Source organism: Spermophilus citellus (assembly GCF_964194105.1).
Source record: "Spermophilus citellus genome assembly, chromosome: 17".
Classification (NCBI taxonomy): domain Eukaryota; kingdom Metazoa; phylum Chordata; class Mammalia; order Rodentia; family Sciuridae; genus Spermophilus; species Spermophilus citellus.
Window position 1 is genome coordinate 4,676,159 of NC_138199.1, and position 72,089 is coordinate 4,748,247.

The 72,089-nt window shown below is 42.4% G+C and overlaps 1 protein-coding gene across 5 annotated transcripts; it reads right to left on the reverse strand.

Moving 5' to 3' along the window:
- Positions 1-654: 654 nt before the first annotated feature.
- On the reverse strand, positions 655-39,824 carry PRPSAP2 (phosphoribosyl pyrophosphate synthetase associated protein 2). Of its 5 annotated transcripts, XM_081270103.1 has the most exons (13): positions 39,701-39,824; positions 37,875-37,915; positions 34,877-34,972; positions 34,477-34,625; positions 33,530-33,582; positions 30,777-30,843; positions 26,231-26,403; positions 24,504-24,619; positions 17,214-17,269; positions 9,610-9,758; positions 6,551-6,621; positions 4,142-4,288; positions 662-3,074 (listed from the first exon to the last, which is right to left on the reverse strand). In XM_081270103.1, the coding sequence occupies exons 4-13, from the start codon at positions 34,593-34,595 to the stop codon at positions 2,916-2,918; spliced, it is 1,110 nt and encodes a 369-aa protein (XP_081126229.1). In that variant the 5' UTR covers positions 34,596-34,625; positions 34,877-34,972; positions 37,875-37,915; positions 39,701-39,824; the 3' UTR covers positions 662-2,915. The 5 variants fall into 5 exon arrangements, with proteins under 5 accessions (XP_081126233.1, XP_081126232.1, XP_081126229.1 ...); XM_081270106.1 differs by lacking the exon at positions 34,877-34,972 and having other exon boundaries at positions 661-3,074; XM_081270104.1 differs by lacking the exon at positions 37,875-37,915 and having other exon boundaries at positions 39,701-39,812.
- Between the last annotated feature and the right edge of the window lie 32,265 nt (positions 39,825-72,089).

Below are 72,089 nucleotides of genomic sequence, written 5' to 3' on the forward strand. Positions count from 1 at the left end.
GGATTTCCAGTTTTCCCAGCACCATTTGTTGAAGAGGCTCCAATACATGTTTTTGGCACCTTTGTCTAGTATAACTGTATTTATGTGGGTTTGTCTCTGTGTCCTCTATTCTGTATCATTGTCTATAATAGTCTATTTTGGTGCCAATACCATGCTATTATTGTTACTATTGCTATGTAGTATACATAGTTTAAGGTCTGGTATTGTGAGGAACCTGTTTCACTCTTCTTGCTAAGGATTGCTTTGGCTATTCTGAGTCTCTTATTTTTCCAGATGAATTTCATAATTGCTTTTTCTATTTCTATGAGGAATGTCATTGGGAATTTTGAGAGAGAGAGAGAGAGAGAGAGAGAGAGAGAGAGAGGGGGGGGGAGAAATTTTTAATATTTATTTTTCAGTTTTTCGGTGGACACAACATCTTTATTTTTTTATGTGGTGCCGAGGATCGAATCCAGCGCCCCGCGCATGCCAGGCGAGCAGGTTACCACTTGAGCCACATCCCCAGCCTGTCATTGGGATTTTGATTGGAACCACATTAAATCTGTATAGTGCTTTTGGTAGTATGGTCATTTTGACAATATTAATTCAGCCTATCCAAGAACAAGGGAGATCTTTCTATCTTCTAAGGTCTTCTTTAATTTCTTTAGTGTTCTACAGTTTTCATTGTAGAGGTCTTTCACTTTTGTTGATTACATTTTGCTACATATGGATTTCCAGTTTTCCCAGCACCATTTGTAGAAGAGGCTAATTTTTTTTTGAGGCTATTATAATGGGGTAGTTTTCCTAGTCTTTCCTTCAGAGGATTCATTATTGATATATAGAATTGCATTTGATTTATGGGTATTGACTTTATATGCTGAAACTTGGCTGAATTCACTTATTAGTTCTAGAAGTTTTCTGGTGGAATTTTTTGGATTCTCTAAGTATAGAATCATGTCATCAGCAAATAGTGATAAAAAGTTTTGAGTTCTTCTTTCCCATCTTTACCCTTTAATTTTGTCTAATTGCTCTGGCTAGAGTTTCAAGGACTATGTTAAATAGAAGTGGTGAAAGAGGGCATCCCTGTCTTGTTCTAGGTTTTAGAGGGAATGCTTTCAATTTTCTCTGTTTAGAATGATGTTGGCCTTGAGCTTAGCATAGGTAGCTTTTTACAATATTGAGATATGTTCCCATTATCCCAATGTAGTATTCTTAAATCCCATTTATTTGTGAAGATCATGGCTTTCAATTTCTAGGGACATATTCATAAAGGCAAGGGCACTCCTTCAAAGCTAATGGCTCTATCATTAACTGAATTTGAAAACTTAGGGGGGGGTTGAAACACCATTTTCCAGGCTCTTTTTTTTGTTGGTACCAGGAATAGAACCCAGAGGTGCTTAACCACTGAGCCACATCCCCAGCTCTTTTTATTTTTGAGACAGTCTCACTAAATTGCTAAGACTGGCTTTGAACTCACAATCCTCCTGCCTCAACTTCCTGAGCTGCTGGGACTACGGCATGAGCCACTGCATTTTTTTTTTTTTTTTTTTTTACTAAAATGGTATGGTGGGCACCACTTGGTGTTGGAGGAGGTGAGTGGCCATCACATGCTCAGGGCAGCTTCTAAGTCTTCAGTGCTTCTGCACACATGGGATTCCAGGCTTGCTCTGGCAAACCTGAGTTACTGCTTTCTGATGGTCACTGAGAAACCTCACTATGGAAAACAGTGACTCATCTTAATTTTGTGCTAAATCAACTGCTATTTTAGTCCAGATTGTAAGACAGGAAGAAAAAAAGGTTTCTCTTTCTTGTAAGAAAGTCTATGCTTCCTCCCTGGATTGGCTGGGAGTGCCATTGAGTGAGCAGCCTAAAGGAAATCCTCATCCACTGGCCTACCTCTGGAGTCCCAGCATTCCTTAGAAACCTGTCTGCTATACTCTAAGGGAGAAGGTCGGAGTTCTAAACTTGAAACTTTAAAATTAGACAATCTGTAGACCCTTGACACAGACAAAGTTCCCATTATTCACCATTTGTTATGCTCCCCTATCTCAGAGCATGTCACCCCCCAGGACCTGCAGTGGCATATACTGATGCAAGAATGGTTATGTTCTAGTAAAGGAGGAAAGCCAGATACAGAGGGCTGCTCATGCCCCCTCCATCACATTTCGTCCTGAGATTCAAACTTCTCCTGCCTCAGTCAAGTGACTTCACATCATAACTTCAGGGTCTCCAATCAATCATCAGAATAGGGAGCACTGCCCTGCTAAGAGGCTACCTACCTCCAAGGAGGCTACTGTACTTTCTGCAAGTTTATGCAAAAAACTTAACAAGCTGATGAACATTTCAGCATCCATAGCGCATATATTCTGCTTACATTTTATTTTAGTTATAGAACAACTGCCCAAACACAATTTTAAAAAACACACACAAACACAAATTTTTATTCCTTCTTTTGTTGCAGAAAATAAATACAACCACATATTCCATATGCTTGTCTATAAAAGCATTTCTAAAAACATCATTTATTTGAGTCAACAGTATAATCTTTTTGGCTTTTCAATTACAGGTATCAGAGTAAATTATTTGAATATTTTTGGACACTTGGCTCAAGCAACTTTGGAAAAAGGCTGTTTGTAGGCTTAAAAATCTTATTCCAAAGTTTTTTTTTTTTTAATAGTTACACTAAAAACAACCACATTTTAACTTATTTAAGAGGAGAATAGTTTTCTTTTATAAAAATTGCTCCCAAAACTCAAATACCCAACCTGACATAAAAAGTTTTGTTTGTCTTCCCAGGAATCCATGGGGAGGGGTGGGGGGAGGAACAGCAGCACAGGATTCCATCAAGTACATCCAGCCCTAACCAGAAGGGTCCTCACAGCATTCATGCCTGTGCTTCCAGTTTGGCCCTTGGGAGTTTTAAAAAGGACAGCCTTTTAGTCATCTAAGCCTATGTTTCTGAAAAGGTAGGACATAGACTCTCCATTGTGAATGCGACGGATGGCTTCTGAGAGGATCATGCTGATATCCACAGTTTTGATCTTGGGACACTGAAGCTTCTGAATTTCATGTGGAATTGTATTGGTAACCACCACCTAAGAATCAAGCGGAAAAACCAAGAGCATCAGAAAGTCAAGTAGCTTCTGGGGCTGGGGGTGTAGCTCAGTGATAAGAGAGCGGGCTTGACGTGTATGAGCCTTGGGTTCCATGCCCAGCACTGCAGAAAAGGAAAAGAACACTAAACAATCGAAAACTAAAAGCTAAGCAGCTTCATGGCTTGATCTGAAAATGTGATGCATTTTCAAATATGTGAGGTCCTACTTAACAGGACGGGGGCGGGGTGGTCTCCCCTCCTTTCAATAAGCTTTCCAATCAACGTGAAGCTATCCGTGTCTCTTGGGTTAAGATTTGATAACTTCACACCTACTAGGATAGTTATGGCTAAAAACACAGATGATAACAAGTGCTGGGGAGGATGTGGAGAAACTGGAGCCCCCTCACTGCTGTTAGGACTCTGAGTTGCTTAAGCTGCTTTAGAAACCTGTCTAGTAGCACCTTAAAAGTTTACATATTAAGTTACCATATAAACTAGCAATCTCTCTCCGAGGAATACAAACCCAGGAGAGCTGAAAACACATCCACACAAAAACTTCTACATCAAGGTTCATAGCAGTATCATTCATAATAGTAAAAAAGTACAAACTGAACTCAAGTCTCCAGCAACTGATGGAGAAACAAAACGTAGCACATACCACAGAATATTATTCAGTCACAAAAAGGAACCAAGTATTGACCCATGCTACAACATGGATGAACCTTGAAAATATTATGCTAAGTAAAGTAGCTAATCTCAAGGGATGACATACTGTATGATCTCACTTCTGTGGTAATCATTACACAATTTTGGATTCTCTAAAAACCATCAGATTGTACACTTTGAGTGAATGAATTCTATGATATTAAAATTTTATGTCACAAAGCTGTGATTTTTTTTAAAAAAGTGGTATTCAAGCTGCTTATAGTCAATGAAATGCAACTTTAACCTATGTTTGAATCCATTTTTAGCACAAATGAGCATCCTCTTGTACCAACTCTCTGTGCCTCAGATTTTGGACATGCCAATGCCCGGGCAAGTGCACCCACATTAACCAGGGCCCATTACCTCATCAATGGCAGACTCTTCAATCAGCAGGGGGGCGTCAGAAGACAGCAAGCCATGAGTCGCCATCACAAAGATCTTATATGCACCTCTTTCCTTCAGGGTCTCTGCTGCAGCAAGAAAGCTGTCGACATCATCGATGATGTCATCCTGTCAAATCACAGGTGGAGCAAAGGGCATATGAACACTTGCAAGGGTGGGCTAGACAACCAATGGAAAGTGGCTGCCTAAGTGTACTGTGACAGATCTTCCGCGTTCAGTTTTAACACATGCAGGTGTCACGTCACCAGGCCCCCACAATGTCCCTCCAGGCCTCTACCACAAGCCGCCTCCTGAACAGCACTATTTCCAGGGCTGCAGTCTCTACACCCTAGGCTCGTTGGGAACAGGGCTGTTTCCATCCCTGTATGTGACTGGCCAGAGCCTTACCCTTTCTTCAATGCAGGTGCTTGAGGTGTGTCTTGGATGATTTTTTAAACTCAGAGGGAAATTGTTTGAAGATGCTTTTTACTCAGGCTGGTATCCAAGGTAATGGAACTGTGCCTCTATCCCTCAGTTTTTTTCTTGCTACTTTTCCTTATTTTCCAAATTTTCTTCACTGAGCATATGAGAAATATGCTTTTTGTATATGCTTTTACAATGGGAAAAACAAATGATGAATGCTGTTTTTAATAATAAGACATCCTGTTAAGTGCTTTCTAATGTATAGACCACAGGTTCCTGGAGTTCTTTTATGGTATCAAGCATTGTCTAGAGTTAAATGAATATTCACGTATTTATTTTACATGTAATACTCTTTTCAGATGTAGACTGATAATAATATGATCAAAAAATACAGATATAACTTAAAAGTTCTATTGGTAAAACAGTATCTTGTGAGACTAAACTGGCAACCATCATGCAAACCAGCAAAGCCGTAGGCATTAACCGAGAGAATTAAAACTGTGTTCACACAGAAGCCCATACAGGAACGTGCATAAGCAGTTTTATTTATAATGCCTGAAAACTAAAATCAGCTCAAATATCCTTCAACAAGCAGTTGAACAATGATACCTACATATCACGAAATACTGCCTAGCAATAAAAAGGAAAAAATTATTAACATACAATATGACTTGGAGCGATCCCAAAGGAATCATGTTAATAAAAGTAAAATCAATCTCAAAAGTTTATAAATTATACATTTCATGCAAAGGACATTATTGAAATAGGAATTATAGAGACTGGGACAGATCAGTGTTAGGTAGGAGTCAGGGATCAGATGGGAGAAGATGAAGGTGCAACCATGATGGGGTGGCATCAAGGAGCTTTGTGACGATGGAATAGCTCTGTACCTTGACTGCAGTGGTGGTTACACACACACACACGCGTGCGCGTGTGCACACAGGACATGTAAGTGGTGCTACCTAATGGTGTTGTGTTTGACCCACAGCACCACAGAAATAAATAAAATGAGCTGTGTGCCTCATGCTACTGTTAATTTCAGGTTGTGTTACTGTATCATAATTCGGCAAGACAGAGGAAGCTGGTTCAGGAGCACAAAGGACCTCCCTGTACCCTTTTCCCCCTACTTCCTATGACTCTATAATTACTTCAGAATAATTTATTATAGCTCTTGCCAATTAAATAATAAATTAACAGAGAGCTGTTACCCTGTACTCGAGATAGATTTTTAATTTGAAAAAGGAACAAACAAAATCACCAAGCACTGAGGAAGACACGGGGCACCCCTTGTGGAGCTGGGAAAATTGTTGCGACCACTTCGGAAATACTGGGCAGCACTAGTAAAGTTGCAAGTGTGCATGCAGCAGGCTCATCAACTCAACCCCAGGCTCCTAGAAATTGACACATGAAACGGGTACTCAGAAACAGGTACAAGAATGTTCAAATATTATTTGGAAATTGAAATTGTTATGCAGACTGTAAAGATAAGTAAGGACAAGGACTGATGATTCTCAGGCTAGTGACAACCTGAGAATGGGAGAAGAAAAAGGCTAGAGAAAGGCCAGGCAAGGATTCCAGGGCACCTCGCTCCACGGCTCTCTCAAGTGGAGCAGTGAGTACCCAGGTGTTCTTTCTAGTCTTTTAAAAACTATCCACACAGGCAGTAAGTATACCCTTTGTGTACATCGGTTTTATAATATGTAAAATGATATGTTTTTGTTTGGTGTATGTGTTTGTGTGTGATGCTGTGAGTGGAACTTGGGGCTTCCTGCATGCTAAATAGGTGTTCTATCATTGAGCTACATCCCCAGCTCCTAGTGTGTGTTTTAAAACAGTTATAATCAACTTTGTTTTGTACTTAACTTACCTGGCTGTATCATCACACATATATGTGCACAGTTAATAAGTCAACAGCATAACAATGGTATATACTACAATTAATAATAATAATAAAAAGGGTCTCCATACCACAATGATGGCAATCCTTCCTCCAACGTCACCAACGACTGTGATCGGGGGCTTTTCTTTAGGAATCAGCACTGGTCAGAATAAAACACATACAGCAAAGTTTCTATATTAAAAAGTAAGACTTCAAGAAGTTAATGTGTCATAATTAAAAAACTCCCCACACACTAGGAAGAAAAGGGAACTTCCCTGATCTCACAAAGAACAACTGGGAAAACCCTATAGCTCACAGGACACTCTAAGGTAGAAGACTCTTGACACTGAAGAGTAAGAACAAGAGAAGGAGCCCCCTCGCATCACTGCCCAACAGCACTGTACTGTCTGAGCTGGCCAGAGCAACTTGGCAAGAAGGAGAATAATAAGAGGAATCCAGATCAGAAGGAAGAAGTAAGCCTCTGGCCATTAGCAGATGATATAATCTTACATACAGAAAATTCCAAATAATCCACCAAAAAAACTACCAAAACCAACATGTGAATTCAGCAAAGGTGGAGAGAATCTGAATAACAAGCAAAAATCAGTGGGTCTCTTCCATTTATTAGCAATGAACAATCTGAATGGAAATTAGGAAGGAATCTCATTTACACCAGTTTTGAAAATAATAAAATACCTAGGAACAAATTCAACCAAGCAGGTGAAAAACTTCTGGAAACTACAAAATCTGGTTGAAAGGAATTTTTAAAGAAAACAATATTCAATACTGTCGAAAGATAAGCAAAAGTGCTGGGGATGTAGCTCAGTTGGCAGAGTGCCTGCCTGGCATGCGTAAGACCCTGGGTTAAATCCTCAGCACTGGCGGGGCAAGCAACAAATGAAACAAGAAATTGGACTTCATCAAAATTAAAACTTGTTGTGCATCAAGGAAGTGAGCCAGGCACAGTGATGCAGGCCTGTAATCCCAGCTACTTGGGAGGCAGGAGAATCACAAGTTCGAGGTCAGCTAAGCAATGTAGTGATACCCTGTCTTGAAAAAAAAAAAAAAGGAAAGGAATTGGGATGTCAGTGCTAGAGGTCCCCTAGGTTCAATCCCTATACTGTGGGTGGGAGAGAGGGTGTGGTGAAAAGATAAGATGACCCACAAAATGGGAGAAAATATTTGCAAACTATGCATCTGATAAGAGTCTTGAATCTGAAATATATGAAAAACTCTTATAACTCAGTAATAAAAGAGTAACAACTCAATTAAAAATTGGACAAAGGATACAAATACTTGGAAAACATGAAGATATGTAACATCATTAGTCATGAGGGAAAAGCAAACCAAAATCACAATAAGATGCTATTTCACACTGATTACAACAGTGATAATAATAATTTTAAAAAATCAGAAAATAAGCACTAAGCATTAGAGATATTGAAACCGTCGTGCATTGCTAACCCTAACCCCAACCATTTTAATGGTACCCTGGGAGTTCCCCCAAAAGTTCAACACAGAATTACCAATTACCAGTCCCATTCCTCAGCATAAACCAAGAGCAAGGGAAGCTTATGTGCCTACGGGAGCTTGTACATGAATGCACAAGGCAGCCTTTTCTCCCAAAGGTGGAAACAACTCAAGTGTCTATGAAATGATGAATGAACAGTGTGACACAGTGACACAATGGAACTCAAGCGCCTTGGGGCAGGATGATTTACAGGCTCTGCTGCCCACATCCTGGAGCAGTGCTGCTGGACTGCCCTAGCTGTAGTTCAGGATGCTCCTCTGGATGCCATGGGCAGTAAACCACGGGGGCATCTCTGTGCAATACATCTCCATGGCTGTAGAGGGTATGTGCCATGAGGCGTGGATGCCTCCACCTAGGTATCAAGGATGCCCCAGAGAGCCTTGGGGCCCAGACAGAAAAGAGGCACAGGGGTGGTGCTGCCATGGAGAGCCAATACTAGGGCAATGCCCAGTGGAGTCATGGGGGCAGGGCTGCCCGAGACCCCACACTGCTAGAGCCACCAGCATGCAGCTCGAGCCTGAGAAGTGGGCGACATGGGAGAAACACTCCATGGGGAGCCACCCAGCAAGGATGTGGGAGTGGGGCCTCCCAGAGCCTTGCAGGCCCAATCCAGCCCCAGTGTGTCAGGAAGGTGGCACTTGGAGTCAGAAACGATTGTTCTGGAGACTTAAGATTTAATGATGCTTACCCTGTTGGGTTTGGGCTTGGTCGGGACCTGTTCCTTCTCTTGTCTGTTTCTTCTTTTTGAAGGGAAATGTACAGCTTAAGTCTGTCCCACCACTAAGTTTGGAAACCTATGACCTGCTTAACTTTGCAGGTTCACATCTGGAGTGAAATTTGCTTCAGATGACTCCCATTCATATGTGAGTAAGACGATTTTGCGTTAGACTTGGGACTTAATGCCAAAACTAAGCTGATTTAACTGGAGTGGACACTGGGCACCATGGGATGGAATGCATGTATTTTACAATGAGGTGGCTGTAAATTCCAGGGGTGGGGTGGGGGTTGAAGGTGAAATGGTGTGCTCTCATGGCTGCATCCCTCCTGATTCATTTTGTTACAGCAGCCTGAGCTAAGACGGGTCGATATACAATCTTGTATGCTGCCTTATTCACTTACATTGCTCAGATTTCCTTGTTTCCAGGTGGAATTGATTATTTCAGGCTGCATAATTAGCCACACTGACACAACATAATTTATTAAGCCCTACTATCCTCTGCTAGATCAATTAAACATGTCCAAAATTTTGCATAAAATATAACACTGTGCTGAATAACTTTTATGAAAAAATAAGCTTTTCACTTTCATTAAAGTACACTCTAGGATATACTGCTGAATGAATGAATGAAATTTCCTAAAGTACCACATGGAGTCTAAAGAGTTTGAACATCTTCCTAGGCCTTGCAATGACAGGATGAACTGCTTTTAGAGGGCTCTACTACTCAGGCCTGCAAAAGTGCATCATTATAGTGCAGCCAGGAAAGGCATGAATCAGCTTTTATGCCAATCCAAAAAACAAAAAGAAAAGTTCACATTAAAAAACAACAAACAAACAAATAGCACAATTCAGTTAGCTATACAATCAGGGGAAAGTGACAGAGATGCTGCAGCACTTACTGGGGATCTCCAAGCTGGGGTGGATGGCAGCCACACTCCTGACCATGGGTGGGGAGTGCCGTCCATCAACCAAGTCTGACTCAGCATCCTGTGCTTCTCCATGAATCACAGCGATTCCCAGGCGCAGGCGCTCTGCAAAAGACTGTGCCCTGAGGAAAAGCATTAGATGCAAAATCAAAACTCATGTAGCACCTGTTCTTTGCCAATGTATTGGTGGGGGGGCATACTGAGGACACAAGTTAGATGCAGTTTTCAAAGGAATAATGAGAATAAAATAACCTCCAGAATATCTGAACCCAGGACTAAGTATGGAGAGACCATAACAGATGTGTCCCTCTGGCTATAGGCACAAATGGTGGGTGGCAGCCTGGTCTTTCCTGCAATCAATCATCTAAGACAGCCTGATTATGTTAGGTGATAGCCTCTCAGCCTCAGTTCCTCTTCTGTCACTACTCATGCCACTTACCTTCCTCTCAGAACCACATGAGACACAGCATATCAAATACTTGTCAAAGTATTATGCATTAATTTTTAAACAGATGTATGAAGTATGATAGAGAGATAAGAAACTGCATGTTTAAAGTGCACAATTTCATAAGTGTTGATGTATGTGTACGCCCATAGAAGCATTAGCATACTGAAGACAATGAACTCTACATCACTGTAGAGCATATTCTTGTGTTTCTTTGTAATAAATTTTTCCTCAGCCCCAGGCAACCAATGATCTGCTAGCACCATACTTTAACCTTTTCTAGAATTTAAGTGGAATTCTGCAGTATGTATTCTGTTGTCTGACTTCTTTCACTTAACATAATGCTTTGGAGATTCATGTTAAATTGTCTTTATCAAGAGTTCACTCCTTCTTTTCAATGCCGAGTAATACTTCACTGTATGAATATATTGCAGCTTAACCATTTACTTTGTGATAGATTTTGGGTTGCTTCCAGCTGTTTTAGCAAATGAAGGTGATAAGAACATTCATGGACAGACCTCTGTATAGACATATACTTTCATTTCTCTTAGGTAATACCTAAGAAAGGAATGGCTGGATCACATAGTAACAATATATTTAACTCTTTGAAAGACGACCAACCTGTTTTCCAAAGTAGTTATACCATATTACATTCCCATGAGCAGTACTGAGAGTTCCAATTCCTCCACATCCTCAGCAATACTTGATATGGCCAGTCATTTAATACAATCCATTCCAAAGGTGTGTGGTGGTACATCATGCTGGTTTAATTTGGAATTTCCTAATGGCATTCAGCATCTTGTCATGTTCTTACCTGCCATCCATATATATTTTTTGCTAAAGAATTTGTTTACCCCTTGCCAGTTTTTTAATAGGTTGTTTGTTCCCTTGTGAAGTTTTGAGAATTCTTTGATTTCTGGGTGCAATTCTTTATCAGATACGGGCTCTACAAATAATTTCTTCCAATCTGTACGTTCTCCTTTCATTTTCTTAATGTCTATTGGAATCTGATATTCTGTAGATTTCCTTGTTTCCAGACAGTCTTGATGATTTTAGTCGGTATAATTAGCTCTACTGACCCAACATAATTTACCATGCTCTGTCCTCCACTAAACCACCTATTTTGCGTGAAATATAACACTATGGTGAATAGCTTTTTAAAATGAAAACTTTTTGCTTATGTTAACATACACTCTAGGATACACTAGGATACTCTAGGATATGACCAACTTTTTTCTCTCATGAACTGAGTTTTTGGTGTCATATCCAAAAATATATTTGCCTAGGAAGTGGGGATGTAGCTTAGTAGTACGGTACTTGCCTAGTGTACGTGAGGTCCTTGGATTCAATCCCTTGTTACCTAGCCCACTGCCCCCCACCCCCCCCCAAAAAAAAAAGAAAAGAAAAAAGAGTAACAGCAAACTATAGACATCTTGCCTCATTCTTGATCTTAGGGGAAAACTGATCAATCTTTCAGTAGTAAGTGTGATGCTGGCCGTCAGTTTTTCAGATTCTCTTAAAAGTTTTCATCAGGAATAGAACTTAATTATCCCATTCAAATAGAGTTGAATTATGCCAAAAGCTTTTTGAGTCTAAGATAATGATGCAGTTTATCTTTTTTAGTTTGTTAACATGGTGAACTACATTTATTGAATTTTTAAAAATGTTAATCTAACCTTATGTTCCTGGGATGAACTTCAAATGGTTAGGATGCACTGAACTTTTTATATATTGTTGGATTCAATTTGCTAAAATGTTGCTTAGGATTTTTACAACTATGGTCATAAGGATATCAATCTGTAGTTTTCTTTTCTTGTATGTCTGTGTCTAGTTTTCCTATCAGGGTAATGATGGCCTCAAAGAATGAGCTGGAATCTTTCATCTTCTGTAACAGTTCAAGTAGAATTAGTATTCTTTCTTTCTTAAGTGATTGGTAGAATTCACCACTGAAATCTGGGCCTCAGAATTTTCTCTTTTGGGGATCTGGGGGTGTAGCTCAGTGGCAGAGCAACTGTCTACTGGGTTGCATCTCCAAAAAGGCAAAAAAGGAATTTTCTTTGTAAAGGTTTTCACTTCACTTTCCTCAGTAAAGTATAGGCTATTCACGTTACCTGGTTCTTCTTGAGAAGGTTTTGGTAGTTTGTCTTTCAAGCAATTTGTCCATTTCACCTAAGTTGCAGATTTACTGGAATAAATTTAATATAGTATTCTCTTATTATCCTTTTAATACCTGTAGTTTGTGGTATCTCTCATTTCCAGTACTGGAAATCTTTATTCTTTCTCCTGACTGACTGGATAAGGTCTCATCAATTTTACTCTCAAAGAACTGGCTTTCAGGTTTCATTGATTTTCTCTACTGTTTATTTTCTATTTTACTGATTTGTGCTTTAATTTTATTATTTTCTTTCTTATGCTTACTTTGTTTTTTCCCCCTCTACTACTACTTCTTGGGTGCTGAGGATGGAAACCAGGGTCTTGCACGCCGAGCAAGTTTGCTACCACTGAACTAGATCCCAAGCCCCTCTTGTTTTTTATTTGCTTTTCTTTTTCTAGAAAGTCTCTTAAGGTAGAATCTGAGATCACGATTTGAGATCTTCTTTTCTATTACAAGTGTTTAGTCCTACAAATTTCTCCCTAAGTAGAGTTTTTATCACAAATTTTGATGTGCTGTGTTTTCATTTTCATTCAGTTCTAAATACTTTCTGATTTCCTTCTTGATTTCTTCTTCAACCCATGTGTTATCCAGAAGTGAGTTAGTTATCACATACTCAAGACTTCTATTATTAGAATTATTCTTAATTCCAGTGTGGCCACAGAACTTATTTTGTATGTCTTAAATCATTACTAATTTGAAGCCGTTTTTCATGTCCCAGAATATTGGCCTTAGTAATATATGTGTGCTCAAAAAGAATGGATCTTCTGCGTCCCTGGATGGAGTGTTCTAAACTGTGGAGTAGAGCCCCCTGGTTGACAGGATCTTTCAAGTCCTCTGCAGCCTCACTGATTGTCTACTTGTTTTATCTACTATTGTCAGAGAAGAAATGGAATTGCTGATAATCATCTTGGACAAATCAATTTCTCCTTGTAGTTATTGAGGTTGGCTTCATACATTTGAAGCTATGTTCCCAGTTCATAATGTTTAGGATTATCACAAATTCTTGAACAATTAAGCCCTTTTTTCAGCTATATTCTTTGCTCTAGTTGGTTTGATATCAATGTAGCCAACCCCATTTTTCCTTAAAAAAATTAGTCTTACTATGACATATAATGTTCTATATTTTTTCTCTTAACCTATGTCCTCCTCCTCACTATCTTGTGCCCTGCTTCATTAGGTCCCCAGCCACAGCATGTCCACCTCCCCAACTTGCCAGATTCCTGAGCATAATACTGGGTTTCACTTTGTCTTCCAACCCCAACAACCTAGTACACAGCAAATATTCACGTCTTAAGGACACAATGAGTTCTCCCAGTTTTGGTTTTCCAACACCAAAAATTCAAAACATGCTCTTATCTAACAGTTTACAAGAATAGCTAAAAACAAAAAAGAAAAAATGTAGATTATACCAAATTCTCATCAGTATTATCAACACAAGACACATCCAAGGCATTTCCACACACATGAAGAGCAAAGCCCTGGAAAATGCAAAATCCTGTCCTCTAGAGGGACAGAAGTCTCACCTCTGTCAGGTTTCCTATGTGCACTAAAGAAAGCTTGGTTACAGTGTTAAGTCAAGGAATCAACTTCAGGCTTAAATCATTCTACTTCAAGATAAAGTTAAATTTTGCTTCTTTCAGTAGAAAGCATAACATTTTTACCATAGCACATGTAGTTTAACCTTTCCGTGGTATTAAAAAAATCTCAACTGTATATAAGTAAATATCCATTGGTCTGGTCCTACCCATGAGGAATCTGATTTATATTTCTAAGAAAAGGATGATAAAGACTTCATGGAAGCAGGTCTGTACCACATAATCAATATAAAAGTGTGTGTGTGTGTGTGTAGAATAACTATTTAGGAAAAGTGAGTCAAATGAAGAAATTTACCAAAAATTTTTAAATATCCCAAAATTTAAGGTTTAGTATTCAGGGGCTGGGGATGTGGCTAACTGGTGGAGCACTTGCTTAATATATGCAAGGCTCTGGGTTAAATCCCCAGCAATGTTTAAAAAAAAAAAAGAACAAATATATTTAGTACTCATCTAATCCCTTCCTACAAACAAATTCAAGCCAGTTTTAAAAGAAATTCTTAGAGGAAAAAACTTCAGTCAAATACAATGGCAGCCTCTGCAGGAAAGTTTGGTACCACATAGATTAGCTCCTCCTTCACTTTTAAGACTGGCTTTTCAAACAAAAGACCACAGAAGCCCCAACCAAAGTCCACTCTCCAGCCAGAGGACTAAGAAAAGGGCAGCCTGGTGAGTGAGACCACCTGTGGAAAAGAAGGGCCTCCTCCTAGCCAAACACCACAGAATAACTCGCAGCCTGTGTCTCAGTGCTCTGGCTTAGGAGAAGTTCATGAAGGGATTGGCATCCCCCTCAGGGTAATGAGTGCCCAGCCTGCCAGTGTCTGTGGACAGCAAAACCTGAACTTCCACCCCCATTCAGCAGCGGAGAATGGCCTTCCCAATCTGTCTGGTCAGGTGGGAAACCTCAACTTCTCTCCTCAACCCAGTAACAAGTCCCATAACCTCCCCAACCATTTTCTCTGCCAGAGTCAATAAGAGATCAGCAAAAAATCAGGTTTTACAAAAGATCCAGACATAAAGATAGATGCAAATATCCAGGTTCTAAAAGAAAATCACTCACACCAGAAGTCAGGAAAATCTCAACATGAATGAAATCAGCCAATTAACACATGCTAACACCAAGAGGACAGACAGGCTAGAATTATATGATGACAACTTAAAGCTTCCATCAAAATAATATGACAGGGGCTGGGGTATAGCTCAGTTGATAGAATTCTTGCCTCCCATGCACAAGGCCCTGGGTTCAATCCCCAGCACCACATACACACACACACACACAAACACGACAAGGAATAATTATGGCATGCTTGAAAGCAATGGAAAAATCAGAAAGCCTATGCAAAGTAATAGGTGTCAGCAAAGAACTAGAAAATATATTAAAAAATAATTTTAGGAGTTTAAAAATATAACCTGTGACTGGGAGTTAGTGGTAGGTTAGTGGTAGGGTGTGTGCTTAGCATGCTGGAAGCCCTGGGTTCTATCCCCAGCACCAAAAAACAAACAAAAAACAACTATTAAATTAAAAAGCTGTTTTGACCTCAACTGAACTGATAGCTGCTGTCCCCAGCAGCCACCAGATGCTTGGCAGAAAAGCATTTAGCAGGAACTCTCCCAGACTTGTGAATACCATGAAGGAAATCAGGCCTGCAACACTGACACAGGCCACGTGAACAAGCCTTGAGGACAGATACTGAGTCAAACAAGCCAGTCACAGAGGGCCACGCACTGAGATTCCATTTATGAAATATTCAGCACAGGCAAATCGAAACAGGCAGAGATGGAGGGAAGTAAGGGCAGGGAATAATTGTGTAATGGGCACAAGGTGTTTTTGTGGGATGATGAAAAAGTTTTATAATTGGAGGCAGGTGGTGGTTGCACAACATGTAAATGCATCAAATGCTAGCAAACTGTAACCTTCAAAATGGTTACTGTCCGCCCTCTGTATCCACAGGTTCTACATCCACATCCATGGACTCAATCAAGGACTGAAAACATTTGAGGAAAAAAAAATGCATCTGTACTGAACATGTAGACTTTTTCTTGTCATTTATTTTAACTATTTACATAGCATTTACATTGTATTAAGTTTTAACCATATGTAATTCAGACATAATTTAAAGAATACAGGAGGATGTAGCATAGGTCGTATTCAAATACTATGCCATTTCACATAAGGAACTTGAGCATCTGTGGATTTTGGTATCAAAGGGCTGTCCTGGAACTAATCGCCTGCAGATAGCAAGGGACAATTATATATCATGTGTTCCTCAGAAGCATGAAAATCAAAGAAAAATAAATAAAAATCAGCCTTTAAACAAATGTTTAGAAAAGCTATTTGAAATGTTTATATTCTGAAATGCATCAAGATTTCCTACAACTTAATCAAATGGACAAGAAAAGACCCAATGATAAAGCTTACAGAAGGTATGTGGGGTGGTGACACAGGCCTGGATATGGTTAGGAGGTAGGCCATAGAATGGGGTCTCATAATTGTTTTGGCCCAACACCAATTTATTTTTTTTTTAAATATACTAAGTGTATACACTGTCAGGCTTAATTGATAATATCAAACAACTTATCTGTAAGATTTATGAAATCATGGCTTACTAAGAACCACACTCATTCTTTAATATTAACAGCACCTGGGCCCAGTGTGGAGGTACTTTATGTCTTCTATCACGCCACAGGACTCAATAGATCCACAGAGATAAGATATTCAATTGGAAAATCATTTTAGAAGACCTTTTTTTTTTTTTAAAGGAAAAAAGCCTTTATTCCTACCTGTGCTTTTGTTCTTTCCCTCTCCAATGGACTGGCTTCTCTAGAAAATAATGCCACACGAAATTCTGTCATCCAAAATCCAATTTTAAGTACTATAGCCCTGACTCAGCACTTACTGCAGGCTAAACATAACTCAGTACAGACTCAGGGCTGCCCACTCTGTATAGCTCAGGGTGTTTGTTTCTTAAAACGTTACCTTTTAACATGTGCAAACAAGTGGCCTCTCAACTGGATACAGTTCTGTTAATAAATCACTTAGTTCTTTGAATAAGAGGCAGCAAACAACCACAAGGTATATTCACCAGTATTTTAAGTGGCAGACTTAAAGACCCATAAGTGCTTGCCCATCTGGAAGGGAAGGAGGTGCTAATTAGTATTCCCCAGACCTGGATGGCTTTGCTCAAGAAATATGACTGGCAGTCACAGGCTGGGATGGGTGGGGTGAGGTGGAGAAACTGAGTTGGCAGGATAATCTTAAAATCAGTACATGGAAGAGAAAGAAGGGTTTCTAGGGGTACTACTGACATCTGGTTGGGAACTCCTGGGAGTTGATCAAAACCATCCTCAGAAGCCAAACCAAGGACAGGTATGAGGTCCCACCTACCTCTTGGCCGAGGCTGGAGACTTGGCCACGATGACTGCATTCCTGTAATCTGGGATCTGTGATAGACAAGAGTTTGGGGATTATCACCATGTCTCTAAGAGGTCATGCTGACAGTCAGTGAAAAAGAAGGTTCCTAAAGACTCAAACTGGGGGCTGGGGATGTGGCTCAAACAGTAGCGCGCTCGCCTGGCATGCGTGCGGCCCGCTTTCGATTCTCAGCACCACATACCAACAAAGATGTTGTGTCCGCCGAGAACTAAAAAATAAATATTAAAATTCTCTCTCTCTCTTTCTCTCTCTCCCTCTCTCACTCTCTCTTTAAAAAAAAAAAAAAAGGACTCAAACTGTCCTCTGATTCCTTGGAAGTTTTGCAAAAAGAGAAGTTCAAAACGAAGTCTTTTTTGGAAACTAAAGGAATTCCTACCTACTAAGGTGTGAGACTCAGAGATTCCTTTTAAGAGAAAAATAGGATAATCAGTGATTAGCTCACATATTTACACCGACAAATAACTGATATAAAGAGGCTTCTATAAAGTCAACAGAAAATCCTCTCATGATTCCCAATTACATGCAGTTTCACAGTACAAGTAGGATAGTCACTCAATTCAAATCAAAGTTAACTGTCAAATTTCAAATTACTGTGGTCCAGAGATGACTGTTCCAACATACTGTAGTCACTACCTGCCGAATGAACCAATTTGGGAAAGGAAAATCAGCCCTGTACTATTTTAAAAAGAGCCTAAAACCAAAAGCAAACTAACAAAACCAATTAAAGTATCAACCCCACTTATGGTGGGGTTCCTGAGGGACTAAACTCATGGGAACTTCACCACTGAACTATGTCCCCAGCCCTTTTTTCTATTTTTTATTCTGAAGCAAGTGTGAGACTTGTTGCCAAGGTTGACTTTGTCTCATCAAACATCATCTTCATGCAATCTTCCTGCCTCAGTCTCCCAAACTGTTGGAATTACAGGCATGTGCTATGGTACCCTACCTGAAATCTTTTTAATGTTGAAAACTGATGTAATATGTGCTAGTGATGTAGTGATGATTAGAGTCAAAGATGTACCCATTTTCAAGGTCTAAGTGCATAGAAGATAAATTAAAAAAATTTTTTTTTTAAATTTTTGTACCAGGGATTGAACTCAGGGGCTCTCCACCACGGAGCCACATCCCCAAACCTATTTTGTATTTTATTTAGAGACAGGGTCTTACTGAATTGCTTAACGCCTCACTGTTACTAAGGTTGGCTTTGAACTTGAGATCCTCCTGCCTCAGCCTCTCAAGCCGCTGGGATTACACCTGTGCCCAGTTTATAAACTGTTTTGAAAATAAGTTGCAGTTTGTTTCTAACTTCAACTTAGCAATATTTTCAAATTATGTTCTTCCCATTGTTTCCTTTCCTTTCCTTTCTTTCTTTCTTTTTTTTTTTTGGTAGTACTAGAGATTGAACCCAGAGGAGCTTTACCATTGAGTTATTTCCAGACCTTTTCATTTTTAAGACAGGGTCTAAGTTGCCCAAGCTTGTCAAGAATTTGTGATCCTCCTATCTTTGTCCCCCATGTTGCTAGGATTATAGCGTGTACCACTGTGCCTGGCTTCCAGTGTTTTCTTGTTCTCACAATTATACCAGTCGGTTTTAATATCAGCAGTAATAACACCTAACACACTGTATGATGCCTACCATATGAGAAACTTTGTAAATGAACAAAAAATTGATTCACATAAGGATACACAGGTGCATCTGTCATGAGCACATGGATCAGTGCATCCACAGGAAAGCCTAGCTCTTCCCGTGCTCTCAGGAAGGAAGGCAGAAAAACATATTTTCACTTGGGCACTTCTTTATTTTTTTGGAATTCATTTGAAATGATCTCATGTATTTCCTTATCTCATCAAACATCATCAACTAGCAAAAACCTACTCTAGAGAAGATATACCAAGGAAACCATTAGTAAAACAAATAAAAAGACTCCAATCAAAACATGCCTATTGTCTCTTCCAAGGTTACACAGGAAATCATACAGTTGAAGGAGGAACAGTTGTGATGAGAAAGAACAAGAAATCTAGGAGGAAGAAGTCATTATGGTGTAAATGAGAAGTTTAGGAGCTGGTTGAATGGTAGAAATAAGCCAGCTTAAGAAAAACAACCTGAGATGACTGAGCCAAGGCCTTTTCTCCGTATGTTACATATAAGTATGCAAACACAAACAAAAGAAACAACAAGTCACAGCAGGGATAGTAGTGCACACCTGTGGTCCCAGCTATCCAGGAGGGTGAGGCAAGAAGACCAGTTATTTGAGCCTAGGAGTTTGGGACCAGTCTGGGAAACATAGCAAGACCCCATCTCCAAAATAAACCAACAAACAAATGGGAGGAGAGAAGAAATTATAGTCTATATTATCTTCTGAATCAGCACTTTAATTTTTTGGGGGTATACAACATGAAATAAAGTAAGTAGTTATTACAGATTTTTCTCTTTCCAAAATTCTTGAGTCATTTTCACTATGAGGGCCTAAACTGATAGTTGGAATGTAGGGAAGGCCCCAAATCTTATAGTAAAAATGTGGTTTTTTTTGAGGTCAATAAACTGCTATCTTTTAAGTATAGTATTGTAAAAGGAAGTTATTTGGAAAAGTTACTGAAGAAATAATTCATGTGAGACAAACAGTTCCTAAAATAAAAATCTTAAGTACAATACAAACCAAAATTTAAAAGGCTTCTAAAGTAAAAAGTCACAAAGTGCTCTTATGTCAAAGAATAACAAATATGACTAATAAAATTACACAAATCTGATTTACCCAATAGTGAAAGGGTGGTTCAACTTGAGAAAAATAAATTTAATACACTACATTAACAAAATAAAGGGATTCTCAGTGCGAGCTCGCACACGCGCACACACACACACACACACACACACAAACAGAATTAATAAAGGAGGAAAACGTAAAATTATTTAAATACAGAAAAAGCATTTGACAAATCCAATACCTTTTCATGATAGAAGACTCAGAAAAACCAGGAATTGCAGGGAATTTACCTGATATGATAAAGAGTATTTATGAAAAACCCATAGCCAACATCAGACTCAATGGTGAGTGAAAGCGTTTACCCTTAAGTTCATGATTGAAACAAGAATAACACTTTCACTACTTGTGTTTAAAATGCACTGAAAATTCTACCTGGAAATATCAGGCATGAAAAGGAAATGAAAAAAACTCAAATTGGAAAGGAAGAGGTCAAACTAATTCCATTTGTAAGTGACCTGTTCTCATACGAAGAAAACAATAAAGAATACAACCTCCACCCCCTGAAAACCCACAACAAACTACTACAGCTAAAAAATGAATGTTGCAGAACTGCAGGGTACAAGAGCAACATGCAAGTATCAGTAGTGTTCCTATATTCCACCAACGGACACTCCAACAAACAAACAAAATTCTACTTACAGTAACATCCAAAAACGAACAAACTTTGGAATAAATTTAACTTAGGCTAGAAAGTGAAAGACTTATACACTGAAGAAACTGATATCTAAATACATGGAAAGAAATGTTTGTACTCATAGGTGGAAGATTAAATATTAAGATGGCAATACTGTCCAAAATGATTCACAGATTTAATACAATCCCCATCAAAATTTGAGATATGGCTTATGATTGCAAATCAAGCAAGGTTAAGTCACCATGAGGCCTAAATGATTTCGTCTTCTTGGAGATTCTTCACATCTCCTTTCCAATTTAATTCAATAACAGATGTAATACTGGAGGTGAGGTCATGTATGGATTCTGTATTACAGTCTAGAACTAATGCTGTTAAAATACATTTAGATAGGAAGAATCCAGTGGAGAAAGGTGGGTAGGGAAAGTTTTGAAGCTCTATTGTGAATTACAAAGTGAAGGCAATGTATTTTATTTACGTATTTATTTATTTATATTATTTGCGATTTTTAGATATACATGACAGTAGAGTGTATTTTGACGTATCATACATACAAGGAATGTAACTTCCTATTCTTGTGATTGTACGTGATGTGGAATTACACTGGTCATGTATTCATGTATGCACATAGGAAAGTTATGTCTGATTCATTCTACTGTCTTTCCCATTCCCACCCTCCCTCCCTTCCCTTCATTCTTCTTTGAAGTAAAGGCAAAGTGATTTTAGAAAAATTATTCTATATAGAATTTTTCTGGTTATAATCTGTTCAAAATATAACTGCTTCTGCTTTGTTTTAATCTGGGCTAGGAGAGAGGTGGGTTGACAGGGTTAAGACAAACGAAAACCATACTTCGTTGCAGGTATTCTGGTGCAACGAATGAGCTTCACCTCTGATCTTCCTACTTTTAGTAACCCAAATGATAGAATTTAGAGCTCTTTCATAAAATATTTTGGAAACAAAGAACGTTTCATTGACAGTGATTCTAATATTCAGGTAATCAAACCTGATTTTTGCGATGAATACTTGAACAAAACTCAACATGTTTCTGTAACAGATTGGTACGGAACAAGGATTAGTAGTTTATTTTCAATCCTTGAGTCATTCAAATGGATCAGTTAGAATTTTCCAGGGTAATAATGGCCTGTTAATATTGCCTGGAATAAACAAATGATTTCAACATAAAAAAGAAAAAAATTGAGATAAACAGAAAAGCTAATTTGCATAAACAGAAAAGCTAGTTCTCAAATTTATATGGAGGCACAAGCTTTAAAGAGACAAAACAATCTTGAAAAAGAACAAAATTGGGGAACTCCTAATTCCCAATATGAATCAAAACTGAGCGTGGTATTGGCAAAAGAGAAGCGTAAAGACCAACTTCAGAGTTCACAGGTAAACCAAACATCTATGGTCAATTGATTTTTGACCATAAGGTGCTAAAGCCATTCAGTGGGCAGAAGAATAATTTTTAATAAATGGTGCTGGACAATTGGATATCCACATACGAAAGAATGAGTGTGAATGCCCATCTCACAACATATATGAAGAATAACTCAAAATGGTTAAGACTTACACCGAAGAGCTAGAACTGTGAGATGTTTAGAAAACAGGGACATATCTTGATAACCTTGGATTGACAGTATATATTTTTTAAAGACAACAAAAACATAAGTAATAATAAAACCTGGACACATGCCTATAGTCCACATGACTATAGTCCCAGTACTGGGGAGGCCAAGGCAAGAGGATAGATTGCTTGGGTCTAGGAGTTTGAGACTACCAGCCTGGGCAACACAGTGAGACACTGTCTCAAAAAACAAACAAACAAACAAACAAACAAACGCCATAAATTTGATCCTAGTATTCGAGGGAAAAAAAAAAAGAAATAGATCAATAAAAAATAGTTAAACAAACTTTATCAAAATTATAAACTTTTGTGCATCAAGGGACACTATCAGGAAAGTGAGGCAATCTGCAGAATGGGTGAAATACTTGAAAATCTTCTACCCAATATAGAGTCTGGTATTCACCAAGTTCAATGGCATTACTTGTTAGGGGATGCAAATCAAAATCACAATATCACTTCACACCCACCAAGATGGCTATAACCAAAAAATAACCAGAAATAAATGGTAAGAACCACCACATATTCCTGGCTAAGTGAAAGAAGCCAGACAAGAGGATAAACTCTATAATTCCATTTATATGAAATCTCTAGAACAAGCAATCCCTGGAGACAGGAAGCAGATTAGTGGTTGCCAGGCAACGGGGGCAAAGGGGTGGGTAGGTGAAATGGGGTTACTTAATGGGTTCAGGGTGTTCTGGGGTGATGAAGAACTGGGATTAGATAGAAACAGTGGCTGCTCAATATTGTGAATGAACTAAGTGCTACTGATTTTTATGTTTAAATGGTTAATTTTATGTTGTGTGAAATTCACTTTGTGAGACAAATACTTAATATATTTGCTTCCAACATTCCCCAAACACAACTAAAAGATGGATAAGTTATAAACTGAGAAATCTAAGGGAAACAAATACCAACAAATCAAGAATGAAACAAAGAATGCCTACAACTCAGTAAGAAGCACACAAATGAAACTACTATTAAATAGATAAATGGATGTAACACATTTTCAGTGAGGAGGAAGAATATCTGAAGATATATATGTTCAACCTCATTAGTCATCAGATCCATCCATCAAAATGACAGGATTCCATATCACAGGCATTCAACTAACAAGAGTTTATAATTTGGTAGCGTAAGCACTGAAGCAAAGATGGATCCACAGGATTTCGATCTCATTGCTAGTAGGAATATAAGTTGGCACAACTGCTCTGGAAAAATCAAACATCCACACCCCATGCAATTTTGAAATTTCACTAAGATACAAGGTGGCTTGTGTACCACTGGAGACGTTGAGCATGTTCACAGGAGAACAATTATGATAGGGAAAGCCTACAAACAACTCATGGAAAAGGATAACGAGGCTGAGATCCAGCTGCACAAAGAGCACTTCTTAGTAGTCAAATGGATAACTGCACGTACAACAACAGGGATGAGTTCCAGTTGTGTACATACTTCTTACTACATAACACCAAGTGAAACGCTCAAAAGATTACAGTTTCTTCTTGTCAAAGTTAAAAATGTAAACCTACATATATAATTTAGCATTAGATATATGAACTAAAACTATGTAAAAAGAAAATTCAAGGAAAAATGACAGGAGATTCGGGGCCCATGGTTCCCTGGGTGGGAGGAGGCAGTGGGATGGGGCAGAGAAAGATCATATCAGCAGATGTGAACTACTGGCTGGGATGGTTATCGCCTCTCTCTCTCTCTCTCTTTTGTACCGAGGATTTAACCCAGGGTGATTTACCACGAAGCTACATCCCCTTTTATAAAATTTTGAGACAGGGTCTGGATGAGTTGCCGAGGCCTAGAACTTGCTGGGATTACAGGTGTGTGCCACTGCACCTAGCCAATTTTTGTTTTCTTGTTGGGTGATGGAATTACAATCATGGGTGTCAACTACTCTGTCTCTGAACAGAGACAGAATGGAGAGATGGAGATATTCAAATGAGCCAAGATCACACGTGGACAAAAGATGAGATTAACTTATCTGTTATGATAAATGACTAGTCCAATTCTAGGTACTTGAGGTCCAAAAGAAAAGGCAATTTTAAGAGATGAGTAAAAGAGATAAATTACTTTTTAAAATACAGAAGTGCATTGTAAACCACAATAGATCACTAAACAGGATACAACAAACTTTAATTCTTTAGGGACACCTCAAAGAAATAGAGCTATACCTTTACCAGAATATTAAAATAAAAAGTTCAAGTTGGCTCACCTCTTCTTGAATATACTGTAATAGGAAGGGAGAAGCTCTTAAATTATCCACAGGAATATTAAAGAAACCCTGAATTTCCTTCTGGTGTAAATCCATAGTAATGAGGTGGGTTAGACCTTCAAAAATAAAGCAGATACAAGCACATAAATAGTTGTAAAACTAGCTGCACCACAGGGAATTAGTATCATGTAAAATAAAATATTATATATAGTAAGTTACCATGAAAAAGTTACTCTCCTATCAAAAAACCCCAGCATCATTATGGTTCAGATTTTTTGATACTATGAGATGCATGATTTTTAAATAAATTTAAAGTACAAAACAGTAAAGATAATAGTAATAGAGAAATGAATCTAAAAATTCTATGAGAGTGGTTCTATCTATCTCCTTGTATTTTCCTTAATAAGCATAACAAAGCCTACAGAGAAACTATACCAAGCAGGAAATGGAACAAATGAAAAACCTTCACTATATCTTTAAAGAATATCTGAAATGATAATCAGCAAAGTATAGGGAAAATTCAATATGAAAAAATTTAAAAAGCAGTACTTGCCCAGAAGAGCAAAAAAAAAAAAAAAAAAAAAAAAAAAAAGAGCCTGGTGGTTCCTCCAGGTGGAAGGTTGGAAGGAAAGGGTGGACTCAAAAGACTCAGTGAGGAGCCTTTGCTCCTCTTTTCAGTGCCTGTTACAGTGTTTTCAAGGGGAGATGCTGCCGAGGTCCCTGGGGTTTGTTTCATTTTTGCCTTCTTTGGAATGGTACACTAAAAAATATATTCTATGGTAAGCACCTGTGTTAAAATGCAGTGATATGGAGATTTTTAAATTCCTTTCTCTTTGTGCAAATGCTCTATGATATGTAATTTATAATCATATAGTCACAAGCACACACATGGACATATAGGAAAGTGTTTGCACATGTACAAACACACACAATGGAAACTATGTAGAATATTTAGAAACAAGTGGACATATTTAGGATGCTACCTAAGAATGCATAACACAAAAAAATACAAACTGTTTGCAAAATATGCCTGTCCTGGAAAGGGAAAAGGCTAAAATACAAATAGTTGCTGTGTTAAGAGAAATAGCAGGGTTCAGAACGACTGTCATCCTTCAAAACAAGTTTAATGTCATTTCAATATAAATTTGAACAAAGTTTTTAGGAAAAAATGAAAACAAAAGTTTTTCTCATTACCTCCATGTTTTAGGGAGTCGGAGACATAATTCTCTGCAGAATTTCTCATTATTAGTCCCCTTATTGTGATTTTAGTTACTCATGGTCCAAAAAGATTATATGGAAAATCCCACAAGTAAGCAATTCATAAATTTTAAATTGCACATTGTTCTGAATAACACTATGAAATCTCATGATATCCTGCTTTGTCCTATTTAGGAGGTACATCATCCCATTATCCAGTGTATCTATGCTACGTATGTTATCCACCTGAAGTCACTTAGTAGCCATCTCAGTTGTGAGATCTCCTGCCCCAGTACTGCAGTGCGCCTACAGAGTTTACTAGCACTCACTGTTTCAGGTATCACTGGGGGTCTTGGCATATCTCTCTTGTGGAGAAGGACAGACTGCACAAACTAGTGGGGTTTAAAAGCAGCATCACTGTTTTTCCTCGGTTCAGCATTCTCATTTGCTTAAGAGAATGCTTTGAAATGATTTCTGTAAAAATAAACTCCCAAGCTCCCAGTCAGTTGTCAAGGATCTGCCTTTCTTACCAGCTTTGCACATCATGGAGGCCAATAATTTAGAGACAATGGAGCCTCTTTTCCTCATCTTGCACTGTTTGCTGTAAGGAAAGTAGGGGATCACACCGATGATGCTCTTGGCACAAGAGGTCTTACATGCGTACACCATAATCAGGAGTTCCATGATGGTGGTGTTCACATCCCTGTAACCCAGGCACAGAAAATCCCATTGAGGGGTGTGAGACTTAAGATTTCCCTCCTGATCTGGGGGTGTAGCTCACTAGTAGAGCATGCTTAGCATGCTTGAGGCCCTGGGCTCCATCCCCAACACCAAAATAATAACAATAACATTATTATCTCCCTGTTCCAAGACTTGAGGTGTAAAACACAGAAACCAGTGATGTCTTCTCTTCTCGTGTCTCCATGAGCCCTCCCCACATTTCCTCTCAACTGATGACTCTAGTTTCTCCCCGCCCCCCCACCAGCGTTGTTCAGCAGGCAAGAGGCAATAGGGATTAGAGTTAATTTTGGAGTATTTCTGGTGTGCAAAGTTCCTCTCTGATTAATGGCACAACATAGGCCAACTTGCATGGTGCAGATGCACCTGGTGGTAGGCTCCCATGGAAGCTGTCTTCTGACAGAGTACTGGTCTCAGAGATAACTCCAAAATTACACACTACTCCCCCCTCCCCCCCACTCCTGGCTCCTGGAAGATCTTGCTCCAGCAATCCTCCCTCCCTGTTTACACCATCATCTGTCACACTCCCCTGGCTTATACTCATCAGCTTGTAAATATTCAGGTCCTTCTTCCATTAAAACTACAATTCATAACCACCTTCTCTGAAGCCCCAACTCTTTGCTCCACTTTGCAGTACATCTTAGGAGAGTTGTCTACCCCATTAGGTGACCATGGCCTGCCCCTCCTGGAATATCCCTGAAGTCCATGCTCCATGCCGAGAAACTTGTCCTTAAAGTGAAGTTAGATGGCACAGGCCTCTGCTCAGGACCATGAGACAACCTCCTCTTCTGCCCATGGCCAAAGCCCAAGGTCTCACAGTGGCTCCCACACTCCTTTATTATGATCAGCCCCTGTCCTTCCCCTGGCTCCATGCCCCCTTCTCAGCCCAGTCACACTCTATTCTGGTCAGTCCTCCCTCTGCTGCTCATTGCCACAAAACGCGTGGTTCTAGATGGTTCTATCAGACTCACTCCCACCCCTCGTGCAGTTTTTGCTCCAACATTACCTTCATGACAAGACTTACCCTGTCTGCCCTTCTACCCTCTCACTACCATTCCTCCTGATTCCTTGCTTTACCAGTTTTTTTGGGTTTTTTTAGTTGTACGCAATACCTTTATTTTGTTTATTTGTTTTTATGTGGTACTGAGGATCAAACCCAGGGCCTCACATGTGCTAGGTGAGTGCTCTACCGCTGAGCCACAACCCCAGCCCTATACCAGTTTGTTTTTTCCATAGTGCTTATCACTTTCAGTATACCGGATAACTTATTTATCAAGTTCTCTGTATGTCTCCCTCCACTAGAATATTAACCCCACAAGACAAGGATCTTTACCTGAATCAATCATTAAGGCACCTCACACACCAGTAACGGGAACTCACACATCACAGACGTTCAACAAATACTGGTTAATGAGTGAATGGAAACACAGAACATTTGGATAAGTAAGTTTCTGTTATCATTGAATAACAAGTTTGACAACTGGTGAATTAAAACATATTTTCACAGAAGCATTCTATGTGGGAAGATGCATAGAGGAACTGACAGTGAGTACAAAGTCACTCTATGATCCAGAACCAGGAGCAACAAGGAACAGGGCTTCCACCACTCAATTCAAATGATGAAACTTGCTTGAATCACAGGAAAACTTCAGTTAATGGACTTTTCTTCATCTAAAATCTGTCTCACACTTCTGGTAACTGCCACTGGAGTCTGTACTAAAATGAAGGAAGGGGCTGGGGCTGCAGCTCAGGGGTACAGTGCTCTCCTACAATGCGTGAGACTAAAATGCAAGACTCTAAAAAATCAATCAATATATAAATGAGGTGGAGGCTATATCTGCCACCAGCAAATCTCCATGTGATTTCAGAAAGAAGACGAGACATCCAGGCTTGTCATAACCTGGATGAGACTGAGGACCTGACTTAACACAAACTGTGGCACTCATGGGACAATGTAAAGCAGAGGTAGAAAGAAGATTTGGGGGATACTCAGTGGTCTTGACTGGGGGAATAAGAAGCTGACAAAAGGCAGGGACAGATGACGAAAATGTTGAAATAAACAAAAATATGCAAAGGAAGAGAAATGGAAGTACTTGAAAATGGGAAGGATTAACAGTCACCCTTCCTGAATTCTAATTCAACTGGAACTTCAGCTCCCACGTCTCTCCTGGACAATCCACACAGCCTCCAGTATTTATCCAACAAAGACCCAAATTGTCTCTGAGGAGACAGAGGGCTGCAGACACTCAGGAGCCAGAGCAGCATGAGCCCTCTATGCCTGCACCTTCCCTCCCTGATGCTGCAGTGGGGTACAGGACAGGTGAGTCCTCCACTAGCACCCTGGCACAGAAAGAGGAAAGAGGAGAGTGGCACAGGATACCAAGACTTGGTGCCTTCATGCCCAGCTCTGCTGGGGACCATGAAGGTCTAAGCAGAAGAGGAAGCAAGGGCACCTGATAAAGGCCAGCCACAGCCACTCTCTCACTTTCTTATAGCACATACACTCTCCCTGGATTGGGATGCAATGACATTTCCTTGCCATTCCTCTTTCTGGAACAGATAAGAGTTTTGTGACACCATCCTGAGGAAGCAAAATCAAGACAAAGACAGTAAAAGTTCAGGTGAAACTTATATGTGTTCCCAAACTAAATTCCTGGGAAATTTGGCTGTTCTTCCTTTTCTTTGCTGTTTATCATATTTATTTTATGTGTGTGTGTATGTATGTATGTATATATTTATATCTATTACTAAATTTGGTAGGCAGCAATTTTCAGACTCTGAGCTAAAAAATGATGCAGTCTCCAAACTGATTTCTAGATGTTAAGAATGTTCTGAGGCCTTGGTTCTTGCATTAAAAAAGCAGGAATTCATAGAAAAGAAGTGGTTAGAAGTTAGGGCTTCCATACCATATGAGCAGCGAAAGGGAAGAAGACAAAGGCTCTTAAAAGAAAAGACCAAACAGGCCCTCTGGAGAACACATAGGAGAAAGGGTACAGTTTTGTGATAATTAGGTGGTTTCTTACATTGGTAAGATTTCTTGTCTAGTCTTAGGACAGAAGTCAATCTCCCTGGTTGGAAAATTCAACTCTAGGAAGAATTATGACACCTGAAATCTTTTGTGAAGTTTTGCTCTTATGCAGATAAAGAGAGTTCAGAGAAGGACCTCATCTTTCATCTATTGTTTCTCAGATGTCCTCAGATCAAAATAATCCCTATGTCATTGTGGGATACCTTGTGTCCCTTATAGAAAGAGGACGGGGTAGGATGAAGATGGCATGATCTGGGTGGATGAACCTGCCACTTTCTGGCCACCTGTAGCCCCTCTGCCTGGCCAAAGCTGGGACACTTGGGGCCCCTGCTCCTTATCAGAGTTTGGAACGAATAACCTGGAGCCATCATACTTCTCCCCTCTCACCCAGGGCAGTGTGGTTGCTACAGGCTACCCCAGGGGGACCTTATTCTAGGGGAACTGAGCTGGAATGGGGAGCTACTGTTGAACTGGGAAGCCCAGGATTGGAGGAATGGCCATGCCATTTTTTAAAAAAGCAAAAAAAAAAAAAAATCATTCTGAGTGGAAAATTTCCATTCATGGAGGTGTCTGGGAACCTCTGGGGACAAATGCACATTTGACCTGGATCAGCTGAGAATGCAAGCACAAGCACAAGGCTCCATGTGATCACCCTGTCTTCCACAGTGGCTCTTCATTCAAAGTGGCACAGAAAACCTCACTGAATTCTCTACACTCAGCTTATACATCTGTAACTCCACAATTTCTAGAACACATGTATTGGCGTCCAATGTGGGCCAAGAGGCCACATTTAAATTATCTACAATAAAATCTTTACGAATCCCACATAAGAAAATCCCTCTTCCCTAACCTGTTTTGCGCTTTTGGAGAAGTGGGAGTAGAAATGCTTCCCTGCGAATAACTTCATGCATTCTGTTATCATTACGAACCTCCACTCTAATACTTGCTTATTTCCTCCCATCAAAAACGGAGAAAAGGTGGCATACAGTGGTATGCTCCTGTAGTCTCAGCTACTCAGGAGGCTAAGGCAGAAGGACCACTGAGCACAGGAGTTTGGGGTCACTTTTATCCACATGGCAAAGCCCTGACTCTTAAAAAGCACACGTGTGCATAAACGCGTACACACACACACACACACACACACACACACACACACACATATAAAAGTCAGCAATTATGATAGAAAAATTAGCAAAGTAAGATACACCAATTTTAAGACTATCTGAACTTATCCTTTCCTGTCAACTTTAAACACTCGTGCCCAAACAGAAACCAGAAGGCACCAGCACCACTGCTGGAGAACTACTCACTTTGAGACAGTCTGGATGATGAAAACGTCTTTCCCCCTCACAGACTCTTGAATCTGTACTCTGGTTTCTGGCAGGAAGAGGAAAAAGAGGAGGAGAAGGCAAAGAGTTTATATTTTCAAAAATATACAAAGTATCTGCTTCATACCCCAGTGTTGTTATCTATCAAAATTGCAACTATTTACAAAGACTCACTAGGCATTAGATGCTCCTAGAGATAATAAACAGAATGCTATCAATTGTGCTTTTTAATAGGCTCGGCTACATGACAGCCTTAAATGGGAATTACCTTTCTGACTTGAAACAAGTACATCTAGGCTTCTCAGCCTTTACACGTGAGCAGTAAGAGCTGTGCTAGGCTGAGCTTAGGACCTGTACAGGAAATGACACACATTCTTTTGACCTGGATCAGCTGAGAACGCAAGCACAAGATATTATATGCTATGACAGCAAAGAGAAATGAGATCTGATATCCCTACTTTCAAAACATTTGTAATTAAGGGAACAATTGGATAAATCTCTATAAGACAAATTCTTCATCAGTCAATGTCACAGGAAGAAAAAAAGAAAGAAAACATGAGGAAACCATTTGAGATTAGAAGAGACTGAAGATATGTAAAACACACATCACTTGAATTAAGAGTCCTGGTCTGTGGGGGGTATGACAGCTGTTGGGATGGTGGTATAGCTCAGTGGTAGAGCACATGCTAGCAGATATGAGACCCTGAGACCCATCCTCAGCACTAGGTTCTTTAGGAAAACTATGGAAATCTGAATATAGAGTGATATTACATGAATAAAGAACTATTAATTTCTTAAATATGACCGTGGTAATGATTTTTACACAGGAGAAAGAATTTATTCTCAGGAGATATGTGGTCAGGTATCTAGCACCAAGTGTCTCAACGTCTATAATTTACTTTCAAATGATTCCACACATACATATTCAGATGGCAAAATGTTAACTATTGACTCTATGTTGTAGATATACATATGGGTGGGTGGGCGTTTATGGGGTCAGAATTTAACTTTCACATATGTTTGAAAATTTTTATTAAAAATATTGGAAAGGGCTGGAGGGTAGTACTTGCTTAGCACATGTGAGGTCCTGGGGTCCGTCCCCAGCACTGCATCAAAGAAATAAAAAAGTTGGAAAAAACAGAATGCAGATTTACAAGAGAATGTGGTATGATGCTGAGAAAATGAATGTTAGAATCACAGAAATCTGGGTTTGAATCCTGACTTTCCTACTTTGGGGACCTTGTACAGAATATCACACCTAAACTGTTTTCAAGATCTGGTAACAATACAAAAACATAATTGTTACTTCCTTCCTTCCTTCCCAACAGACACTAAATACCTTCCCTCCCTTCACTCATAAGCTTGAAGAGTGAACCAGCCTCCTTGAGTCTTCACTGCGAGGCTTTCCTCTGGCCCTCCCTCATCCAGTTCCCATTTCAGGAGAATCTCCCCTAGAATGTCTCTTCAAACTGTTTCTTCAACTGCACTTTTCTCTACTGAAGCCATCTGGGATGTCTCAGGAGATAGGAAAAAGGAGGCAGTACTGGAGAGATCAATAAGGAAAGAGGAGAAGGGTACCTTTCTATCAAAGCCTCTTGAAAGCTTTGTAATATTTAAATATTTGACAAAATCCTGTAGTAGAAAAGGAAACGGAATGAGTATTTACAGAGTACATACCATGTGCCAAGATCTGTGTTAGACACAGATTATCCATTTAATCCTTGAAACAGCCATAATTGTTTACAATTTAGAAAGGTTAAATAACCTTCCAAGAATAAGGTGCTCTCAAGCCCATGCAAGCTGTACATCACTCTTGCTAGAATAATTTTAAATATCCAACATTTAAAAATATACTATCAATATCTAATAACACATTCTTTGTAAATTGGGATGGTTATTGGTGGCAGAAATTAATTAGCAGAAGTATTTCCTATGATGTTTAAACTATGGCAACTTAAGTGGAAATAAAGAATAACTAACTTGGAACTAAGGGTATCAGAGGTAGGATGCATGCTTAGCACATGGGAAGCTCTGGGTTACATCCCCAGCACCAGGGTGAAAAATGGCATGGTAATATATGTCTATAGTCCCTGCTACTCAGGAGGCTTAAGCAGGAGACTGCTTGGGCCCAGGAGTTTGAGGCCAGCAAGAACACTCCAACTCCCCACCTCCCCTCCCCCGACCCCCATAGCCCCCATACTGGGCACCTACCACTGAGCTACATCCCATGCCCTTTTATTTTTTGAGACAGGGCCTCACTAAATTGTCCAGGCTGGCATCCAACTTGTGATACTCTTGCTCAGTGTTCCAAGCAGTTGGGATTACATGGCATGTGCCATTGTGCCCAGTAAGACCCTGTCTTTGGGGGAAAAGAACAAGAACAAAAACTAAAAAACCCAACTGAAATTGGAGCCACATAGGATTTGCTTATCCTGCCTAAAGTGATGTCAATTCAACCAACAGCAAAGCTAATGTTTTCATTCATCTGACTGTCTGGTTCATATATTTATGCAATTATTATTAAATAAACTCTAAAACTGGCATTTGAGACCCACATGTGACTCTAGTTGGTACGAATGAGAACTAAAACATCACTCTCTTCCACCTTGAGTGACTTTTTGCTAACAGAATCGGACAACTGAGTCAAATTGTCTCAATAGTAGAGGATGAAGGACTAAGCCAACATGCCATATTCCCCCAAAAGATCAATGGTACACATGACCAAGATAGCTCACCTCGGTTAGGTTCCTGGTAAACCTGCACTTTGCCCATTTCCACCCCCAGCCGCCTAGAGAAGAGAAAGTGGGGGAAAAGCTGAGAAGGTCATAGAACAGACTCAATATCTCTATTATTTAAGGATGATCATAAATTGATAAAAGTAAAATAAAATAGTTATTCTTATTACAAAATTTGAAGTCAATATTAAATTGTTATGAGTTCACCTCCTGCCCTCTTACCCCCTCCCAGGTCTAGCCAAGGCCTATACAGTCCATCTCTGCCTGTCTTGCCTCCTATACTCCTGCTGCCCTCTGACCTCCAGCCCAGGTTCCTGACACACACCAATGCCTGCTCCTGCACACCAAAGGGCCTTGGAATCTGCTGTTCCCTCTGCGTGGAGGCCTCTAACCTTAGACCTCCATGTGTTGGCTCCTACAGGTTTCTCAACTTACTTATCATCCCCTCAGTTTAAGACACTTGTACATCCAAGCTAAAGTTGTACAACCTGCCCCATTCCAACTTTCTCACTGCCATCTTTGGCTCTCAACTAAAATGTAAACTTTGTAAGAAAGTTGACTGGTCTGTTCCCTGCTAACCCCCAATGGCTAGACCAAGGTCTTGTACAGAGCAGGGGTTTAATGTTCATTTAATAAATATCTAAAATTACACTGAAGTATAAGCTGTGAACTATTCTTATTCACTATACATTTCACTTTTCATTATATGAAAATAATCCTATGAGCACACAGCACCCGATGCAATCCCTGGCACTTATGAGGCACTTAATGGAGTAAATATGTAGGGAATTGGGATAATTTAAATAAAGGTTAGCTTTAGTTTATATGGATAATATGTAGATTAACTACAACATAACTGCTTTCAAGCTTGACAATCACTGCTAATCTGATTATCAAATTTATATCACACAATCAATACAGATTTTAATGGTAAAATTATAACTCACTCGGCAATCTTCTTTGAAAGCTCCATACATGATGAATTAGAATTTGCTGAAAACAGCACCAGACCTCCTTTGGTTATGTTCATCTTGGTTTCTAATTCAGGTGGCGTCACACAAAACATCAAAACCTTCTTGGTTTTCCAATTCTGAGCCTAGAAGGATGTAAAATGTCAAGAATTGCCATATGATATAAAATATACCTGAAAAGATTTCTTAAAAAGAGCAAATAACTTTTGCTGAAAAAAAAATAATTTTCACCATAATGGTGCCTTTTATAGGGGAGATATATACATATATGGATAAACAGAAAGTTCATTTGAATTTTAGGGTTCCAAATTGATGGAAATAAGTCAAAAGACTTAAACTCATTTTCACAACCACTGGGAATAAATGATGAACTTACAAGAAAGGTGGAGCTGAAGAGCTCAGTGTTTTACTGTTTGCTGCTTAAAGTCAATTATGGACAACCTCCTTTTATTCTCTGACAACAAAATTCCTCCTGGATTAACACACAGAAAAATGGCAGAGCCATTAGCAAGGATGTGCACTGATCGATCCTTAAACAAAAAATATATGACCTATCTACATCCAGCTTTTGTTGTAAAACCTGTTTCCCATAAATCTCCCTGTGATCTTTTAGCTGCCTCCCAGATGCCCGAGTCATGCATAAAACTGATCTTGTCATCTTCCTTTTCCTCAACTGGAACATGAGGCTGACTAGAAAATAACCCTAAGGAAAGTTAAGTGACCTCCCAATTGACAGGCAGCAGGACAAAAGTAAAAAGGCCTCTGGCCTAGAAGTCATTAGAGCTGAGCTTCTCATCTCATTTATTCTGGGCTGCATGTCCCTATTATGTAATGAGGATGCCGCATTGCATGGAGTTATCAATAATCCAGCAGGCCATGAGGGGACCCTCTCCCAGAAAGCATAGAGCACTTCTTCCATTGAATGTTTACTTGGGGCAGCTGGTGATTATAAACAGGCTGAAACTCAGCTGATCCTTTTTGATATTCTTAAATTTTAATTAAGCAAGTAACATGCAAACACATCCTCCTTATCAAGATCTTCAACACCATAGTTAAGGCAAAAATCACCAGCCCCAACACCAGGCTTGTCCCCCAGAAGTGAGGGTTCCTGGATACCTCAGGCCTTTTCCATGCATTCACAGGCCTGACTCTTATAAAATATATAGACAAAACATACATTCAATGGTTCCAGCACAAAAAGGTATCATTGCACAAATCTATACTTTTTCACCAAACAGTATATTTTGACAAGCTGGGTTAGAAAATACAGACCTATTCTGTTCTTCCTAACTCTGCCTAGTCTTGCATGGTGTGAACATGCCACTTTTAGCCAGGTCACCATCCTGAAGAGTTCTCATAGTGCACATATGCCATGGAACCATCTGGTCACAGGTAGCTCAGTGCATAGTCCCACTAGAGGGCTAGGAAAGTATACCTCCAGCCAAGAGCCCTCTAGGGGCATTTCAATCAGGACAGCCTAGGATTCCAAATCAGAATATATATGGGACTACATTGCAATTAATCTTAAGCCTATATCCTGTATGCAGGATGATCAAAGTCCTGAAGAGATCAAGGAGGAACACTGATGTCTACCAAGACTTTCAAGCAGGGATCAGCAAATACAGCCAGGAGCCAAATCAAGTCCCTCCAAAGCCATGCTCCTTTGTTTGAAAGTTGCTCCGGGATGCAACTACAGGCTAGGCATAACCACAAAGCCTAAATATTATCTGGTCTTTTACAGAAAAGGGTGGGGTGGCTGACCACTGCTTTACAAGAGAACACAGCATCTGCAAAGGATGAGAATCCATCAGAAAGGTTAATATAAATGAAAGAAATACTGCATCATCACCAACACTGGATGGGAAGGGATCTTAGATGTCCTCTAACAGAGATGTTTGTTTACAAAAAGGGTAGAAGTTTAGAAGGAAACAAACAAAACTGTTTCTTCAGAAGTCACAAATTTAGGCTTCTGAGTCAAAACTAATGTTTGCATCTTAGCTTCCACTTCCCCTTAATTGACAGCGAGGCCTTGTTAAGTTACTTAAGACCTCTTAGCTTCAGTTCCCTTATCCATGCAAATTAGAAAACTGGTCCCACAGGGTTACTGTAAATTTTCTGCCAAGGATTTAACACATGGACATTGGACACATGTATACGCAGCAAATAACTTTCAACACTTTGGATATCTATTAAATATAATAATAGGTATGGGGTGGCCATATTTCTTTCTAACCTTCAAATAAGCTCCTAGAAGTACAAAAGTGTTCTTGAGAGTACTTGGAACAGAATGAAAATATTTTAGAGATACAAAAAATATTATATAAATAATTTAGACCATTTCTATTCAATCTGCTGTTAGTAGCCCATCTGTAGTTTCTTGCCAAGGAACTACACCAAGGGCTCATCATTTCAAATTCTTCCTCAGAACATGCTGAGACTCCTTTCCCTGCACCCTCTATCCATTGCTTCTTGTCCTTTGAAGATTTACAGGAAACATCAGATTCCTTGTTCACAGGACAGCCCCCACCTTATCTTAAGATAGTTTCTCTTGATATTTCCTGAAGCCTTTCCTTATCTCACATGGCTCAAACGCCCTATCTCACCCTGACTATGGTATCTGAAGTTCTAATCTTCAAATATGAAACTAGTTTTATAGGCTAGTTTTAAAGGCTAGCCTCAAAAACACAATGATAGGACAGGCTGGTAGGAGGCTCGGTAGCACAAGGTTTTATCGTGAAATGGAGAATAAAAAGAGCATTCTCACTTTCCCCCTATAAGCTACAACTGCTTTTATGTTTATCCTAAATCTATTCTAGAATGTGTAAGACAGCATGTGTGAAAACCCATCCTTTCCAGAGAATCTTTGCATCTTTTAAAGTGGAAATCACACTCCTCTCTGAATGAGCTTTGAGTCTGCTAAGTTTCATGAATTAAACCACACTGCAAGAGTTCACCTACTGTGGACAGACTAGTAGTCATTTCAACATCAACCATTCTTTTTTTTTTAATTCGTGACCCTGCGTGATGATTCATATAGGAAATGAGCAAGGATGGCACAGAAGTATATAATTTTCCCACTCTGTAATACTCCTCTATCTGCAGATAGTGGAGGAGGGTGAAGGCTTGGGATTGCCTTCCACAGTTACTAGCTGCCAGTTCTGGGGCACATCCCTAGACCTTAATCTTTACCTTCCAGAAAACAGGGATAGAAACCTGGTATAAAACCTTCCCCACCAGAATTTAAAGTCCAGGCAGCAGAGCTTTTTTTTTTTTTTTTTTTTTTTTTTTAACTATTTTCTGCCAATATCCAATGTCTAGAAGATCACCTAGCATTTGACAGAGGCTCAACAAAAGTATGTGGAATAAACCCTCACCTTGTTGAGTTGCGGCGATTAACAAATGGAACTGAAGTAGTCTGTTAACAAAAAGGCATCAAAAAACAAAGGATTATTACTTTTATTAGTAATACACCTCATTCTAAGAAAATTTACTTTTTTAAAAATCAAGGGCTGGGGGTGCAGCTCAGTGGGAGAGTGGGGTTCATGCGGAGGCCTGGGGTTCAATCCCCAGGACCAAAAGAAAAAAAATCAATATTGAGAATTTACTGGTAAAATTTAAATCTAATTACTCTTCCATTCTTCTGTGACCCCAGGCACTTTGTTCATCTGTCATCATAAAGTTTTATTATCCCTAATGCTTAACATTTTCTGAGTGATCTGAACTTTTATGACAGCCCAATGAAACAGGTATGAGAATTAAACCCATTTTAGAAATGAGGAAGTTATGGCGCTGAGGGTATAGCTCAGTTGGTAGAGTGCTTGTCTTGAAAGCCCAAGGCCTTGAGTTCAATCCCCAGCACAAAAAAAAAAAAATAAATAAATAAATAAAGAAAAAAGAAGAAAAGAAAAGAAATGGGGTAAGTTTAGAGGTGAAAAACCTTACTCAAGGCTGCACGGCCTCTCAGCAGCAGACAGAACTTGATCTTGGCCTGATTTCTAGGAGTTGGTAGTATACAACACTAGCTGCACAAACTGTCTCAACCTACACAAAATATGACTTGCCACCCTGCTAAATTCCACATACAGTGAGCAGAAAAGGACGAATATCCAGATTTTGAAAAATGTCTACTGCATATATGCCTTCTTTAGAAAACGGTTCATATCAAGTGCCAAAGAAAGAATACAAAAGTTTAAGTATTTCCAACTTTTGAAATTTACCCCAAGGAAAGGAGGATAAAACTCTACGCTCAATGATGGTAACTGCAAGATTTTTTTTTTAAAGAGCAGAAATTCTGAATATATGCAAAGGTTCCACAGTGGGGTAATCAAGTACAACTGATACCATGAACTCAATATAATAATTATTCAACACTATTTAAGCAAAGTTGCTTATGAATGGAGCAGAACTGGGTAACAAAGGCACAGACCAGGACAAGGAAAAATATGGACAAGAAAGATATTCTTTAGTGGAGTGCAATAATATGGGTAAATTATTTTTATTTGTATATTTAAATTCTTGAAACCAGAACATTAGAAATCATACTTCCTATTGCCCCAAAACCCCATCCCACATTTTCATCCTTTATACAACCTAATCACTCAAATTGAGCCAACATTAAAATAAATTTCTAAAAAATCCTTGTCATCAATATACTATCTGGGGGTAAAACATTTTAAAGCAGAACAGTAGCTTAGAAAGCACATCTAGGTGCTCCCTCAACCTCTGCGGGGTTGAGTATGGAGTGGAATAAAACCACTCTTTTGTAGGTAAACGTCCACGACTAGCAAGACCAAGCAAATTAAAACTCCGGGCTGCGGGTACATTAGGGATGGGAGATGAGATCCCCTGCTGGCTGGGGACCTGCTCTCTGAAGGGCTCTGCCTCAGGTCCCACGATCAGGAATTGCCCCCCCACCCACAAGGCGCCTAGAGGGGGCGACGGACCCCGGGGCCACGTGGTAGGTCCTGTCCCCCCCGCCAGCCCACTGGAGAAGGAAGGAGGGAGAGAGCGAGGGGCTCCCTAGGGGCGCGAGGCTGGAGTCTCCCTCGGTACCGCAGCCTCCCCCGCGGGACCGGCCCACCGAGCCGCGGGGCTCCCCGCCCCTTGCACCTGCCGGTAACGCCCGCCAATTCGCACCGCTACTCGCCGCAGGCTCCCGCCCGCCTACCTGGCCCCGGCCCCAGCCCCGGCCCTGCCGCACCCTCCGCAGTCGAAGGAAGAAATCACGGCTCTCCAGGCGGTGTCCCTAGGAGCAAAATGGCGGCCCCATGCGAAAGAACCGCATCCGCAGCTACGGAGAGGCCTGGGGACGACGCGGGGGAGGGGCCAGAGTGGGGCTCGACGAGTCACGTGACTTGGGCTTTGGGCGTGGCCTACCTGAAGGGGAGGAGCGGGATCTTCCGGTCCAGGCGATAGGGGTGGGGCCACATGGAGGGAATGCTGGGGGGGTGCGGAAGAAGGTGGGGCCAGGAGCTGGGGCCCGGAGCTGGGGCCAAAGAGATGCCTGGCTTGGTTTTGTGGGCGTGGCCCTCCTCACGTGGAAGTATGCAGTGGGCGTGGCTAGGGCGGAGTCCGGCCGACACGAGGGGCGCGACGGAAGACGGGGCTACGCCTTTTAGTGTCCCTGGGAGCGTGAGAGTGGGGCTTGGAATTGTAGGTGTCTGGGTTCAAGTCTTTATTGGCCTGCAATCTCGAGCAAGCCACTTCATCTCTTAATTTCCTTGTGTGGAAAACAGATGATCACAGTACCCATTTTATGGGATTGTTGAGTGGAATAAATGAGATACTTCCAGAGCTCTCAGTAAGGTTCCTAGCACATCATAAGTGCTTAGTTGTTATCGTTTCTATTTGTTTTGCTGCTCTTTTCTTAAGAATTGGTGCTTTGGGTATCCATTTTTGAATTCTTTATAACTTCAGTATGTATGACTGGGACCAGAAGTGTTTTGGATTTCTGATTTTTCCCTGGATTTTGGAGTATTTGCGTATACACAATGAAATATGGCGATGGGACCAACTATAAACATGAAATTTTTTTCATATATACCTTATACACATAGCCTGAAGATCATTTTACAAAACATTTTAAATATTTTTTTTTTCTGTACCAGGGATTAAAGCTAGGGATTCTTAACCATTGAGCTACATTTCTAGCCCTTTTTGTGTTTTATTTTGAGACAGGATCTTCCTAAGTTGCTTAGGGCCTCCTGCATAAAACAAGTTTCACTTTGTATCATTCCTAAAGCAAAGGAGGGCAGTAAAACACCATGTTCCTGAATGTATTTTTTCTGTTCCCTAAACCCTAGCCAAGTTAAGGACATAATGAAAGCAAGCCTGGGCAGTATACACATTATCTTGAAGGAAATTGGCTTTCTCTTGTGAACACTCAGAACTGGGCAAGATGGTATTATCTGTCAAAAGCTCTTTCTTGCATACATGCCAGCACAGTTGCTTCTTGGACTGCTGCTCATACAGGTAAACAAAGCAAGTTAATGCTGATGTCACTGCTTCTGCAGCCTAACATATAAAACCTCTCAGTGGGGACTGGTACAGAACTGAAGTCACTGTGGAAAGTGTGTCACTCATCCGGCCAGTTTCCACTGGACAAAATGCTGTGAGGGAGAAGAGGCGCTACTTGGTGAAGCACTTTGAGGGATGGAGGTGCTGTTGGTCTGTCATCCTTGAATTCTCCTTGGAGCAGTTATTGATCTCTTGCAGGCTTTTGTCCATAAACCATGTCTCCCATGCCATTTCTGGGCACTTTCTTTGTCTTTCCTGCAACCTACTCCACTGCCCTTGCACAACTGGGCTGGGGATGAGACACAGGTGTGGAATTTTCCACTCATGGCATTATGTCACTGGCAAAATGTTTTGGGTTTTGGAGCAATTTGCGTTTCAGATTTTTGAATTAGGAATGTTTAACCTATATTTGGGCGATGATTTGGTAAATATCCCTAACCCAACCCTTAAAGACTGTAAGCACCACAATGGCAGGCTTTTTGCTTCTCTTGCTGTTTGATGGTACCCAGCAGTGTGCTGGCACAATTATGGTACTCAGGAAATGTCTGTTAAGTGAGTGCTCTTTGATTGGTGGAAAGAAGCAGCAGCAAAGAATGATGCTGAGCTGGCTGCAGGTTATCACTGCTCGCAGGGGTCCACGGTGAAGTGGCTTTTTTCTCATTGGTTCCCCTCCCTGCAGGCACTAAGATGGTGTTTCCTTTGATCTCTTACAGCAGATACAACTTCTCTATTTGCTTTCCATTCTCCAAACACTCTGGAAACCTTTTGTATACTGAGTCAAATCTCTCCACCTCTTTATTCTTGGGATAGACCTTGTCTCAAAAATTAAAAATATGGGTCAGTTGTACAGCATTTACCTAGTAAGCATGAAGCCCTGGGTTCAATCCCAAGTACTGGGCAGGGATGGGGGGAATGGAAGGAAAAGAATCTTTGCTATAGTTTAATAGAAGGTGTTCATAGTGTAGAGGGACAGAATGATTCTTCTCTTTCAAGTGATTGTTGAAATGAAGGAAACAGGGACGTGGCTGTCAAACACTAGGACCAGGTTCCACATCCTCTCTCCTCTCCATTGCAGAAATGACCTCCTAGAGATACCATTGCTTCTCCAAGCTTTCAGTTTCCTCACCTAAAAAATGGTCACTCATGTTGGTGACATGGAAAGTTTGGTCCCAGTGCCTGAAGTAAAGCCAATAATGAGGTTTTGAGAAAAAAGTTTTATTGCTTTGTTAGCAAAGGAGATACAGTGGATTCCTGTCCCAGAGGCTGTGATTCTAACTGCCAGGGGGAGCAACTGGCTTTTAAAAAGGGGATACAAAAGCTAAAATGCAGCCGTGCCCTATCAGGATTCATAACTTATTTGGAGCCCCGAGAGAGAGCTGCTTCTCAGACCCACTTGTACCAGCCCCGAAGTCTGGAGTCCTTCATTCCTGTGGTCATTGAGCTGAAGAACAAATAACTCTGCCTAGGACAGGAAGAAGGTTAATCTTGCTTCCTTCCCTCATGATTAAAGAGGGGGAGAGGGAGAAGAAGAAGGAAAAAACATCTTTAAAATAAGCTACCAATGGCAAAGCAGCAAGGGTTGTGTTCAAGGCATGGAGTGGCCCCATTACGTCAGCAGCTGTTTAGGGGTTGGGTGAGCAATGACATTATCATGAAGTCCATGAAGTAAGAGGTCACCAGAGGAAGCTGTTTGGCAGCTGCCTCTTCACGCTTGAGTCCCTGGCCATGCGGCCTCCAAGGTGGAGTGGGACTGCAGCTAGTCTGGCCGTGGGAGACAGCAGAGGCCAAGACCAGGTCCCCAGTCAAGGGATCCTTTGAAGTTTCTGTCATTGGATCCCTTCCTCTATCCTCCAACTTTTCTTTTCTTTTTCTTTTTTTTTAATATTTATTTTTTAGTTATCTGCGGACACAACATCTTTGTCTGTATGTGGTGCTGAGGATCGAACCCGGGCCGCACGCATGCCAGGCTAGCGCGCTACCGCTTGAGCCACATCCCCAGCCCCCTCCAACTTTTCTTTTTCTTTTTGCCCCTAAATGAAAAGACCTTTATTTTCTTTTATTAAAATATTTACATGTTACCAAAAAATCAAACAAGGAGAATTAATTATATATCTGCTTTTACCCTATGTAGGTAATTACCTTTGCTACTTTTTTGACTCCATGTTTCATTCGAAAGTTTATTGTACACCAGGTTCCAGGTTGATGAATTTAGGTGGATATCATCATGTGAACCATGGACAGAATAGCCCAGACTGGGAACCAGCAGCCAGGGCCCAAATTCTTTCTCCTGTCTCCCCAGCTGTGTGATCTCAAGCAAATCCCTTTAGCTTTCTGCACCCATTTCCTCATCTATAAAATGGGAATGCTAACAGCTTCTAACTCATGGGGGGGTGTGGTGACCAGGTGAGTTATTAACCAGCACACAGATGACAACCATTCTCTATTAGCTACATATGGATGATATTGTGGTATGAATGGATCATGGTTCTGTTAAACCAACCCCTAATTATGGGCACTTTTTACTATTGTATACAATCTCTATCTGTACCATTGCCCAATTATTGCCTCCTGTCAAATGGCTAGCTGTGTGCTTACTTGAAAGGTGACGCCCTTTCTACATTTTGTTTCCCAGAAAGTATACACTGATTTACATTCTCACCAGGAAGGTAGAAAAGCATGTGTGTCCCTCACCCTCACCAACACCAGGCACTAGCCATGTTTTAACTTGGCAGAGTGCATGGTCAATGTTTCCTGGACTTTAAAAATCACTTGTCCAAATCAAGCTGCCTGTAGCTGTGCTGGCCATCCTGCTGCTTGAACTCCATCTCTATTCATTCACTCTACACATGTCAGGCCCATTGCCAAGACCTGGGGTTACAGTAGGAAACAGACAAAATACTTCCTTCATAAGGTGGCCACAGTAGAAGGGCCATTTCATGTCAAGTGTTCAGCAAGGTTCTGCTTTGAATACCCAGTAATCTATGACTACAGTATTTTCAAGTAAGTTTTATTTATTTTCTAAATATATTACATAGTATTATTATCATCACATGTGGCATTCATCATCATTATACATAATAATATATATTACACATTGTCATTACCTTTTTAAAGCTATAGACCTTAGAAGTCACTTTTCCTCTCTGACCCTCAATTTCCTCATCTATGAGGAATAGGCTAATGCTCCTACCTCCAGGCACTATTGAGAGGATGGAGTAGAGCCATGTATCCATGGTGCCTGGCAACAAACCAAACCACAGTGAAGTTGAGATGGGCCACACACAGCCCCCTGTGGCAGCCTTCTACTGACAGACTCAGTGAACATCTGGGCTTTGAGCCTTTGCAGGAATTGTTCTCACTGCAGCTATTCTCCTTGCACTGTTGGCCACACTGTGCAGAACCACAGCAGCAGCCCACCTGCTAGGACTTTGTTTCCATAACTGGAAAGTGACTAGTCAAAGGTGAGGATTCCCCATGCGGCACCCCAATTCAACTCTGTGGGGTCTCTCCCTGCCGGAGTCCAGCATCACAGCAAATGCTCCCCCCTCCCAAACCATATTTCTCTGGCTTGGTTACTCTAAGTCCATCATCCTGAGCTGGCGTCTTGGACCTACTGATCCCCTCCTCCATCTGGTCTACCACTGTCCTCTCTGGAGAGCCCTTTGTTACCACCCTTCAGGCCATTTCTCCTTCCTCGTTTATTGGAAATTACTCCCAGAGAAGCCTAGCAATGGGGCCTTTGACTTTGCTTCCTAGGGTCTCCAGGGAGTAAGGTTGGTATACCTCCTTCAGGGGCTTTCACTACTCACTTCATATTTTGTATTTGCTTAAGATAATAGCAAGGGAAGATGTTTTCCCCTGTTCACATTCTATCATAAGTGTTTGTATTAATCAGGAGTCTTGCAATGAAGCACAATTTAAACTCGCTGAAAACGAAGAGTCGACGGGTAGAGTTTGTTTCATTTTCATAGTAAAGAAGGTATGGCTAGATCCAGCACTCAACTATCCCCAGAGTTTTATGTTTCTCTTTTAAGATTTCTCTGCATTTTTCTTCTTCAGTGGTTTTATTCTCAGCAAGCTCTACCCAGAATATATGAAAAACTTTTTAAGAATCAACAGTAGGGTTTACTTCATGCACACTAAATTGTTCATGTTAATAAAAATAAAATAACAAGTGTTTTTAGGATGTGGAGAAATTGGAACACTTAACATTTCTGGTGAAAATATAGTGCATTCACTGTGAAAGACAGTGTGTTTTAGTCATCTTTTTCATTGCTGTAACCAAAAGACCTGACAAGAACAATATAGAGGAGGAAAAGCTTATTTGGTGTCTCACAGCTTCAGAGGTCTCAGGCCATAGACAGCCAGCTCCATTCCTCAGTGCTTGAGGTGAGGCAGAACATCATGGAACTCAATAAGGACAAAATATATACCCCCAAAGCATGCCCCCAGGGACTCGCCACCTCCAGCCACATCCTGCCTGTCTACAGTTACCACCCAGTTAATCTGTATCAGAGAATTAAAGCATTGATTTAAGGCTCTCATAACCCAATCATTCACTGCTAAACTTTCTTGAATTATCTCACACATGAGCTTTCAATAGATAAATATTAAAAGCATAACAGTTGGGCAGTTCCTTGAAAAATTAAGACAGAGTTAGCACATAACTCTTCAATGCCACTCCTGGTTACATGCCTCAAAGCACTGAAAACAAACAAGTACATGTAGATGAATATTGATAGAATTATTCACCAATGGCCCAAAGGTTGAAATAACCCTAATGTCCATTAACCAATGAATGAATACACAAAATGTGGTCTGTCTGTACAATGGAAAATTATCCATCCATGAAAGGGATAAAACATTTATTTTACAACATAAAAGAACCTCAGCAACATGATGCTAAATGAAAGAAATCATTCATGACAGCTCACATATGAAATGACCAGAATAGGAAAATACATTTAGAGAGCCGACCTGTGTTGCCAGGAGCTGGTGGAGGAGAGAAGAGGTAGTAAATGCTAATGGGTATCAGGTTTATTGATTTCATTTATTTTTTCAAAGAACCAACTTATCATTTTGTCAGTTTTTAATTTATTTGTTTCAATTTCATTGATTTCAGGTCTGATTTTAATTGTTTCTTGTCTTCTATTACTTTTGTTGTTGATTTGTTCTTTTTTCTAGGGTTTTGAGATGTAATGTTAGGTAGTTGATTTTTTGTTTTAATGAATGAGCTTAATGCAATGAACTTTCCTCTTAGCACTGCCTTCATAGAGTCCCAGAGATTTTGATGTTTTATCAGTGTTCTCATTTACCTCTAGGAATTTTTTATCTCCTCCCTGATGTATTCTGCTATCTATTGTTCATACAATATCATATTCTTTAGTCTACAGGTGTAGCTTCTATTCTTTTTTAATTTTATCATTGATTTCTCATTACATACCATTATTATCTGGTAGAACACAGGGTATTATCTCCATTTTTTTGCAGTTGCTGTGAGCTGCTTTGTGGCATAGCATATGGTCTATTTTAGAGAAGGGACCATGTGCTGTTGAGAAGAAGGTATATTTACTTGATGACGGATGATATACTCTATATATGTAAATGGATGGAGTTGGAGAATATCATGCTAAGTGAAGTAAGCCAATCCCCCAAAACCAAAGCCTGAATGTTTTCTCTGATTAGTTTAGTGGATGCTGATCCATAATGGGGGAAAGTGTGGGAAGAATGGAGGAACTTTGGAATGGTCAAAGGGGAGGGTGGTAAGGGGAGGGGGTATGGGGCAGAAAAGATGGTGGAATGAGATGGACATCATTACCCTGGATACTCATATGATTGCATGAATGATGTGATTCTACATCATATACAACTAGAGAATTGAAATGTTGTGCTCTATTTGTGTATAATGAATTGAAATGCATTCTGCTGTCATGTATAACTAAATAGAACAAATTTTTAAAACTGGAAAAAAAATGAGCTGATGTAGTTCAGTGGTTCAGGGCACCTAAATTCAATCCTGAGTACTGCTGAATCAACTCAATCAATAAATAATGAAATGGGTACACTCTGCCAAACCCCACCCAGCCTGTAAACTATGGAAGGGGGAGAGATGCCAGGATTTCAGTTTGGGGCTTTTCCTAAGGTGTCCAGGGATCTGCTTACTCTGGGCTATCCCAAAGACAGGAGGTGGCTCTGGATGTAGCTCAGTGGTACAGTGCTTCTTGTCATGGGTGAGGCCCTGGGTTTGATCCCAGCACAGCCAAAACACAAACAGAAAACCATCCAAGACAGCAAGGAGAGACCAGGGCTGGGGCCCTATATCACAAGCCTGGGTAGCTTTGACAAGGACAAGCCCCCTGGAAGCAGGGGGCTACAGGAGAGAAAGCCTCACTTTCCTTTCCTACATATTTTGGAGCTTGGAGTAGGTTATCACAAGGGTCCTGCAGGCTCAGCAATCTCAGTTGTCCCTGGTGTGACACTGCACTCTGGATTTTGGATTTTCTGCCCACTGGAGGGACTCGGAGAAAACAGAAGTCAGGAAGACAGATTAAGGATACAGGAAGACAGAAGGGTAAAGGATTATGAACCACTCATGCTCAGAAGGGGGAATGACCACCTTTTTGGAGCCTCGGGGTCTCATGTGGAACTGGTACCAGAGTGCTTGCCCTGGCTGTGGTGAAAAGGCTTTGGAGGTCAAGGGACTCCAGGGCCATTGCCATTGTGGCCAGCATGGGAAAGGGCAGGTCCCTCTAATGCCCCTGTTTCCTGCAGTGGTTTTTCCTCCATAGGTGCAGGATGAGCCATGGCCACCAGGGGGAGACAGCCCACCGTGCTCTCCTGGAGCATCTGCAGCCAGGAAGAGCCACCTTGTTCCATGTGCTGAGTTAGGACTGGGAACTTGCAAAGGAAGAGACCAATATGATCGCAGCCCTCAGAGAACTACAATCTGGAGGAATAGAGAGACTAAGTAATACAACTGAAAGAAAAGACCAAGTGTTACATGTAAATAAACCCTGGGGCTCTACAGGAGGTGAAGTCACTGCATGAGGCCTTCTGACCTATTGGGATCCAACCCTGCACAAGGAGGAGAATCAACTACTGATAGATTCAAAGGTGGAAACGAGTTGTCCAGAGAAGAGGTAGGAGGGCAGCCAGTGTGGCTGGGAGCCCAGAAGGAGAGAAGGGGAGGATGACCCTGTTAGGGGCACATTTGGGGACTGACAGGCTCTACAGTGATGCAAAACTAACAGAAATAGAGCAGATGAAACAATATCTCACTGTGTTCTCACAGGGTTTTTTTTTTTTTTTTTTTTTTTTTAATCAGAAATGTAGGAGGCCTCAGCCAGGGCTTCTGCCATGTTTCTCATGAGGCCTGGGCCACATTCTCAGCTGAGGCTCAGTTATGGCAAGGTCTGCTTCCAAGCTGAGTCACAGGGTTACTGGCAGTCAGCTAGGACAAGGCCTCATTCTCCTCATGGGTTGCCCTCTGTGTCCTGAGACTCGGAAGCCTCTCCTTAGGGAGCCACAGAAGAGAGCAGCAGCTTCCCCAGAGCCAGAGATCCCAGGGACAGAGGGACAAGGAAACAACACAAAAAGAAGAAAGAAACAAGAAAGGAGAGAGAGGTGTTAGCCACAGTCACTTCATAAGTCAATCTTGGAGGTGACACCAGTCATGTTCCAGAGGTCACAAGGGATACACTAAACCCAGGTCACACTGCAGGGGAGAGGACTGCTCAGATGTGAATACCAGGGTGAGGGGAGCTGGGCGCTGCTCAGCAGGAGGCCCAGCACACAGGCCTGGCTGGGGCACATGGGTCTGAATCTAAAGACCATGGGAAGCAACTGGAAGGCCTAGGGAGATGAGGATATCCTCACTAATTGCATTTCAATCCTCTCACCATGCAGAGAGAAAAGAAGGTCGGGAAGGAAAATGACATTTACAAAGTCACAGGGCAGGAGGCTAGGCCTGTTGTTAGCTCTATTCTATGTGACATCCCACCTGTTCCTATATTTGGTCTCTACTTCTGTGCATTACACACACAAGGCAGCAGGTTTTCTAAGTGCTATCTCACATTCGCCTGGTGACATCACTAGGAAGCAGATGCTAGGATGACCCCACTGTGCAGTGGGATACTGGGGAAGACTTGAGGGACACGAGGACTTGTCCAAGGTCTCATGAGAGGACAGGAGGAGGAGTGAGGTCTAGTCCCAGGTCTCCTGAGGAGACAGACCTGGGACCCTGGCTGTACCCAGGCCTGTCAAGGGATGTGGGGGACAGTGTTGGGGATGGCTGTGAACGCATATGGAAATGTCATAGGGCTGAAGGACAGCCAACAGTAGTCCAAGGGACATTGTGGGCTTATCTAGAGGAGGGGGTCAGGTCAGGGAACCCCAAGACATGGCCTCCCTTCCTTGGTGATAGATCCAAAGAGAACTTGGAACCCAGTAACCAGGCACCCACATACTAGCAACAGCCTCCTCCCCAGCTCATTTGGTGAGATACATTTGAAGGAAAAGCACATTTTTCTGCATTCCCTATGAAGGCCAAGGTTTTAGGAGGCCTCAGGGCAGACCCCCCCCCTCCCCCTCCCCCTGCCAACCATGGCTGCACGGCCCCTTCCCTAGGTCCCAGCCCCAGGATGCCCACAGGCAGAACCTACTTTTAAGAATGGGAGTGCTGGTTGTGATACCGATCCCAGAACCTCTGCCCATGTGTCAAGAGATAACGCAGGCCTACACCCAACAGCCTAGGGCCACTGAGCCAGAAACCATCCACCACCCCGAGTACCTCTGCAAGGCCTTCCTCCTGAGTTTGGGGGAACAGGGAGCTGAGGCAGGAGCAGCTATTGGGAGATTGTGAGCCAGGTGTCCTGTCATGGTCATCCCCAGGACAAGGCTGGAGAGGGGATTGGGAATGTCTAGGCCTCATTCTGGGCTTCCAGTGCCATCTCCTGTCCTCCTAGGGTAGAACTCTGGGACATAGGGCCTCTATGAGGCTTGGGGAGAAGAAGGACACGAGGGTCAGGAGCAGCCTGAATAGAGACCAGACAGGACCTGGGGCTGCTTACCAGCCACCAGGCTCTGTTTACCTGCTCTCCACAGGTTCTTATTGAGGAGAACTGGAGCAGGGGCCTCTGTGCCAAATCAGTGGTGGAAGAGCCAGGGCTGAGCACCAGAGGTAACAAGCTTGGCCTTAGGGTGAGTGGGGGAGCAGAGGGGACTCCACATCCAGGGCTTAAGAGGAAAACAGAGGGGGACACTGAGCCCAGACACCACCCTGACCACCTTCCTTGTGGGGCTGGAGGGTGGAGGGGCAAAGTCCTGAACCGTAAGGAATCTGAGCACCAACTCCTCACCCATCCCCACCCCTCCCTGACAGCCGTGACCTTGGCCTCATGTAGGATCACTGTCTCCATATTAGTGACAACATCACAACAGAAATGGTGACACTCTTTCACTTCCCTTCTTCTGTCAATTGTGAATTCCACCATTCAGCAGATAATAAGTACTGGACCCAAGTGTCCAGGTGGCAGTGACTTGACTGTTCTTGCAAATACTATCCAAGTCTTACAGACCATCAGGATTAGTAGGGCTGTGTTTAGCAAAAACATAATGGACTTATGCCAATGGGTCCATCTCTGTCACTTGCTATCTCAAGGAACACACCCCAAACTCTCAGAGCAGGACCAGGGGCCCCCTGGGCATCACTACCTTCCAGGTAGAACCAGTTCCCATAGCCATTCAAACTTTCAAGGCTGTGGGACCTGAACCTTGTTTCTTCCTGGAGCCATTTCTACAGACCACAGAGAATGATGTCCTGGGTGTCCTCACATGGGGACCCTCCTGTCTGGGATGAGCCTTTTTTCTCATCCCCACAAAGCAATGTTCTGGTGGGATTCATGAGATAATGATCCTATTGCAGGGAGCTACCATCTCTTGTCAGCTAACAAGCTGGCCTGAAGCCATTAATATTTCTAACTATTTCCTCAGCAATTCCACTTGAACTCTGCCAGCCATTGTGGTGCTGGGGCTCTCCTGTCCTCCTGTGGGACAAACCCCTTAGGGCTTCGGATTTTGCACTAAACACCATCCCCAGATACTTCTGGTGGGTCACACTTCAGCCATTGATTCTAGGCCTCCTCCATGTCCCATTCCAGAAGGGAGAGGTGGCTACAGAGGTGGATGATACCAGCACTTTATGTGTGTTCCAGGCAAACTCACTGGAGAGTCTGGTGGAGATACACGAGCCAGCCTTCATAGATGACTACTTCTCCACCCAGGGACCTAATGTTGGGAAGGTGAGTGCTGCCCAAGGTGACGGGTCACATACAGCCGTGAGTCCTGGAACTGGCCCTGCACCTCTCTGAGCCTCAGTCTGCTCCTATGAACAGTGGGTGCAAGAAGACTGACCTCATGGTAGAAAGGCCAGGCCTCTCATGCTCTTGTCCCTCTTCCTTCTAGGGTACTCTCCTCTCTCTATGGCTTGAAGTTGCTTCACAATCCAGCTGGTAATATCCACAGCCAAGTCTGTATGACAGGCCCCGACATGGAGAACCTAGGCCTCTGGGTCCTGACCTTGATAGAAAACCTGGAGCCTAGGGAGAAAGAGGCCATGAGGGAGAGGCCAAAGAGGTCTAGGGTGGGGGCGGTGAGCATGTAGGGAAGGAATGAGGCTGGACATGCACAGCAGAACTTCCAGAAACACAGGCAGGGCAGAAACAATAAGCACTAGAGCCGTCATTGTCTGTATGCATTCTGGGAATAATTCCAAGGGTGGGTTCCTGTGTGGAGCTCTGTGAAAGGCAGTGGAAAGCATTTTGTCCCTGGGAGGAACAGGATAGTTGGCGACCTTTACTCTGGCACGAGCAGGGCTACCTCTGGTGCTTGTGGAGACTCTTACTCCACTTCCACCACCTCCACCACCTGAGAGAGAGCTAGAGCTGGAAACACCTGCAATGGCAGCTCCAGGCCAGCAGCTCCTAGTGGCCCCTCAGCCAGCAACACCCATGGAGCACACCTTTACAACTGTTCCCACCCCAGAGCTACACTTACCCTCCTCTGCCATTTTTTCCTGCTTTTAATTTTATGTATTTATATTTTTGTTAAAATTAGCTTCTTTTAAAATTAAAGATTTATTAATTTTTAAAATATTAAGTTTATTGGCATTAAGTACGTTCTCAAAATTGTGCACTAATCACCACTATGTAGTTCTAGAACATTTTTCTGAATATAGTTATCTATCACCACTTCCTCCCCTCCCACTGGTCCCCAGCAACCCCTCATCATTCTTGCCCTGTGATATGACTAGCCTGCATTTTTCAAATCAATGCAGTCTCATTTCTCTTTGGTAACATGATATTGGAAGGGACCGATGAAATTTCTTTAGTAGGGCAAATGCCATACAGATCTAAGTTGATTATTTTTTAAAATTTTTATTGTTTTGGTACTAGGGGTTGAACCCAGGGGCACTGTACCACTGAGCTACATCCCTGGTCCTTTTTCTTTTGAATTTTGAGACAGGTTCTTGGTCAGTTTCTGAGGATCTCTCTGAATTCTAGGGCTGACCTCAAACCTATAATCATCTTGCTCAACACAGTATTATTTGGAAATAGAAAAAAAAGACACCTCTATATTCAATGCTTGGAGAACAGATAAATCAGGTGTGTAACAGTTACACCAGGGAAGATCATACAACAGTGAAAAATAATAACGTCCAGCTCCATGTCATTGAACCAGTAAATCTCAACAACAGTGCTGAATAAGAGTACCCAGATAAATCATTTATGATAATATCAACAACAAACCAGCAAAATAATAAAGCACTAGGAAACACATTCTCACCATAGGGTATAAAGAACAGGGAGAACAAGAATGGACAAGTCTCTGGCTAGTGACAACCTCTATGTGGGAGAAGAAAGAGGCTAGAGAAAGCCCAGGGAAGGCGTCCAGGGCACCCGGCTGCATGGCCCTCTCAAGTGGAGCAGTGAGTCCACAGGGGCTCATTCTTGTCCTCTTTAAATGAACAGGCAGCAAGTGTGCATTGATTTTATGAAGTGTGAGACAGTCTGTGATTTCTGGGAGGTAAGTGAGTCTGTGTGTGTGTGTGTGTGTGTGTGTGAGAGAGTGTGAGTGTGTGAGTGTGAGTGTGTGAGTGTGAGTGTGTGTGAGTGTGTGTGTGTGTGAGTGTGTGTGAGTGTGTGAGCGAGTGTGTGTGAGTGTGTGTGAGAGTGTGAGTGTGTGAGTGTGTGTGTGAGTGTGTGAGTGTGTGTGTGAGTGTGAGTGTGTGAGTGTGAGTGAGTGTGAGTGTGTGAGTGTGTGTGTGAGTGAGTGTGAGTGTGTGAGTGTGTGAGTGTGAGTGTGTGTGAGTGTGAGTGTGAGTGAGTGTGTGTGAGTGTGTGTGAGTGTGAGTGTGTGAGTGTGTGTGAGTGTGTGTGAGTGTGTGTGTGTGTGTGTGTGTGTGGATGCCTGTCAGAGAATGTCAGCACTCATTCAAAGTTTTCAAGTGCAAGTCCCTTTATCTATCATGGCCAGTGCAACAGAGTGACCCCACCTCTGCACTCACTCATTTTTCAAGACTTCTTTGCAAGACTCCTCCTCGAAGCACTGGTTGAATCCGTAAGGAAGTACAGCCCTCATTGACATCCACGTAGACGGAAGGACAGTCTGTTCCTGGTGCCCCAGGGAGCACTGGTGCTGCCGAGGGTCTGCCTGTGCCCACAGGGAGAGAAGTCAAGGAAGCTGCTACATGGAAAACACAGATGTTTTCAGGATGTCTGCAATGAGAGGCTCGTTGGTTTTTAAAGGATACTCAGGGCAGGGTACACCTGCACACACATATTTGAAACTGACTCTGGGTGTGAGGGCGTTACACAAACACAGTGAAACAGACAGACATATGAGGCCGACAGAGCCCAGCCATTCAAAGTGATAAGCAATGGTGGCTGGAACCTAGAAGACCCTTTATTTCTACATTGTCATAGGTAAATACTTTAATAATGTGACTATTTTTCATTACATAAAGATCACATCATATCAAATCTTATTCAGTAAATTACCTACCCTTTATTTATAATGGTATTATTGGAAGAGAAGATCAGTAACACATTCAATATGAGTGAAAAAGGGAATGAAGGACACAGTCCTCCCACCCAGAAACAGTGCCCTGCTCAGGAAGGACTCGTCCTTCTCGTCCTCCCCTTCCTGTGCAGGCCTGTGGGTTCTTAGTGCCTGGGCAGGGATCAGATCGGGACCTGAGCTCTTCAGTCTTCTCATGTCCGTACTGGGGACAGGGCCCTGACAAATCTCCTCCCTGGTGCATTTTCAGAGGCTGAAATTTTACAACAATAGCAGCTTCTGGACCCATTCCATTTTCCCATGTCCCACAGAGCTGAAGGGGACATGTGTTTTAGATGGGTCTCTAGGTGTGGACTTTTAATTTCCAATGGACACACGTTATCAAGATACTGGCTATAGTTTTCACACCTGACATCACCTCATTGACTGGAGACTCAACGGGGGAAGGCAGGAGCTGTGGTGACCCTGGAGCTGGGGGCAAGGGCTGGGGGGCGTGAATCCCCTAGCACTGGAAGACACCATGGCAATATTCAGGCAACCAGGGGACTGGGAAGGCCTCACCCTAGCCCCTTTTACCTCAACAGTTAATTTATCACACAAGCAGCAGGGAAAAGTGCTTACCATAGAAAGTACTTACCAATATTTATTCCCATGGATAAATCTGCAGGAAGGGGCTGTGCCTATTCTCATATATTGTTCTCTCTGCTTCAAGGACCTCTTTGCCTCACTCCTCATTTGAATAAGACAGAGGTGAGACTCAGTCTATGGACCTCTGGGTATACCCAGAACTAGATTCCATGAGGGCTAATAGAGTCTGGGTTCAGTACCACTCAGACATCTTGGAAGCAGGTGGGTGGCATTCCACTCTATAATGCATAAAGTTGAAGCCACCCTAAGTGCAGACAATTTTCTGGGAACTGACCATTATCTTATAAACAGAGCAGACAGAAATCCCTGCCCTCTTGGGACTCTAGGTCAAACATTCACACTAGATATTGGGGTATACACTCAACATCATAGGAGCTGGGACATCCTCCTGGCCTCCTCTAGATATGCATGCATATCAGTGGGACAAGATGACCCACATGAGGTGAAGAGAGAATTGGGCAGCATGTCAGTGTGTGAACAAAAGCACTAGGAAAGGCTGGGCAGGACAGATCCCCACTGTTCTTTCACTTTTCAGGTATTTATAGAGCACCAGCCCAGAGATAGTGAGTGCAATGCACATAGCAGACACCACCTTCCTTTCCTCATGGAATTGAGATGCCATTGAGAAGGGAGCAGAGAGACCGTATGTCAAAGTTCCCTGAAAACAGGTGGGATGGTCACACTGTTGATCAAGGTCTCCATACCACTGGGTTCTATCAGTACATCCTTGGTTACCAGGATGTAACCTGGAACCTAGTCTCTGGACGGGGGCTGTCACACTAGGACAGGAAGAAAGGAAGGAAGAAAGGCCAAGCCTCTCATGCTGGTGCCCACCCATCTTCCCCTAGGGTGGTCTCCTCCCTCCTTGGCTCGTGTCTGAAACACTCTACACAGCTGGTCAGAACATCAGCCAGTTCAACATGCCAGGCCCACATGTGGGACACAAAGCCACCTTCTGGAATTACTGAAGCACCCAGTGTCCATTGAGTCAGAGCCTGAAGGTGAGAGGAGTGGGGTGGGGATCTGTGAATATGTGGGGAGGAGATGGGGCTGGGTAATCAGTGTGGAGCTTCTGGAAGCGGGGGTAGGGCAGGACAAAGAGGAACAGAGCAATCATAGGTTAGAAGCAGTCTGGGAACTCTTCACCAGCCTGGGTTTTTGTGTGGCCCATTCTCTGAGAGAAGGTGGACGGTATCCTGTGCCTGGCAGGAATGTGAATATTCGGTGATCTTTTCTCCTCTTCCAGGTGCAGGGCTATCTCTAGCACTTCTTGCAGCTTCAGCTGCTGATCCATCACCACATTGAGCACCAGAGGGAAAGTCACTGTCAGAAACCCCTTCACACCAGTGCCAGCTCCTAGAGGCTCCACAGCCAGTGCCAGCTCTTCAGCTCTACCTTGGTCCTGCTATGACCAGAGCAGCCCTGCCCTCTCATTATTTCTTCCTATTTATTTTACTTCTTCATTTTTTATTTGTTTATGATTAATTTGAAATAAAATTTAGTAATTTATTTATTTTGAAACGTTTAGTTCATTGCATTTTTTTTTTCTTTTCTTTTCTGCCAGGGACTGAACTCATGGGCATTTAATAACTGATCCACATCCCCACTACTTTTGATTTTTTTTATTTTGAGACAGGGTCTCACAAAGTTGCTTAGTTTCTCACTAAGTTGCTAAGGCTAACCTGACCTTGTGATCCTCCTGCCTCAGTCTCCCAACTCTCTGGGATTAGAGGTAAGTTTCACCTCGCCTGGCCCAGTTCAGTGTATTTTCAATATTGTTCCACTATCATAGTTGTCAGTTGCACCCCGCTCTGATAGCCACACCCACTGACAGCCGGCGAGAACGGTTTTGAGTTATCACAGCTGGGTGGGGGCAGGGGTGGTGGTGATGGGAACCACACACCTGTTCAGATGCTCATCGCGCTGTCAGCCACACCCACTAAAGGTTGATGAGATAGATTTTCCAAGATGGAGACCTGCCGCTTCCCTCACCGGGGTGTCTGATGAAGTGGAGGGAGCTGGGCTGTCCCTATGCTACATCCAGAACTTGATCCTTGGTCAGGTGTCCTGCACTGACTCGGGTTGCAGTCTGGAGTGCTTCAGCCCTGAAGGGGCATCTCCTGCATCTCCGCTTCACTTCCAGAGAGCCACCATGCTCAAATTCCGTCCATCCATTCCATCTACGGCGGCTCCGGGGCTGCGCCAACTCCCCTTTCCTTGCATTCTGTGCTGCAGAAAATCCGCTGTTTAGGATCCTACTACACTCTTGGAGAAGCTTCAGTTTGTCAATGGGAGCCCCCATGGGGAAGCTGTCCGACCACTCCCTGGGATTCAGCACAGAGCAGCCAGGAACAGGTTCTCCTCTACTCCGCCATCTGGATCCAGCCTTGTAAATGGAATATCATTATTTTTTTTCCTGGTAGATGATTATTAAGGACAAGGAAATGCATCTGATTTTCTCGGGTGGGGTTTGTCTCCTGAACTTTAATTGAGCTTGTTAATTAGTTCTAACAGTTTTCATTGGAAAAGAGTGTGGCATTCTCTATGAAGAGGACTTGTCCTCTGCTAACAGAGGTGGCCCTTCCTTATTCATTCCTGGTTTGGATTCCTGTGGTTTCTTTTTCCTTACAGATTCCTCTGTCTGGGGTTTTAAGCACTACATGGAACAGACATTGCTGCAGTGTGGGCAGCCTCATTTTTTTGGAGGACGTCCATCATGAAAAAGTATTGATTTTTTTCAGAATCATTTTCTACTCCTATTGAAATAGTATGAATTTTTATCTTTCAATCTGTTCATATGGTTTATCATATTGATTTATTTATGTGTTTTGCAGCATTCTTGCACTCTGGGATGAATCTCACTTGATCCTAGTGTATGATTTAGTGAATGTTCTGTTGAATTTTCTCTACCAGTATTTTGTTAAGGATTTGTGGCTACAGACCTGAGGTATATTGGTCTGTACCTTTAATTTTTATTGTGTGTGTGTGTGTGTGTTTTAATATTACAGAAACTTTACAGTCTGGCCTAGTTGAAAGTCATCCAAGTTGTGTTTAGAATGCTGCTTCTCAGACAGGAAAGAGAAAGCTAGCAGAAGTCCCACCATAATTCCTTTCTGTGAACCTGAACTTGCCCTTCCTTGCTGCTCCATGGGTAGACCCCACACATTGACCAATCACTGTGGGAGGCCAGGCCTTAGCACTCAGCCTGTCACTTGCTACCATTAGTCCTGCACCAAATCCTGTGGGGAAAAGCCAAAGCAGTTTTTTACTTGCATTAATTGCAGAGTTATATCTTTAATGTGTCCTTTATCAAATGAGGTCTTCTCTAGAGAGACCCTGAACTTGTCAATGTGTTTCTTCATGTAAGAGCTTCCTTGGCTTCTCTCCTTGTGGGCACAGATAGACCTCTCTCAGCAGCCACAGTGTTTCTTGGTGGGTGGGGAACAGATTTGGCCATCTACCACTCTATGTGACTCCAGTTCGGGCTATTTCTACCAGTGCTGGCAGGATAAATAACTAGATTTCTACATGCTGGATGAAGGAAGGGACACATGCTAAGGACTTGGAAGGGTGCTGCAAGATGATTCTGAGGAGTATCCGTGACCACATCTCCCAGGAGATCTACCCAGGCATCCGTCTCCTGTATTCTAGACACCAGGGCTGTTTAGCACCAGCCTTCAAACCTGCCCACTCAATGGGGGACAAATGACATCTCAGTAATATACAGGTTGATGTTCAGAGGTTGAACATCTTTAACAGTTACTCTGTGCAGTGATTCGCTTTTGAATTGCAGGGATTTATCTTTTGTCTCCCTAGAAAAATGATTGACTCCTGAGGTTCTATGAGTCCCTGGGGTATTAACCTTTTATCAGTCTAGGGTTTTAAGGAACACTTTACTAGTTGTGATTTTTCTAAGTATCTGTGTTCTTTTTGTTTTTCCATCGGGGGTTAGTCATTTCCTATGTGACTTCTGACCCTTAAGTCAGAAGAAAATACTTTCAATTTCAATGTTGTGAAAGAAACTCTGCTTTTTACAAATGAACTTAAACCTGCTGGATGGGTGGCACATAACTCTATCCAAGTGACTCAGGAGGCTGAGGAAGGAGGATTTGAAGTTGGAGGCTAGTTTTCCCAACTTAGATGCTCAGCAACTTAGCGAGACTCTATCTCAACCAGAAAAACAACTGGGGATGTGGTATCGTGATAACGTGCTCCTGGGTTCAATACCAACTTCTTAAACAAATAAAATAAAATAAACAAATTAAAACAAATAATACAAAATCTAATAATCTTAGCTGTACATGGGATTTACCATTCAAAGAAAAGTGTAAACAGTCCTTCCACTACTATATGGCCAAACACTGCAGTTGGACTGCAGTGATGGGAAAAACCCAGAGGAGGCAAACCCCAGGGAGAGAGTAATGACTGTTCCCTGGAGACTAGCAGGGGAGAAAAGGGGAGGGAGTGGGTATGGGTACCAGACACAGGACAAGGGATGCAATTAAAGCCCATAAGCTGGACATTTTTTAAAAAACACAGTCTTAAATTTTAAAATAAAGTAGTATGAACAAAACAAACAAACAAAAAACAAAAGGAGAAAACAATGAAAGGGAGGAGAAGGAAATGGCAGCTCTGGGGCGGGAATAGGTGCAAGAGGGCCCTCAGTGGGTGGGGCTGGCTGTGGGGCCACTAGGAGCCACAGGCCTGAAGCTGCTGTTGAAGGTGTTTCTGACCCTGTGCTCTCTCAGGTGGTGGAGGTGGTATTGAAAGTGGAGCTGGGGTTTCTTACCTCTTCCTTTATCCTAACTTATGTACCCGTACAGTCCACTGCATGTGTGTTTCCAAGTGCTTTATTGCTCTGCTGGCTTGTTGTTGGTGTCACCATAAAGGGTGTCTCTTTGTACTCTGCTCTTCCGTTCGGCACTGGTGTTGAGACTCGCCTGCCTGATGATGTGGTGCTGGATGTGTTCCCTGTTACAAAGTGAATTTATCTTTTCTCCAGCCATTGAACTTAAGAATTCTTTTTTATTTTCATTTTTAATTTTAAAAGGTTTAAGTTTAGGCCAGCTCAGCAATGGAGTCCTGCCTACGACCTACACAGACAGCTAAACTAGAGGTCGCTCTAGTCAACTTCCTTAGGCATCAAATAAAACACAGACACACAATTTACCTTTAAATCAAGCCCTAGGATGGCTCCTCTGCCCTCCACCTCAAGCTCCCAAAATGGAAGAGCGAGGAATCTCATGAGAGGCTGGCCAGAGGGAATGAGCACATTTTGGAGTAGACTTTATTCGGGGGAACTCTCTATTCTTTAGAAATTTCCATCCAATGAAGGTCAAGAGGGTCAGGACAGGTGAGGTAACTGGATCCCTGGGGGTGTAGGAAGCCATGCCCTGGGGGATGGAAGTCCAAATTTTAATGCTCCCGTAGGTTGAATTGCAGGATTTATTGCCCTGAAATCTTGTATTAACCTCTAATTACCTGAATTTTTCTTAATTACAAAAATGGGTGTGTTCTAAGGGCTAAGTGTAGGCTCTGAATGACCAGCTTTAAGCTATTCTTTGACTCAAATATGAGCTATTTTAAGTTTTTCCCCTGTTAGAGGCCACTGACTAACCCAAATTGGCTCTTCTGTGAGCCAAGTGATCTTTTTTGCTACCTTTTTTTTTAGAGAGAGAGAGAGACAGAAGAGAGAGAGAGAGAGAGAGAGAGAGAGAGAGAGAGAGAGAGAGAATTTTTTAATATTTATTTTTTAGTGATTGGTGGACACAACATCTTTGTATGTGGTGCTGAGGATTGAACCCGGGCCGCACGCATGCCAGGTGAGCGCGCTACTGCTTGAGCCACATCCCCAGCCCTTCTGCTACATTTTGTACCGGGAAAAAGTAAGGGCCTCTACCAAAAATTTTGGTTGGGTGCATTAATTAATCTCTGTCGAGGAGACTGGTTCATAAGTAGAGATTCATCCTGTAAATTTCTTTCACTATCTCTAGGAATAAACCATTGATTAAATTTCTCAGATGACTTGATAGAATTTGGAGTTACTAATAATAATCCTAAACTGCTTAGGATATCTCTTCCCCATAAGTTTACCGGTAAAGAATCTAAAACATATGTCTGAAAAATTTCAGTATTTCCATCTCGGTCCTCCCAGTGAAGATATTGGGCACTCTGGGCAGGCTGACAAATCTGTGCTATTTCTTCTAAATTGGCTGGCGCAATATGGAAAGGCCAGGTTTGGGGCCAAAATCAGCGAGACAAAACTGATTTATCTGCCCCAGTATCTATAACTCCTTGAAATTTTTTATGATTAATTTTAAGTTCCAATAGGGGGTGCTCCTGCCGAACTAATTGGGCCCACTACCCTCCGCCCAGCGATTTGGAAATTGAGATTTTATCCAGACTGTCCACGGAGCTGCAGGGTAAAAGAATTAATTGGGCTAGCGCGTTTTTAGTAGAAAGCTGAGTGGCATATTCTGATTTAACAGTGTTATTTCACCTCTAAAACAAGTATCAATAATTCCCGGTAATACTTGGATTGACTATTTAAAATTATTTCATTCCAAAATTAATCCTATAGTGCCTGGGGGTAATGGCCCATGGATTCAGGTAGGAATCCGCTGGGGTCCCATTTCAGGTGTTAACATGGCTAGTTGTAAGAGTACTGTGTGGGTGGTGCCTGCCGGTAAAAATGGCCGTCCGCCATGGCCAGCTATCATGACATCAGAGCCTGGGACTCCTCCAAATCCCCTTCTGTTTGGCAGGCCTGGGAAAAGGCAGGGTTAACTAGGACATGTGAGATAACTCAATCCCTGGGGATGTAGGAAGGCATGCCCATGCAAGGAGACACATTTGCGTTTTTCTACCCTCAGGATGGGGGCTATTGTCTTCAGCTACTTAAAAGTAGCCACATCACCGGGGTGACCATCAGTGCCACAGCTGATCAGGAGGGGAAGCAAATGCTGGTCACATGCTATGGCAGCCTCCCACAATGGAGCAAGAGCCTGTCTCAAAATGAAAAAGGAACAAGATCATGGATGTAGCTCAGTGGTAAAGTGCCCCTGGGTTCCATCCCAGTAACAAAGAAATAAGAATAAAAAATAAAAAACGTAGATCAGTGTGGCATTTTCCCTTCTAAGGAAACATAATTAGTCCCTTCCAATGTTACACAGCCCAGAAGAAATCAGACTGCACTGGTTTGAAAAATGCAGACCCAGCATATCACAGGACTAGAAGCTGAGGGGTCGCTGGGGACCAGCAGGAGGGAGGGGAGGCGGTGGTCATGGATACCAAATTCCGGAAGATGTTCTGGAACTGCATAGTGGTGACTAGTGCACAGTTTAGAGAAGGCACTTGATGACAAATGACTGAGACTTTTAACAACGAAAACAAATCTTTACTTTTAAATAAAATAATAAACACATATAATAAAAATGAATAAACAAATGATCTGGGAGAAGACCAGAGGCTCTGAGTTCCTCTCAGGATGCAGTGCTGACTGAAGGGCCAGCAGGGGGTGTTGGCCTTGATGGTCCACTGCAGGTTCGTCCAGCTCCAGTTCTCTATCAGATGGTGGAGGTGGTGGACCTTGAACTGGAGCTTCCACAAGCACCAGAGCTGCTAGAGGAGTAAGGGTCCACAGACTATCCATGTTAGGTCCAGGGACAGAATATTCCCTACTGCCTTTCATACAATTCCACGCACAAACCCAACACCGGGCAGTGTTCCCAGAATGTGTGCAGACAATGACAGCTCTGCCTCTGGTTGTTCCTGCCCCGCCCCACTTCCTGTGCAGTATGCTCTGCTTGTCCCTCCCTGTCCCATTCTGACGTACTCATAACCCCACCTCGGTCCTCCTCACCTTCGGCCTGTTCCTCCATGGGCTCCAGGTTTTCTGTCAAGGCTGGGACCTGGTGTCCTTGGTCCTCCTCCTCGGGGCCTGTGACAGTGACCTGGCTGTGTACACTGCCAAGTGGGTAGTGAGGCAAATGTAAGTGAGAGAGGGAGGAGACCACCCAAGAGGGATGGGGGCAGCAGTATGAGAGGCCTGGCCTTTCGTACCGTGATGTGAGTGATCTTGGCACCGCACAGTTCAGAGGAGAGGGCTGAAGCTCAGAGAGGCACAGGGCCAGTTCCAGGACTCTCAGCTGTATGTGACCCTGTCACCCTGGGCAGGGCTTACCTTCCCAACATTTGGCCCATCTCTTGTTGGGTGGAGGAACTCGAGATGTTTGAGGCCGAAGAGGATGATTCAAAGTAGAAGATGGGCTCCAGGGTGTCCTCCAGGTCCCCCAGGGAGTACGCCTGGAACACATATCCAGTGCTGGGATCATCCCCTCTGTAGCCACCTTCTTGGTTGGGACACTGAGGAAACAGAGTCAGTGCCAAAGTGACCCACCAGAAGTGTCTGGGGATGGAGTCCAGTGCAATAGACAAAGCTCATAGGGGCTTGTCCCACAGAGGGACAGGAGAGCCCCAGCAGAGCAATGGCTGGCAGAGTTCACAGTGGAATTGCCGAGGGGATAGTCAGAAACACAGCAGCCTCAGGCCAGTTTGTTAGCTGAGCAGAGGTGGCAGCTCCCTGCATTAGGAGCTTATCCCCTGAGTCCCACCAGCACACCACCTTCTGGAGATGGGAAAACAGGCTCATCCCACACAGGAGGGTCCCTGTGTGAGGACACCCAGGACAGCATTCTCTGTGGTGCTGTTGAAATGGCCCCAGGAGGGAATGAGGTCCAGGTCCCACAGCCCTGAAAGGCTGAATGGCTGTGGAACCTGGGTCCCCCTAGAAGGTGGTGAGGTCCTGGGGGCCCAGCTCCTACTTTCCCAGTCTGTGTTCCTTGAGACACAAGTACCAGAGAAATGGACCAATTGGCACAAGCCTTGTGATGTTTCAGCTAAACGCAGCCCTAGTAATCCTGATGCTGTGCAAGACTTGGAGAGTGTGTGGAAGGACCATCAGGCCATTGCCACCAGGATGCCTGGGTGTTGGAGTTATAGTCAGTTGCATGGCAGAGTACAAATCATCAGAGAATTAAAATGAAATAATGTCCATGTCCTTGTTCTGATGTTGTCAAAATTATGGGAACAGTGACCTTGGATGAGTCCAAGAATGAGGCAGGCAGAGAGGGTGGGGAGGATGGGCGAGGATTTGTTGGTCAGAGTCCTCACGGTGGGGACTCTGCCCCTCCACCTCCCAACCCTACCAGGAAGGTGGTCCTGGTGGTGTCTGTGCCCTTATTCACTTTTATTCTGCTCTGTCCCCTGCCAGTAGAGTCCCCCCTGTCCCGCACTCACCCTGAGGCCCAGCTCCTGCCCAGTGGTGCTTGGCTCTGGGTGTTCCTCCGTGCCCATGGAGTTGGAGCTGAAGCTGCAGCTCCAGTGCTTGTTGAGGGTAAACTGTGGAAAGAATGGAAGACAGTGCCTGGTAGCTGGCCGGCAGCCCCAGCCCCTGCTGGCCTCCATTCAGGCTGTTTCTGCCCCTTGTGACCTTCTGCTCCCCTGACCTCATACAGACCCTGTGTCTCAGGCTTCTACCCTGAGAGGACAGGAAATGACACTAGGTGTCCAGGATGTACCCTGGACACAATCATTCCCCACCTTTAGTCTTTTCCTGGGTGTGACCATGACGTGACATGAGGCTCACAATGTCACACCTCCTGCTTCCACCTCAGGTCCCTGTTCTCCCCTACTGAGGAGCAAGGTGGTGGGGCTCTGCAGGGCTACTCACGGTGATGGTGATGGTCTCTCCTGGGTGTACCTCACCAGGGCTATCAGGGCTAAAGCTCCTCCTCCCACTTGGAGGAGTGCCATTTGTACCACCAGCAAGGCACTGGCAGCAGAATCTGAAACAAGATCTCAGTTGTTTCCCAAAGTTTTGTCTTCGGGGTGTCCGAAGGATGGGCTCTGGGGAAGGGGCCGTGCAGCCATAGGGGGAGCTCTGGCGGCGTGGCCTCCTAAAACGTCGGCCTCCACAGGGGAAGCAGCAAAACATGCTTTTTCATCGAAAGGATTAAAGCAAATGAGCTGGGAGGAGGCTGTTGCTAGAATGTGGGTGCCTGGTTACTGGGTTCCAAGTTCTGTTTGGCTCTATGACCAAGGAAGGGAGGCCATGTCTTGGGGTTCCTGGCCTAACCCATCCTCCAGATAAGCCCATGTGTGTCCCTCTGTTGGCTCTCCCCTAGCCCCGTGACTTTTTATGTGTGTACACAGCCAACCCCAACACTGGCCCCACATCCCTTGACAGGCCTGGGTGCAGCCAGGGTCCCAGCTCTGAGGAGACACAGCTAGGTTTCAACCCAGCTCCTCCTCCTGTCCTCTCATGTGACCTTGGACAAGTCATCGTGTCTCTAAGGCTTGCCCAGTGTCCCCCTGCACAGTGTCTACTTTCTAGAACTGTCACCAGGCATATCTGACATAACACTTAGAAACCATGTTGTCAGATGTCTGTAATGCAGAAAAGTAGAGATAAAATATGGAAACAGGTGAAATTTCACATAGAGCAGAGCTAAGAACAGGCCTAGTCTCCTGCCTTATGACTTTGAAAATGCCATTTTCCTTCCTGGCGTTCTTTCTCTGTCTGCATCTTGAGGGGGTTGAAATGCAATTAGTGGGGATATCCTATCCTCATCTCCCAGAGCCACCCACCTTGTTCTCTTTGGGATGAGAGTAAGCACAGTCACATTTAGTAAATGAATGAGCAAGAATACCTTCATCTCCATCACCCTTTCTACTCAAGTCCCATAAAAATAATAATAATAATAATAATAATAATAATAATAATAATAACAACAACAACAACAACCCTCCAAAAGATCACTGAGAAGAACTCCATACCAGGTAGGTACAGAACATATTCAAAAATCTATAACTACGTGTCTTTGTAACTCTATAGCAAAATTACCTGAAATTTTGTGGCTTAAAACAGAGAAATTTATTCTCTCATGGTTCTGGAGGTGAGAAATCTCAACATGCCACAGGGCCATGTTCCCTCTAGTCTCTAAACATCAATCCTTTCTGATCTCTTTCAGTTTTTAATGGTCCTATGTTTTCCCAGGTTTATGACAGTGTCACTCCAAACTCCACCTCCAATCTTCACATAGCCTCCTCCTTACTCTGTGTCCGCTCCTCTTCTTGAAGGGACACTTGACATTAGATTTAGAGCCCACCCAGCTAATACAGCATGATCTTCATGATCTCATCTTGAGATCCTTAATTACATGTGCAAGGATTAGTTAGATTCACTAATTCTGAGACAAACCCACAGAAATAATACAGTTACTCATACTAGACAAAGGTGCCAAAAAATATACATTGGAGAAAAGATAGCCTCTTCAAAAGGCTAAACAAAAGGGAAAACTAGAAATCCATATGATGCAAGATGAAATTAAACTCCTCTCTCCCTGCACAAAACTCAAAGTGGACCAAGGACTTATGCTTTATAACATAGACCCTACACCTAATAGAAGAAAAAAGGAGACTGAAATATAGGTCAGCTTAGGAACTGAGTTCCTTATCAAGACTCCTAAAGCACAAGGAGTAAAATCAAGAATTAATAAATGGGATGGAATCAAACTAAAAAGCTGCATCACAGCAAAGCAAACAATCAAGCACATGAAGAGAGAACCTACAAAATCCAGAAAAACTCTTTACTTGCACCTGCACCTCGAATACAGCATTATTCTCCAGGACACATAAAGAACTCAACAAACTCAACAACAACAACAACAAAAATAACCCAATGAAGAAATAAGTATCCAGCAGCTAGAGAGGCTGGGATGGGAGGATCACAAGTTCAAAGCCCAGCCTCAGTAACTGCAAGGTGCTAAGAAACTCAGTGAGACCCTGTCTTTAAAGAAAATACAAAATAGGTATGGGATGTGGCTCAGTGGTTGAGTGCCCCTGAGTTCAATTGCCAGTACCAAAAAAAAGGAAATAATCAAAGGAACTAAACAGATACTTCACAAAAGAAGAAGTATGATCAGTTAAAATATATGAGAAAATGTTCAACATCTCTAGCAATTAGAGAAATGCAAACTAAACTAAAACCATACAAGTAACAGTAAATGTTTGCAAGGATGTGGGAAAACAGGTACACTCATACATTGCTGGAGGGACTGCAAATTGGTGACCCCTCATTGTCCTGGTTGGCCCCAGTAACCACTCATCATTCTAGCCATGTGTTGCAGATTTGTGATCAACAGATAGTTGCCGGACATCTGCTCTCTGTATCACTGTGGGGACGGAGGCAGATGCAGGACACTGTGCCACGTCACTTCTCACCCCTCCACCACATCAGAGACTCCTGGACTCTAACTGATATTTCCTGCCAACCTTACCAACTTTCAGGTTGGCCTTATAGTGTCCTTTCCTCCCATTTCAAGAAACGGAAGACACATTGTCCCCATCATGATTTAAAGAAGAGTGAAATTATGGCAATAATAAGACAATCCCTCAAAATACAGAGGCTGAATGTTTTTTCTAATATGTGGATGTTAATTGACAATAAAGTGGGGGCACTAGAGAAGAACACCATTACCTTAGACTAGGTAGAGGGAAGTGAAGGAAGGGGAGGAGAGGGGATGTGGGGATAGGAAAGAAAGTAGAAATAAACAGACATTACTACTGTATTATATATGTGACTACATGATTAATATGATTCTGCAATATGTACACTCAGAAAAATGAGAAATTATATCCCATCTATGTATGATATATCAAAGTGCACAAATGCATTCTACTGTCATGTATTACTAATTAAAACAAATTTAAAATTAATCAAAAAAGAAAAGGTAAGCCTCAGTTAGATGGAACGTTTACATCATGTGGATGTCTTTCTCTGTGCTTATATTCCTAATTTCATAGTCAGGCATGGCCTAACAATGGGGACTCTTTATGAGAAATGCATCAGTAGGTGATATCGTCCTCTGAGATCACCATAGAGTGTACTTGTACGGGGGAAGAAGGCTATGATGTCACCAGGCAGTAGACTCTCAGGGGACCACCATCTTATATGCAGCCCATCTCTGACTGTGAGGTTGGTATGTGTGGCATGCTTGTACATCCATAGGTCTTTGCCTCTGGACGGAGCCTTCAGAAGCTTGCAGGTTGGATTTCTCTTTCTTCCTCCCCACCTTTCCATCTCACTGTGCTCCCTACCACCATTCTGCACTCATCACTACCTAGTGGATCATCCCAGTTCCCTCCATTAAAAGGCCTCCTCGAGTAGAATGAGACAGACATTATTACCCTGCATACATGTAGGATATAGTCACACTACTGGTGTGACCCTGCAGGATGTACAGCCAGAGGAATAAGAAGTTGTGCTGCATTCATATACAATGTGTCAAAATGCATTCTACTGGCATGTACAACTAATTAGAACAACAACAAAATCCACACCTGGATCTTCTCTGGCACCCCACCCCCCAGATGACTAGGGCTCCTTCACATACACTCTTCCAGATGACACACCAGTTGTGGGACTTGGTGACCTAGGAGGATGGCTGCCAGAGGATAAGAGGGAGTGGGGACAGGGACACTAAACTTGGCTTCTCCATGCTGCACATCACTTCTGATGTAGGTGGATCCCTCCTAGACACCAGCCAATCCCTGCATTCAGCAGGTGGGGTCCTGGCCACCAACACTTTAGTTCCCAATAGTGAACAGCAAGAGGACACTAAGTTTTAGCAAATAGTCATCTCCACTCATACCTCTCAGTATCCTAGCGGGATAGGTCACAGAACCCCTTGAATACCAAAATCACCAGATGCTCTACTCCCTTAAAAAATTGTGTAGAATTTGCATGTAACCTCCACAGACTTCCTTCCAGATACTTTAAATCAACCTGAAATTCTTTAAGATGTAAATGCTTTGAAATGGTTGTCAAGGGTCTTGTTTAGGGAAAAATGACAAGGAAAAAAGTCTTTAAGTATTCAGTAATGAAGTGAATATTTTTTCAAACATTTCCATCTGAGGGTGGTTGAGTCTGTGGATGCAGAAGCTGAGCCTACAGAAGGCTGACTACTGATTACAGAGTCTCCTCTAGAGAGGCACAAAATGGGCAGAACTGGACCCAGAGGCACCTTCTGGGGAAATGAAGAATAGAACCTTCATCTCTCTCTAACTGTTGCCAGTCATAGTGCCTTGTGTCCAAAAAGCAGAGGGTTTGCAACCCCAGAAGGTGAGAGGGAGCTAGAGGAAATCTTCCCCCAATGATGGAGGTCCCCAATCCTCACTGCATCCCTCAAACTTTCCTGTGGTCAGGAACGATGGAAAATATGCCCTGGTTTGCAAGAAGCCACCACTGAGATAAGACAAGGGCAGCCCACTAGGGAAGAAAGCAGGACTGGAGGATGGAGGGGCAGTGCCAGAGCCCTTCCCACCAGGTCAGCTGTTGGGTAGGACAGCAAAGTGCAGGTTACTGTCAGCTATTCATCAGCCCACTCAGACCAGCCAGAGTCCCTCTGAGTTGCTTCCTGGCCCCCACCCAGCTGTACATGCCCCTGGGGACCAGTCCAGGCTCTGGGAGGGCCACAGCCACACACACCAGGAGAATGTGCCAGGACATGCTTTGGTTTGGTCTGTCTGTGCTTGGGAAGCCCCACCCTGGGTCACAACAAATAACATGAATTCATCCTTATCACTCAAGAACTGCACTCAAAAAATGGAAAGAAACTTGTATTACTGTGCAAAAACCACATACATGAAATTAACAAACAGAAATATGATATACCGGTCTTAGCTCAGACTTTGGCTCACATTTGCTGGGTTCGCTCCCTCCTCAACATCAGCATCTCATGAATATTCCACTATGCATTACGATGTTTTCCTCACTGTTTGTATAACATATAAAACTAAGTAAAACCATGCACAACCAACTGGGAGTTGTCATTATTTTAAAATGGCAGGATCTGGCAGGGGCTCTCTTCTTCTCATGGTGGTCTGTGAGGGCCATTATAGATAGTGACAATGCTGTGGTTTGGGTAAGTGCTCCCAAAGGCCCAAGTGTTGTCACCATTTCAGTCTTGTCACCAGACTGAGGTGCTATCCTGACATGGTGGTAGCACTATGAAGGAGTGCTAACTGAAAAATTGGGGCTACTAGGAGCATTCTACTGAAGGGGATATTGTGACCCCAGCCTCTTTCTTTTTTGCTTCCTGGACTGGCAACGTTAGAGGCTTCCTCTGCCACTTACTCCTGCCACGATGTACTACAAAAATCCATAAGGTCAACCGACCATGGGCTGAAACCTCTGAAATCATGAACCAAAATAAACCTTTACTCTTGTTAAATTGATTTATCTCGGTATTTGTCAGAGTAATGAAAAGCTGACTCACAAGGCCAATAATGCCAAGGGCTCAGCAGATGACAGGGGAAAAAAGAAAAAAAATGGGTCTTATCACACTCACTCTTCTGCATCTTTGGATGTCCCTCCAGGGTGTGGAATCCCTCCAATGCAGCTGGACAGCTTTAATCCATTCCTCTCCACTGGCTGACACGAATGCTAATAATGTGCAACATGAACACCACCTAAATGTTCCCTGTTGATAAAAGAACAATTTGCTAGCAGTTTTGACACAATGTTCCATAAACACCCTGGAACTTCCTGATGTTTCTGATGTTTCTATGTAAGGTTTCCTAGGAATATTTGCACTTTTAATTTTCCTGGATGCTCTCAGATGCTTTCCACCCAGGCTGCTCCTGCCAGCATGTCGTAGGTGCAGGCTGCATGTGGGTGCGCAGTGCTGACTGGTGTGTCTTCAATCATCCTTCCCTGCCTGGGGGAACTGGGGTCTTCTCCAAGCATGCTCTGGATCTGCTCTTAGGTCTCCTTTCTCATGCCTCATCTCCTCCATGTCTTCTACTCCCCCTCTTCCTTTGCAAGGAAAGTGCCACTCATAATGGGCTTGAGGTTTGCTGCTTAAGACCAACCCATGGTGGGATCACTCACCTTCCTGATATAAATGTGAATGTAAATACATCTTAGTTTCCCAGCTCATTAATTTGTTTTGATATTTATCAATTACTTCCATCCAGTTTCCTTTGGTACTTAAACCATGTGAGTCCATTTATTTTTTTCTCACTATAGTAATAAAGAAGCCACTTCTCCACTGAATGAGTCTTGCTTATGTTCCAGGAGTTTGAGAATGAAGGGCTCTTATTTCTCAACAGTTTCTAAATGTGTTTGACAACTTTCTAAATATTGAAATCTAAGTGTTTTCCAGAAAAGTGTTTCTTATAGTCCAAACAGTATTTTATTGATCACACTATTATTTATTACCAACTTTATTAGATTTTTATTAAAATACAGCCTTTCCTCTAGTTCTCTATATAGGTTAAGGTCTCCTTTGTGGTCAAATTATAATTTTTGCAGTAATTCCATGGACCTGTATGTTTTCTGTTTGTATAAAGAAAAATATAAGGTATTCATTCTCTCTTTATTGACCTAATTTTCAGAGACACAAATTGAATCCTCTCCTTGTTGATGTGCTTTTATTGAGCTTCCTGACCTTTCTACTAGCTTTGGCTTTGGGAATTTGGCCATCTTCTGGCTTACTCCAGGCAGGCTCCTCACTGCTTTATTTCTGCTGCAACTTTGCTTTCCATCACTGCATCACACCATATGTTGGAATCTTAAAGTGCACCTTGTCTGATGTTAACATTGCCCATCCTGCCTTTAATTTGTAACTGCCTGAAAACTGAATTACTGCCAGCCCTCCTTCACCATGCTGGTTGATATGCATTTCTTGTTAACAAACATAGCCAGTATTCATGTTTACATATCATCCTGACACCTCAGTGTAATGAAAGATATTCTTCCCATTTACCTTCTGTTTAATTATGTACTTGGTTATTTCCTCACAAATTACTAATCCTTTCACTTCTTTGCTAATTTATATGTTCCTCTGTACTTGTCTATTGCATTGGGAGGCATCTCCCCTCTCTGTTCTTCCAATGAAACTGAAGGAAAACCTGCATAAACATTCTAATTTCACAAGTTCTTAGTTTTCAGTTTTTATAACCAATTTTACAACCCATAGAGCCAAAAAATATAAGCCTCTCACCAGCTTTCCTATATATAACAACTCAGCCATGCAGCTCACAATGTTAACGATTGCCTAAATGTTTTTTTCAAAAACTTGCAGGTTTTCGTTTAGCTCAGACCAGCTGGAATCCCAGACTCATTCACCTGAGCCTACACAAGAGTCCCATCGACAACCTTTTGATGGGCCCAAAACTCCACCCTCAGATCATGATACTATGGCCGTTTTCTACCATGTAGTTTGACTATGCACACAGACAACTGAATCCCTCACCTCAAACCTTTCACTGGTTGCTTATTGCATAAA

Coding starts and splice junctions, on each gene's coding strand:
- PRPSAP2 (XM_081270106.1), bottom strand. CDS start 34,595: ATGTTTTGTGTGACGCCACCTGAATTAGAAACCAAGATGAACATAACC. Junction 9,759..17,213: donor TCTCCAGCCTCGGCCAAGAG/GTAGGTGGGACC, acceptor GCTTTTCCTCAG/GGCACAGTCTTTTGCAGAGC. Junction 4,289..6,550: donor GAAGGATTGCCATCATTGTG/GTATGGAGACCC, acceptor GTGATTTGACAG/GATGACATCATCGATGATGT.